Source organism: Salvelinus namaycush, chromosome 31 (genome assembly GCF_016432855.1).
Source record: "Salvelinus namaycush isolate Seneca chromosome 31, SaNama_1.0, whole genome shotgun sequence".
NCBI lineage: Eukaryota > Metazoa > Chordata > Actinopteri > Salmoniformes > Salmonidae > Salvelinus > Salvelinus namaycush.
The window spans coordinates 24,546,661-24,618,058 of record NC_052337.1 but is presented as its reverse complement, the minus strand read 5'-3'; the positions used below and the strand labels follow the sequence as shown (position 1 = coordinate 24,618,058).

Sequence of the window (71,398 nt, the reverse complement as noted above, 5' to 3'; positions counted from 1 at the left end):
CGAGCCTCAGCTTGCCCATGGTGTCAGCCTGGAAGGGCATGGTGCCGGTCACCATGAAGAAGAGCAGGACGGCCATGGCTCACACGTCCACTGGTGGCCCCGCGTAGCACTCGTCCCTGAAGAGTTCAGGCGCGGCGTAAGGGGGAGAACCACAGAAGGTGTCCAGGATGTCGCTGCGGGTGATGACCTTGGTGCTGAAGCCAAAGTCAGCCACCTTCACACAGCCATTACAGGTGTACAGTACATTTTCTGCCTTCAGGTCCCGGTGGATGATGTTTTTGTCATGCTGCAAACACAAACAATTGACACACTATATGAAATAATTTGACTATTCACATTGACTGAAATAATATATTTTATATTAATTCTGTACTGGACGTTATTAAGACCTGTGATCATATTGCTGATCCTATATGTGAATTCAATTGAATATTACTGACCATGTGTTTGATGGCGGACAGGATTTGTGCGAAGGTGATCTTGGCCTCTGCTTCTGACAGCCTACCATCGGAGCAGATGTGTGTATGGAGGTCCCCTCCCCCAGCGTACTCCATCACCAGGTAGAGGCGGCTGTGTGACTACACCACCTCGTAAAGACGCACAACATTGGCATGCTGCAGGGCCTCCATACAGGAGATCTCCCCGGAGAGTAGCCTCTGGACCTGAACATCCAGCCGCGTCTTATGCAGCACCTTGATGGCCACCTTGTCTGGGGGTGAGAAGGAGAGAGTCTGATGTTGGATAACTTGAGACAGGTGTTTTCCTCAGTTCAGTTTCAACATGCTTTACTGTGGTGGTTTCACAGTCACACTAATGAATTGCTTTGCTGTTATCATCATTACATGGATGATACATTTACCCAAGTTGTTGATGAAGTTCTGTATAGTCAGCAGTGTGACCTTTACCTTTGGTGAGGACGTGGAAGGCCATTTTGACGCGGGAAAAGGTTCCAGATCCGATCTCACCACGGACCTTGTAGAAGCCAATCCTACGGCCCATGATCAGCTCCTTGATGGTCCGCTCATCCTGACACATTTCGGTGGTGAGCCTTTTCAGGGGGGTGAGGCGTTGGGGAGGGTCGGCCCCCTCCTCTGACTGACAGGCTATAGAGGCTGGGGCGAGGCCTCCTGGAGGACATCTGGTACTGGCCCCCTGGCATCCTTACTGCTACTCAGGGCTCAGGGCGTGGCAGGTAATGGAAAGGAACTGACTGTGGAAAGGAAATATAATACTGTATCAAGTCACCTTGAGAACCCAATAGTCAATTGTATGATGACTTAACTGAATTATACTATTATAATAGTTGCAATGCATCAACATTTGATGTATTACAAAGAAAGTTTAAGTTTAAGCATTTCACTGTAAGGTCTACAGTCGTGGCCAAATGTTTTGAGAATGACACAAATATTAATTTTCACAAAGTCTGCTGCCTCAGTTTGTATGATGGCAATTTGCATATACTCCAGAATGCTATGAAGAGTGATCAGATGAATTGCAATTAATTGCAAAGTCCCTCTTTGCCATGCAAATGAACTGAATCCCCCAAAAACATTTCCACTGCATTTCCGCCCTGCCACAAAAGGACCAGCTGACATCATGTCAGTGATTCTCTCGTTAACACAGGTGTGAGTAGCAGCAGGCAGGTGTGAGTGCATCTGCACGCACAGTGAGGTGAAGACTTTTGGAGGATGGCCTGGTGTCAAGAAGGGCAGCAAAGAAGCCACTTCTCTCAAGGAAAAACATCAGGGACAGACTGATATTCTGCAAAAGGTACAGAGATTGGACTGTTGAGGACTGTAGTAAAGTCATTTTCTCTGATGAATCCCCTCTCCGATTGTTGGGGGCATCCGGAAAAAAGCTTGTCCGGAGAAGACAAGGTGAGCGCAACCATCAGTCCTGTGTCATGCCAACAGTAAAGCATCCTGAGACCATTCATGTGTGGGGTTGCTTCTCAGCCAAGGGAGTGGCTCACAATTTTGTCTAAGAACACGGCCATGAATAAAGAATGGTACCAACACATCCTCCGAGAGCAACTTCTCCCAACCATCCAGGAACAGTTTGGTGACGAACAATGCCTTTTCCAGCATAATGGAGCACCTTGCCATAAGGCAAAAGTGATAACTAAGTGGCTCGGAGAACAAAACATCGATATTTTGGGTCCATGGCCAGGAAACTCCCCAGACCTTAATCCCATTGAGAACTTGTGGTCAATCCTCAAGAGGCGGGTGGACAAACAAATACCCACAAATTTTGACAAACTCAAAGCATTGATTATGCAAGAACGGGCTGCCATCAGTCAGGATGTGGCCCAGAAGTTAATTGACAGCATGCCAGGGCGGATTGCAGAGGTCTTGAAAAAGAAGGGTCAACACTGAAAATATTGACTCTTTGCATCAACTTCATGTAATTGTCAATAAAAGCCTTTGACACTTATGAAATGCTTGTAATTATACTTCAGTATTCCATAGTAACATCTGACAAATCTAAAGACACTGAAGCAGCAAACGTTGTGGAAATTAATATTTGTGACATTCTCAAAACTTTATTTCACGACTGTACGCCTGTTGTATTCGGCGCACGTGACAAATAAACTTTGATTTGAAGTCAGTATTTTACAATGCGTTATATGATAATACCAGCTTGATAAGAGAGAACACCTTTTTACATATCTCACCTTACAAATTTGAAAACTGTCGCTCAGATTTAATCCCATTTTCAAGTCTCTCAGCATTTATGGATCCCCACACAGCCGCTTCAGAAGTCATGGTAAAATTGATCAAATCCTTTCTATGGAACCAGCGGGAGATGGAAAAAAAGATCCCCAATCCTCCTCAATGTCTGCTCAACCCTGAAATGCAAATATCTAACTCCATTTAGCTTGTAGTCTTAGATTTCCACTAACTGCCTCAGAATATGTCTATTGCCATTTTTTGTGGTCTCCACAGCTCTGAGCTGTACACAAGGTTATGGTCATGTGAAGCATCATCCTATTCAAATGTCAGAGTAAAAGTTAAATGAACTCATAGCACAAAGTGTTCTCACCCCTGTCTCTGACACTGTCTACTCACCTCTCCCCTTGCAGATTAGGAATCAAGGTGGTGTCATGCAGTCTAATCCCCAAACTTTATTTAGATGTATCTCAATCCCCTAAAGATGAAGGGCTACAAAGCATGCAGAATTGTAATGCGTGCGTACTGGCGGTAGAGAAGTCAGGCGCAGGAGAGGAAAGACTGTGTTACAACGGCGCAGTTTAATGATAGAAATCACCGTGAACAAAAACAATATATACAATGGTACAAAAACCCTAGACATAACGTGCACAAGCACTTAAAATAAACAATACCGGACAAGGACATGTGGGGAACAGAGGGTTAAATACACAACATGTAATTGATGGAATTGAAACCAGGTGTGTGGGAAGACAAAACAAATGGAAAATGAAAGGTGGATCGGCGATGGCTAGAAGACCGGTAACGTCGACTGCCGAACGTCGCCCGAACAAGGAGAGGGACCGACTTCGGAGGAAGTCGTGACAAGAATAAGGGTAGAAGGGATCATAAAGCATACAGTCCCAGTCAAAAGTTTGGACACACCTACTCATTCAAGGGTTTTTCTTTATTTTTTATATTTTCTACATTATAGAATAATAGTGAAAACATCAAAACTATGAAATAACACATATGGAATCATGTTGTAACCAAAAACGTGTTAAACAAATCAAAATATATTTCAGATTCTTCAAAGTTGCCACCCTTTGCCTTGATGACAGATTTGCACACTCTTGGCATTCTCTCAACCAGCTTCATGAGGTAGTCACCTGGAATGCATTTAAATGAACAGGGGTGCCTTGTTAAAAGTTAATTTGTGGAATTTCTTTCCTTCTTAATGCGTTTGAGCCAATCAGTTGTGCTGTGACAAGGTAGGGGTAGTATACAAATGATAGCCCTATTTGGTAAAAGACCAAGTCCATATTATGGCAAGAACAGCTAAAATATGCAAAGAGAAACAACAGTCCATCATTACTTTGGTCTGATGAGTCCAAATTTTGGTTCCAACCGCCGTGTCTTTGTGAGACAGAGTGGTGAACGGATGATCTCCGCATGTGTGGTTCCCACCGTGAAGCATGGAGGAGGAGGTGTGATGGTGCTTTGCTGTCTGCGATTTATTTAGAATTCAAGGCACACTTAACCAGCATGGCTACCACAGTATTCTGCAGCAATACGCCATCCCATCTGGTTTGCGCTTAGTGGGGCTATCATTTGTTTTTCAACAGGACAATGACCCAAAACACACCACTAGGCTGTGCAAAGGCTATTTGACCAAGGAGAGTAATGGTGCTGCATCAGATGACCTAGCCTCCACAATCACCCGACCTCAACCCAATTGAGAAGGTTTGGGATGAGTTGGACCGCAGAGTGAAGGAAAAGCAGCCAACAAGTGCTCAGCATATGTGGGAACTCCTTCAAGACTGTTGGAAAAGCATTCCTCATGAAGCTGGTTGAGAGAATGACAAGACTGTGCAAAGCTGTCATCAAGGCAAAGAGTGGCTACTTTGAAGAATCTCCAATATTTTTATTTGCTTAACACTTTTTTGGGCACTACACGATGTTATTTCATAGTTTTGATGTGTTCACTATTATTATACAATGTAGAAAATAGTACAAATAAAGAAAAACCCTTGAATGAGTAGGTGTGTCCAAACTTTTGACTGGTACTGTATGTGCACTGCACTAGGGTTTTAGAAAGGTGAAGGAATGTGCATTTTTGGACCCTTTGGCCTTGACTGTAGGTTAGAGAACACCAGTTCTATGTAACCAAAGGGCTTCCGTGTTCTTGATTGTAGCGAGAGACGTGAGGATCAGGGGGATGTTCCCAGAGGGAGATTAGCTCAGCCTGCTCCCTTCAGACACAGCACACCACATATAAAGAGATTACAGTAAATCTAACAAGTTGCCCAGCTGCAGCCCATGGTTTTCAGGTGTACAGGTGTGCATAGCCACAGGAAGTATGGGTGCTGCAGCACCCTCTGCAAAATCGAAATATTTTTTTCATGATAGGTAGTGCACTGGACCTTTAATAGTCTTTTATTAGCAGACAAATATATCTGTCTGCAGCACCAACTCACCTGCTTTTACACTATGGTTGAACTATTAGATGTTCAATGTTTCTTTTGAAAATAAAATTTTAAAAAGGAAGTTTCACCACATTAAAACAAGAGTTCAGTTCACGTAACAGTGTTGACCATAAAATGAGGGACAGATGTAAATGAATCACCAATCACATTAAATAAATAATACTCTTTAGAAAGGACTTTGTCAAAGCAACATAATAACTAGGGCTTTACAATGGTGAAAACCTGGAGAAATGTTGGGATTAAGTGGATTTAAAATGTTCCTAGAAGTCACAGAGGGTGCAAGTCTTTATTCATATAAAAAATCGGATTTATTGAATTCTCCATGTGGTCTATATTAAAGGGAACTTCAATTAATATAACAGGCTTTTAAAATTCAATATTGGTGCACAATTTCTAAACTATGAAAAAGCACTCATTTCGTAGAATGACCCAACTACTGTTTGAGATCCAAATTAATGAGGTCAATAATGACACATTAATTGATATTACTTGGGCCTGGGGGGAACACAGCATCTTAATTATTTAAATGGATCAGTCTACCAGGTATCTTAAGTAAAGGAACAGTTTGTTTCCTCTCGCTCTCTGGGGATGACTGGTACATGGGGCGGCCAGACATCTATCTATGCTGATTGGATTAAGGTCTTGAATAGACACAGGCTGTTTACATGTGTAGAGGACCCATGTTAAAACACACATGCCGGTTCTCCATACGTCACAAGGAGCATAGGGTTGGAAATGTAGACTGCAGAATTCAGCAGTGAAAAAACTCTTCTGCAGCAAAGAACCATTATTTGATTTAATTGTTGCTTGTTGTAATACACAAATTTATGAGAATTGTTCATTCACTTAATCCTCATTCTATGTGAAATGAAATTCAAATTCCAAATTCACTTTCAAATATAGGTAGAAGACAAAGTGAGTAAACAATTATCCCTCACAAAACTGTTGTCATGAAAATATCTTCATTACATTTTCACAAACCAACATGACTGCAGTCAAGCAAACACCAGGAACACTATACCAAAAAGAATACAAAGGCACTACTGTAGATGAATTTCACTCCTGCATATTTTAAATATGCTAAATCTTCTTTCTCTTTAGACGGGAGTCACTGAATCCGCTGGCGTGCTGCTTCTCCAATTCCTTGATTCTCTGGCGCAGGGCCTCGACCTCTCTGTTCTTCTCCTCCTGAAGGAACTGGAACTTCTGGAAGCACACCAAGAAACACACAGGTAGGCTATCAATACAGAAACACAGGATAAACACATGCAACATCAACAAACAAGGGGGCACAGGTTGCTTCAAGCTCGCATCTCTGTGTGAAGTGTTGGCTTAGTACGTGGTCAGAGGCTCCTCACCCGTTTGAAGATGTTCTGAGGTAAAAGACCTGAGCCCTGGGGCTGCTGCTGGATCCTCTGTGTGGTACTCTGCACCCTGGCAAGCTTAGCACCAAACTGACAGCAGAAGATACAGTGTTAGGATTGATCTGTCCATCAAACTCACATCATGTACATCTTTACCCCAAACAGCAAATCAAAACCACATGTACCTTTGCACTATCCTGCCTGTAAAAAACAGAAGTAAATCACTGTGACTGCAAGCTGGTCTAGCTACAGTATGTATCAGATTACTAAAATAGCAGTCATCTTTACACAGAGCAGCTTTGCCTATGTCATGACGTTGGCAGTGGGGGTAGGTTTATGACAGTCATAAATACCTCTTTCCCCCTTTTTCTCTTCCCTACTGATGTGACATAAGAAAACCCCTTGGTTAACATAGAGATTCTGGGGACATCAGAAAGTGGGGGGGAATGAACTATATTCTGGTAATCCGACCAACTGAACATATGCGGTGGTACTTAAGGTATATTATGTCAGTTTGGTTGCCCTCTGACACATTCTCATCAATGATAGAATGACAAACTCTACTGTGGAAAGTCTAAACGTCAGAGGTATCGGATTCACATGGAATTTATGTTTAATTCAAATGTTTGAATATGAAATTATTTGTGAAGAGATTAAATGTAATTTTAGCTTCCAAATGAGAGATTTGGATTTTCATAAATTTGGGCTTCTGCTCAACTAGGGGCCCGCCCCTGTGAAGAGACATGGGCTATAAACTTTTCAGACACACCCCTCTCCCTCCACTATAAAAGCCATTGACAAAAATATAACTTCCTGTTCCGGGTACGCTAGGATGACGATCCGGTGTCAGAATGGTTCAGATAATAACTACAGAACCAAGCCAACAGCAGCATGGACTTTGATTGTGAATGGTATGAACTTTGAACTCGTATTCACTACAGAAGTGATATCTCCTAGCCGTTGAGTTAGCAACAGCTGCTACAAACGCAGGTTAGGAAGGACAGTCCGAGTATCCCGTCTACTACACACAACGTTACTCCAACGTATCCAGTAAGGCACCAGAGACATTCTTCAAAGGACAGAGGACTCGGGTTGGCGACACGGTCCATCTACCACCAACCTACTGAAGCGCAGCTCAGAGTAAATATTTATTGCATTTTCCTTCTTCAAATGGGCGGTAATTTAGAATGCATAAGATACTGTATTTACGATAGCACAGCTTCGCCTCTGTTCCAGTCTCCCGCTCTTTCACTAAAATCCCGCCCCTTTTCTTTGTGTAACAAGCTGTCATATCTATTCCGCCCGCTAGGGACGTTTTTCTGTATGACGGCACTTTGTGATCAAGTTATGATTTAATTGTATATGTGTGATTAGTTAGGTATTTAGTAAATAAATAATTAAACCCAATTTTGTATTGCTGATTCAACTTGTTAGCCAGGATTCTTGCAGATAATCAAGGATTTACAACTTTCAGATGAGACTGAATAAACTGACGATCAAGGTGACTGCTATGGATGTAAAATATTACTAAATCTTTAAGAGTTTATTCGGAAGATAACAGCTCTATAAATATTATTTCGTGGTGTCCCTCTCTAGTTAATTAATATTTACATGATTAGTTCAATCAGGTAATATTAATTACGGAGAAATTATTTTATAGAATAGCATGTCATAGCAATTAATCTGGCATAGTCAAAGACACGACACCTATAACTATAAAACCAGTTAGAAATATATATCTGCTGATCAGTCAATCAAAGCCAGTCTGTATACCTCCATTTGTAACTTTAATATTTCACTTTGCCTCTCTCTCTCCTGGTCCCTCATTCTCCTTCTCATCTCTGCCATATCTGACTCCTTTCTCTCCAGGGCCTCTTTCTGTTCTGCATCTTTCGCTTCAACTGCATAGAAAAACACAACATAAGACAAACAGGCAGCCCTAAATATGTAATATTTTGATATATGTGTGACATTTTGTGGTAGATCATTCTGTTTCAGAGATGGAATGCCACAGTCCAGTGATCCTTAATATTATTACAGAGCTGCAATACTGCAAGTTTTTGTCCCAGCTCAGTAGTGAGACACATGCTTCAGCTTTAGGTGTGTTGAAGATCAGTTGATACATTGAATCAGGTGAGGTTACACTAATCTGGGATACAAACCTGCAACACTGCAGCTCTATGAGCAGTATTGATGATCACTGCCAGAGTCACTCAAAGGAAGGGTTTGTGTAATGTGTTCTTACGTTTGCTCTGTGTTTCTCTGTGAGTGCCCTCCACCCCTCTCCTGCATTGCTCTCTCAGAGACTCCAACTCCTTCTGATGTCTCTCTCCCACAGCTCTCATCTCTGCCATCAGCCTCTGAATCTCAGCTTCCCGCTCCTGATCACAACCAACCACAAGGGGGAAGCAATGGCAACATATTCCGTTTCTCTGTTCTATTATGTCAATTTTGAATCCAAACTATTTTATTGTGCAAGAATGAATGTTCAAATTCAGTTTATTCAATCATTCTGCCCTCACCTCTACTGTCCTATCACTCTGCCTTTTCAGATCTGACACAGTGCTTTTCAACTTTTCATTCTCCACTGTAAGATAAAAGGGTGTTTATTACAATTGAATTATAAGTTTATTACAACAGTTTACATCTTGGATTCAGACAATAGAAATAGTGTACACTAAAGATGTGTTGACCAGAGTGCCTTGCAGAGGAGCTTATTACCTCTGAGGTCACACTGCTGCAGTAGAGTCTGCTGGAGTCCCTTCACTGTCCCCAACATCCCATCTCTCTCTGTGGGACAATGACGTCATCAGGTGGACTAATGTTACATTACAGGACCACTAGAGGGAGACACACACTTTAAATATAGTTTTTAAATTAGAATTTTAGGCCTATTCACCATACCTCGAGAATATCAATTCTTTACATTTTCATTTTTGATTGGAACTGGACATTTGTAAAAGTTCCTATTGGTCACTTTGTTGGAATTTCAAACCAGACCAAAGTGCTACCCATCACTAAAGAGAACACAATCCAGATGCGTGGCTACTGTAAAATCAATTTAAATGTTTTTTTTTTTTTTTTTTTTTACATATCAGTCATTTAGCAGAGCGATTATGGTTAAGTGCCTTGCTCAAGGGCACAGACAGATTTTTACACCTAGTAGGTTACTGGCCCAATGCTCTTAACAAGCTAGGCTACCTGCTGGCTAGAGATCAGACAAAAGAGTTTGAATGCATAAGAATCCTCACCCTCAATCAAGCACTTCTCTTTGGTCTGAGAAAATTTCAGAACTCTGTTGGTCTCTTCCAACTTGATCTCCAATATGTTGTTTTTACCCTTGAGCTCTGTAATTTTCTTTAAAACAAATATATATAAATTATAAAAGGACTGAATAAATATGCCCCTGGCTTTTTAAACAGATTTCACGAAGAATTGATGAAGGTAGTAAAGGGTAATTGTTGCCCTATAACTTACATTGAAATCCTCAGGCAGTGGGAGAACTGTTGTTACTGCCACTTTCATGACAGGATTAATTTAAGGCAAATTCAGCATAGCCTGCTCATAGTAGGCTATTTTAAGAGTTAACGTTAGTTAGCTAGCTAGATAAGTTACTGGCTAGCTAGCGGGCTAACTTAACTTACCTACCTGAAGAACTAGCTGTCCTCCTACTTTTTGTTAGTTACCTGTTCCAGATGAGTGAAATCATCAATAAACTTGTCCAGATTTACTACTGTAAATTTCTTCATCTCTAGGTTCAGTGTTTTATTCTTCAATATGCTAAGCCAGTTAGCTCCCTAGCAGGTGTATACCATATACATTAAAACGGTTTATACATCTGTTTTAAACTACAGCGGGAACTCTTGTCTGCAAGTGTCACGTGCTCAGTATTGCAGGTGCGTGCGCTCAAGATGTCCACCAATCGAACGGTTGCTATTTCTTGACGCTGTAAAATCAAATAGTCCTATGGAAACAATTTAAAAGCATTAGTACTATATCAAATGAATGGACTCAGTACAGTTTAAATGTGAAAGATGTTTATGAGTAACATTATAGCTGTACAATAAAGAACCATTAGCATTTAGAGATCTCCAGAAGGATATTCTGACATTTGATAGTCCCCTTTTTGTAAGTGGTAGCCTACAACATAGTAAACATAATTATTTTTTCTTGTTTTTATAATCACACATTTTGTATATATGCAAAATAACAGCAAACATTCAGTAAGCATAATGTCCTACTATTTTAGACTTGTTGAAAAGCCACAGTCAATCAGCAGAACACATATGGTAGATTCCCACTTTTGGTCACCAAATACTTCCCTTTTGACACAATATTGAGATCTGTAAATACTTTTCATAGTTGTAAAGACCAATTATTGGGATTATTGTAAACAACATTATCAACAACAACACTAAGTTAAGTATTTTTCCTTGTGATGGCATTTAAAGTCACATGTAGGTGATGTTCTTCAAAATATATATTTTTATTTCACATTCATAATATGTGAAGAGATTCATATGGCCAGTTCCTGTGAGAGACCATAATTCCTTCTTGTCCTTTCCCTATTTCCTTTGTTCACTCAGTTTTTGCAGACAGGTGTGGCACCTTCAAGAACAGACCCCTCTCCTGTACTCACCATCCATCTTACCAAACCTCAAAATGTCTACAGCTGTCATGTTGGGAGAAGGAACGGGAAGAGGGGGGGCAGGCAGGGACCCCCTCTCATTTTTGTAGGTATGACATTTGGGACCCTACTATTTTGATGTTTAGTCACTCAGGCACTGAATTCCCATGCCCCCTCTGATCTGTGTCCAATCACAAATGACTGGCATAGTCCCTACACCTCTGTTATGGTGTAATGTTGCCCAGTAGGTCAGGGGTCAGGTACCCCTCTGGTGTAGGTGTGGGCAGGGGAAGCTTGGTTAGAACTGGCTGGGGTGCAGGTGTGGGTCCAGGCTTCAGAAGGAGGCTGTTCTGCCTGTCTACTCCTTCCACCATGGTGTAGGCAGATACAGGGGGCAGTGGGGAGACAGGAGAGGCAGGTGGAATGGGGGGCCTTTCAGCCTCAAAGTACAGGCTCTGGTACTCCCCGAAGGGCTGTCCCTGCACAAGACTACTGTCCTCCGTTGGAGCAGGCTGGCTGGCTCTCCCAGGGGGGAGTCTGGCACTCATCTTCCCAGCATCTAACTCTGAGGTGTAGCCTCCCACATCAGCATTCACCAACAGCAGCTGAAACTCTTTCCTCTTCTTCTCTTTCTCCTTTTCCTTCTCATCCTTCTCTGCATTCTCCTCCACCTTCCTCTGCTCCTCAGGTGTCAGCAGCACTTCACCAGTTGGTCTCACCTCATTCACCTGGGTGTAGAGGTCCTCCCTGCCAGGGGCGGCCCAGGGAGAATCCTCAGTGTTGGGGGTCTGGACTGGGGAGCTGGCCTTAGTACTGGCCAGGGAAGAGGGCTCCAGGGCGCGGCTGGTGTTGGAGAGGAGGGAGTGGAAGGGGGAGGCCTCTAGGTCAGGCAGATCAGGGTCACAGCAGCTGGCCCGGCCTGAGTCATCATCCCTGAAGCCAATGGTGATAGGGGGACAGTCTGAGGAGGCACAGTGGTCCATCAAGCACTGGGTGTCCAGCACAGTCAGCCTGTCGTTGGGCTCCTCCATGTCCAGCTCGATGAACTCCACCCAGGGGTCATCGCTGTACAGCTCTGGCCTCAAGTCAGGGATGCCGCCCAGGATGGAGGTCAGCTCAGCCAACTTACCTTTCTATGGTAAACGACAGATAATACCGCAGAGTTAGTTTAAAGGGCAACATACACTTATTACAACCTTGCTGGTAATACATATTGCTTCCCCATTAAACTCTAGTGGCAATGGTTTTAATGGTACAAGTAAAGAATTCTAGGTATTTTTCATTGTGTTAAGTTAATACCTTAAGAAGCTCTGGGTCGATGCCTTTGATTTTGGGACCAGGAATTGGAGGCAGGAGAATCACCATCAACCTTGAAGAAAGATTGCGGAAGTGTTATTAAAAGACATGTAGCATTAGACTTTCACATTTTTATGAAGAGGTTTGGTATTTTAAGACAAAGTGAAAGGTAAAAGTGAGTTTCTTACTTCTGTTGCTGGGAATAGATTACCAGCATTAGGATGACTGCAAAACCCAAAGCAGCAAAGACAAGCAGGACAGTAACTGGAAGTCTCGACTCTGAGCACATATGAATATATAGAAAGCAATTAATACGATTCAAAACAGAGACATCATACATATTATAACAGCAAACATTTTATATGACAGTATTTAAAAACAATACATCAGTACCTTTAGTAGGGATGTGTATGAATATGGAGTCGCTGAATTCCCCAAAGTTACGGGATGCTAGCGTCTTGCACCTCACCCTGACCTCATTATCTGTGTTGGTGCGCAGCCCGTATAGCGATCGCTGCATTCCCTTTTCAAGGTCCACCTAGGGTTGCAGTCAAAACAGAGAGGTTTCACACCAGTTAGTTAGTAAATATCACCCACACAATAGGAGGAAACATAACTTACACCTGCAGGTTTAATGATTTGGTTTAAGGGACACGCTACTTAGAGTTTAACTGAGGATAAGTCACATTGAGAAATATATAATGTCATATAAAGACATGAATCAACTTAAAAGCAATAGAGCCTTGGTATGTCACCTTGGTAGATTACCCCAAAGATTCATGTTCCCTTCCATGGAAGGAGTTAACGTGAAAGAGGGCGAATGAGAGGGCAGACTGCCCTTGGAAAGAGGCAGTTTGTTCTAAATTACAATGTGGGAGGAGGCATAAGTCTTTTGATTATTAGGTCATTTTATTATTCACTGAAATGATCTTAAAATAATGCAGTAAATCTATTCATTTATTATTTATTTTATTTTAACAACTACACCACACCAGTCATCCAACAGACTCTCATTCAGAGCGACACACAGAAGCATCCAGGGTCAACGCCTTGCTCAAGGGCACGTCAACGTCAACTTACTTTTTATTATTATTATGTTTTATTTTGACTTTATTTTTTATACTTTATCTTTAAACATCATTCTATCTCCCACCCAGCAACTCCACTACCACTTGTCTCCAATTCCACAACCGAACCCTCAGCTCCCTTCAGACCATCCCACCTTTCTCTGCTGGCCACCCTCTTCGGATTTCTACACAACATATATCTTTCAACTATGCTGTGATGTTTAATGTAAGATTTCAATCTATCTAATCGAATAGAATCCACAGATTGCGAGTTGAAGATAAATACTTTTACTAAGAGTATTATTATATTAGTAATTGACTCTCCACATCTCCTAACATTACTATTTCTAGGGTCAATTTTAGATCAATGTTATGCATTTTCAGCCATTCCTGAACCTGAGACCAGAAACAGGCTACCTGAGGGCAATACCAAAATAAATGGTCTATTGATTCTGTATCCTCACAACAAAATCTGCAGAGCTTCGATGATTTTATGCCCCAAATATTCAACATTTTGTTGATGGCAAGAATTCTATATAATCATTTTTAGCTGAAAAGCATGAAGTCTTGAATCTTGCGTCGTTTTATATAGCAACTCATACACCCTGTACCATGGAATCGTTACATCACAAATCTCTTCCCAACTATTTTGCAATCTGTATGGCACAGTTGTCAACATACTGGTCCTCAAATGAAACTGGTATACTTTCATATTTATGCTATTTTTATTCTTCCACCAGTTTTGATCCTTTATATTGGGAAGACAAACCAGTTCTCTACCTCCTCCCGCTGCCACCTGCCTCCTCCATTTTTGGGGTAATGCTGTAATCAATTGGTTGTACTCTTGGAATGAGCAGACCTTCCTGTACAATTCTGATAACTCCATGAAAGACATAACTCTACCATTCCAATTTACAATATCATTTAAGAACAAAATACCCTTTTCAAACATCTTTCCCATGAATACAGGTATTTTATCAACCAGCACATTTGAGTTCAGCCATAATATTTGTTGTAATATTTGTTCTATCTTTTCAGGGGGATGAAATTGAAATTGTAGCCAGCTCTGCAATGCTCGTTTGAAAAAGAGAGATACTAATTAATCGAAAATGAGACATGGCAATCTGCACAAAGGCAAAGGCAATTTTTAAACAATGGATGAGCTTTTCTTAGTAATCTACTTGAGAACCATTTAGGGTTCAAGTAAAACTTTTGACTAAGTGAAGCTTTTAGAGAGAGGTTTAGTGCTTTTATATTTAATAATCTCAACCCACCCAATTCATAATATTGATAGGCACTCTTTATTCTGTCTGGTTTAGCATCCCAGATAAAGCTAAATATTTTTTGCTCATATGATTTGAAAAACTAATCATCAGGATTACTAAATAAGTAAGTGAGTAAACTGAGATATGACTAAGGAGTTAATCAGGGCAATTCTTCCATAAATAGACAGGTATTTACCTCTCCATGGTTGCAGGATCTATTGAAATTCATTGTGGAGAGCTTATTTATATCTTTTGTGATATGAATACCAAGTATGTCTACTTCACCATCAGTCCAATTTATAGGTAAACTGCAGGGTAATGTAAAAGTTTTATTTTTTTAAAGATCCAATACGTAATATTGTACATAATTAGGTTGTAGTCCAGAGAGTCCAGAAAAGTTATATAGATCTTCAATGAGACATTGCAGGGATCTAGCTTGCGGACTTAATATAAAACTTGAGTCATTGGCATACATGGACACCTTTTTTTTAAGCCTAGGATTTCTAATCCTCTAATGTTGTTGTTGGATCTGATTTTAATAGCTAGCATTTCGATGGCCATAACGAATAGATATGGTGACAGCGGACACCCTTGTTTAACTCCTCTTGACAATTCAAAATTCTCTGAGAAGTAGCCGTTATTTCCTATTTTACACCTGGGGTTGCTATACATTACTTTTACCCATTTTATAAGAGAATCACCGAAATTGAAAAAAAAAAAAACAGTCATTTATAAATAAAATCCAGTCTTACTCTATCAAATGCCTTTTCAAAATCCACTATAAATACCAGGCCTGGCTTCTTAGCTGTTTCATGATGTTCTATTATTTCTAGTAGGTGTCATATATTACCTCCAATGTATCATCCATGTAACATACCTGTCTGATCAGGAACAACAATACTGGGTAAAACTCTTTTGATTCTGAGTGCTATGCATTTCGCTAGTATTTTTGCATCACAACACTGAAGTGTAGGGGCCTCCAGTTTTTAAGATAGACTGAATCTTTATATTTTCCATCTGGGTCTTGTTTTAATAATAGTGAAATCAGACCTTCCTGCTGAGTACCTGACACGCTACCATTTATATAGGTGTAGTTAAAACAATCTAACAACGGAGCTTTTAGTATATCAAAAAAGACTTGATATACCTCTACCGGCATGCAATCAAGCCCTGGGGTTTATCCAGACTGAAAGGATTTAATAGCCTCAAAAAGTTATTCCTCTGTAATTTGGCCTTCGCACTGATCTTTCTGAACATTTGTTAATTTTCAATTTTTTGTATTATTTGGAAAGAATTCCTTACCATAATCTTCATTCAGTGGGAGAGGATGAGACGGAAAAGAGAACATCTGCTTAAAATATTTAGCTTCCTCTTTTAAAATAGATAACTCCGTCTTCAGTAACGAGTTTCTGCAAGTTCTTTTGTTAGCATTCCTGTGTTGGAGATTCAGCAAGAATTTTGTGAATTTTTCTCCATATTCCCTCCAGTTTGCTTTATTTTTGTAATAGATTACATTAGATCGTTCTTGAATAATTTCCTTAAGTTCTTTTTGTTTTTAATCTAACTTATTTTGTATCTCTGTAGAATCATTTTTATTGCTATCTACCTGTACTATTAGTTCATGGATTTCCCTTGTTAGTCTTGTCCCTCTAGCCAGAAACGGCTTTTTTCTTATTGATGAATATTGAATTGAATGACCTCTGAAGGTACATTTAAAGGTATCCCAAACAATAAGTTGATTTACTGTTCCTATATTATACTGGAAAAATTCAGTTATAAATTATTTTGTCTTAGTTAAAAATAGTTGTCCTCCAGTAAACTTTGATTAAATTTCCAATATCCCCGTCCACGTGGAAATTCTATAAGAGTTATGTGAAGGCCAATTAGATGATGATCCGATCGCATTCTGTCTCCTATTATTTTTTTTTTAACCTTTGATGCAAGAGAGAAAGAGACAAGAAAGTAATCAAGACGACTAGCTTGATTAAGTCTCCTCCATGTATATCTCACTAGGTTTGGGTTTGGAGACTAGGTCTCTAAATATCCACTATTTTTAATGTGTCCATAATATTTGTGATTTCCTTAAGGGCACGGTGATGATAGTTTGTAGAGTGATTTCCTTTACGGTCCATTCAGGTACTTAACACTGTGTTATAGTCTCCTACCATAATGATTTGATCATTTGTTGCCTGTAAGTTCAATAAATTGGTACAAATATTTTCGAAGAAGTTTGGATCATCCTGATTTGGACCACATAGATTATCAAATCAAATCAAATTTTATTTGTCACATACACATGGTTAGCAGATATTAATGCGAGTGTAGCAAAATGCTTGATGAGCCAAATCTCTTTTTCACCCAATTTCATATTCAAAAAGATCCACCTTCCTTGTGAATCATTCCTAACTATTTGCAATTAATATCATCACACCTTTTGAGTTCCTTTGTCCATTACAGAAAATTATTTCACCACCCCATTCCTTTTTCCACACAACTTCATCTAAGGATGTAGAGTGAGTTTCCTGTTAACAGTATATGTTATATTACTTTCTTTTAGCCACTTAAAGACTGATATTTTTTTAATAATCTGATAAACCGTTATAACTGGCTATAGTTATTTTCCCCCTTACCATAACTAGATACTATTCCCAGTCTAAATTGACCATAATTAGTGCTTGTAAATTTACTGCCATCAGAGGTATTATGACGGTCAAAAATAGCTTTCAAATGTCTGATATTTAGAATTCAAAAAATTGGTTCTAACAATATATGTTTTATTCCCTTGCCTGTTTGCCTGTGAGCCAATGCCACATATGTTAGAAAATTGAGACAAGATATTATGTGTGTAGTAAATCTGAGTAAGTTGATGTGTATGACATTGGATGTGATTTAGTGAGAGTGTGTACAATGTCTGTATAAGAGTAAGACTATAATGTGTGATGTCCAAATAGATTATAACCCGGCCAATTTGCATGGTTGAGTGTCTATGTGTGTAACATGTAGTGCGTATAGTGTTAATATTCATGATGATAATTGTAATCCATATTGTATCACCATCATAGTTGCATCATAAATACCTTTAACATCATTAAAAAACACATCCCAGCATTTCCATAGCAATTGACGTTTCACATGATCATGAAAGAGACCTTGTATTACTATAGAGACGGCTTCACTCTATAGTAATGCAATCCCGTACAATATGTTATTATTCCCCAATGTCCCTATTCTGATATCTTCCCCTTGCTTGTTGCAAACATATATAAACATGTAGACAAAGACATAGAAAAGAGACAAACAAGAAACATATTCAATTATAGAACAGTTCTCGACAATAGAGAGAGGTGAGAGAAGAGAAAAGAAAGAAAGCGAGAGTGAGAAGAGAGCGAGATCAAGTGTGTATGTGTATTGTTGGGTTCTGAGAATATAAGAACATTGTCACGATTGTCATCGGGAGAAGGAGAAGAGGACCAAAGTGCAGCGTGATAACTATTCATAATACTTTTAATAAATATGAACACTCGAACAAAAACAACAAAACGAACAGTTCTGAAAGGTGCAACAAAAACACTAAACAGAAAATAACCACCCACAACTAAAAGTGGGAAAACAGGCTACCTAAGTGTGGTTCTCAATCAGAGACAACGATTGACAGCTGCCTCTGATTGGGAACCATACCAGGCCAAACACAATAGAAATAGAAAACATAGACATACAAACATAGAATGCCCACCCACATCACACCCTGACCAAACAAAAAATAGAAACATACAAAGCAATCTACGGTCAGGGCATGACAAACATCCAATAGTCCTATAAGAACATCCAATAGTCAAAGGTTAATGAAATACAAATGGTATAGAGAGAAATAGTCCTATAATTCCTATAATAACTACAACCTAAAACTTCTTACCTGGGAATATTGAAGACTCATGTTAAAAGGAACCACCAGCTTTCATATGTTCTCATGTTCTGAGTAAGGAACTTAAACGTTAGCTTTCTTACATGGCACATATTGCACTTTTACTTTCTTCTCCAACACTTTGTTTTTGCATTATTTAAACCAAATTGAACATGTTACATTACTAATTTGAGGCTAAATTGATTTTATTGATGTATTATATTAAGTTAAAATAAGTGTTCATTCAGTATTGTTGTAATTGTCATTATTACAAATACATTTTTAAGAAATCGGCCGATTAATCGGTATCGGCTTTTGTGGTCCTCCAATAATCGGTATTGGCGTTGAAAAATCATAATCGGTCGACCTCTAGTTTAGAGGATCTACACCAGAAGTTAATGGTTATTGGAGGAAGGTATATAGTGTGTGCAATTAAGCTTGGAATGTGTTGAGTACAGGGAAGCAATTACATGTGGCAGGCATTGATAAGGGGAGAGAGCCATTGATTAGTGATGGAGGGCGGTTGAGGTCAGGTCAGGTCAGGTCACCTTAAGGGAGAAATACAATTTTATGGCCCGTATCACTAGTGTCCTGCCTAGCAGTAAAGAACGATGTTTGTACAGATGGGTAGGAGGAGACTCAGCTTATGAGGAACGGATAAATATCAGTGCTTGTGTGAAAATGTTTTTGTCTGAATGCAGCTGTATTGATCCTCTGGGCATAATAAACTTGGTTAAGCTTTCATAAATGTCTGTTGAGTTTTTTACTCTGAGAATTAGAACCTAACAGTATATATTAGTCCATATGTGTAAGTGAACATGTAATTGAGTACGTGTGTGTGAATATCCACTTTATAGCGTTCAGATATTTTTACCGTTCCCATACTTTCTTTTTTTCGTAACCTGAAGTCCCTGTAGAATTTAGTACAGCCATGGTGTTATGGAGCTGTCTCGGAATAGCTGTCCATCTATAAAGAGTTTGTCCACAATGAGAAAGGCACGCTTATCCCTCTCTCTCTGTTGCCTCTGTACAGGATACAGTCTCTTGCGACGTTCGTTTATCTCACATGGAAATTGGTCATTGAGACCGAATTTGGTCTCTTTAAGCTCCCTTCCCCTGCTTTTGATCAGCTCCTTTTGTTGGTAGTGTTCAAATTTTGCGATGATCGATCATGGACCCTTGGTCTTGTCGCTTTGAGCTCCAAGTCTGTGTACACGGTGGAAAGCCACCTTGTTTACAGTCTCTAGAGGAAATTTCAAGGCGGATTGCATGAATTCTCTGGTCGCGCCCTCTGAATTATTGGATGCGTCCTCAGGAATCCCAGAAAATATGAGATTTTCACACATTCTACGACTTTGTATGTCTAGCAGCAACTCCTTCATCACCCTGTTTTCCCTGAGTAGACAATCCATTTTAGAATCGTGGATTTTCACCTTGGCTGTGAGTGCCTTGTTCTCTCATTGGAGCGTGAGAATTTCCCTCTGGCTAAACGCCAAACTCCCCCTCAGCCCTAATACCTCCTCACACAACTTTTCCAGTGTTGCATGGATTCCAGCCAGAACACTAGCCTCTACTTCAACGGTAAGTCAATCGTCCGTGTCTGTAGATGAATCTGTTTTTATTTTTTTTGTCGGGTTAGAGTTCTTTTGTGAGGTAGTCGGATCTTTCCATGATGGGAGTATGTTGTTCCTCCATAGCGTAAAGCTGTTGGTACTTGTCGATTACCCTCAGGATCTCCTTAGTATCCAGGTTGGCTCATTACTGCAACCAGTTGTTTTTCAAAAGTTAAAAAAAATGTGTCTTTCCCACAACGATGGCTGGTGTCTGTAGTACAGCCACCTAGCACTGTTGTTTGGTTAGAGGTGTTTCCTAGCTGTTAAAAGCTAAACGCATCGCGGAATACACGCAAAAACAAATGCAGTAAACCTTAGTCAGGTCAAAATAATCTGGACCGAACAGTCTCAGTAGGTACTGTATGTCCAGAGAAAGGTTTATATGAACATTGGAACACTGCATTTCATCTTTATTGCCAATGTAAAGATTCTGAAATGACCCAATGATCTGCAATAGTCTGAACAAAAGAGTCAAACAGTCCTCATGGAAGGGGTATAGGTGGTGCCAGGAGTTTTCCTGGTCTAATCACGGAGTCAGGAAGAACTCCTAACCCAGCCCTATGCATAAAGTCCAGGGCTAGGAGTTTTCCCCTGTTCTAGGGTGTGTAGACTCACCGTCCTCCACAGTGTTGAGTTGACCTCGCGGTACTGCACCTCGTACTGCAGCGTCATCCAGCCCATCGACACGTCTGCAGAGTGTGGCGGTTCCCAGCTCAACATGATATCAAAGTGGCTCCCGGTTAGACCCACATTCAGCAGGGTCCAGTTCAGCGCTATTGGAGGGTCTGGTTCCACTGGAACACATTTAAAACCACATTAGGTTCACCACTTGAAATGCAGAATGGCACATCAAAAATGTAGTATATCTAGTATAGAAAACATTAAGAACACCTGATCTTTCCATGACAGATTGACCAGGTGAATCCAGGTGAAAGCTAGGAGCTCTTATTGATGTCACTTGTTAAATCCACTTCAATCAGTGTAGATGAGCAGGAGAAAGGTTAAAGAAGGAATTTTTCAGCCTTGAGACAATTTAGACATGGATTGTGTATGTGTGCCATTCCGAGAGTGAATGGGCAAGACAAAATATTTAAGTGCGTTTGATGGTAGGTGGCAGGCACACCGGTTTGAGTGTGTCAAGAGCTGCAATGCTGCTGAGTTTTCATGCTCAACAGCTTCCCATGTGTATCAAGAATGGTCCACCACCCAAAGGACATCCAGCCAACTTGACACAACTGTGGGAAGCATTGGAGTCAACATGGGCCAGCATCCCTGTGGAACGCTTTTTTTTTGTGGGGGGGGGGGGGGGGGGGGTTCTAATGTTTGGTGTATATAATTCAGTATTTCCACATTTCAATTTCCAATGATAAAAAAGTGATTAGGGTTTAAAATATGGGAGATGTGTGGAGGCAGACAGAGGACAAACAGGTGAGTGTAGGGTAGCTATAGGTAGCTATGAATGGAGGAATGACTGTGGTTTAGGAATACAGGGGCCAGGCTAACCGATGTCTTCCACAGTGAAGATGACCTCGTCATAGAGAATGTCCTGATCGCCAGAGCGGAGCTGGACACTGTAGGTCATCCAGACCTTCGTGTAGCTTTCATTGAAGAAGCACTCGTCTGTCCTGTCAGCGTAGCGAGGACATTCAACCCACTCTTTGGGAGATATGCTGCAGGCATGGGGAGACAACATAGGGGTTTTAATACTGAGCTGATGGCAGGAAAGACTGACATCATGCACCTGACATCATTTAGATAAGAGGGAGAGACTCCTATACAGTTAAGAACTACAAATTATTTCAGAAGAAAAACTATTTGGCTCTCAAATATTTAATTTCAGCCCCAGAATGTTTATCTCTCTCTTAGGGAATATTTTCTCTCTCACTTCCTATCATTAATGTAGTAGAATATCCGCAGGTCTCTGGGTTCTGTGAGGTTCTGGAATACTCCGACATTCCATCTGCAGCGGAATGTGTTCATGTCATGGGAGACACAGCCAGAGATCTGGGGGCGGATCTGGGAGAAGGCTGAGAGGGAGGGAGAGAGAGAAAGAGGTGAGCACACACGTTCTATATAGACTTTCAAAAAAAGTCAAAAGTCAAACTTAAACATGAACACACACCCTGTCTAGTCGACCTATCTATGCCTGTTGCTGAGACCATTTACAGGGCTGAGTTGCTCTTCAAGTGTAAGACAAACAGAGCGTAACATAACTCCTCTGAGTGGCGTAGCCGCATGGTGGACAGCTACGTTTTCCTGGAAGTATCCGCATACCTCTTTAAAATCTGTCAGCCAGACTTTACCGCCCACAGGAATTTCGGGGAAAACCCTGCCGTCATGTGTCCTCAGAACTGCACTTACATGGTACACTGCATCTGGCATCATCTGTTCTCAGAACTGCACTTACATAGTACACTGCATCTGCCGTCATCTGTTCTCAGAACTGCACTTACATTGTACACTGCATCTGCCGTCATCTGTTCTCAGAACTGCACTTACATAGTACACTGCATCTGCCGTCATCTGTTCTCAGAACTGCACTTACATAGTACACTGCATCTGCCGTCATCTGTTCTCAGAACTGCACTTACATAGTACACTGCATGAAAACTACACTCATAGTAAGTGTTCAGAGATCTGCTGTATCTGCAGGAAAATGACAGCTGGCAATAAAATAGTGCAATTGGAAGTATTTTCTCCAAAGCCAATTACTACTACACCTGAAACGCTGTAATATGATGCATCTTATTACCTTCTGCACCTAGGGGTCAATAAAGGAAACTATAAATAAGCTGTAGGAAAGATAAATGATCATTCCTATCTTGTTTATGACAGCAATATGACATATCAGGCGAGCGCTGTCCTGGTCTGTCTGTACTATAGTACATGATTATATGAATGTGTTCCCAGAGAGAGGGGAGCTTTAGGTAAACACTCCTATTTGTTCATAGCCCTGAAGAGGCACTTAGGTCCTTTAGTAATTAGTACCATCTCCCATAATGTGCCACATCAGCACCACTGAGAGGGACAGAACAATAGCAGGTAGAATGGCTCTGGCGCCTAGGGAGATTCACAGCTGTGTGGCTCTTCTGAGGAGAGATGCATACCACTGGCTTGGTTAGCAGCTCATCAGGGTGGCCAAAGGTTAAAAATAACTTGTTTACCAGATCCTTTTCTACCAGGAACTTCCTCGGAATGAACAGGAAAAATCAATCCAACACGTGGCAATGCTCAAGTGTTTCATACTTGCTCAATTTCCCGTTACTGATGAGGATTCAGGACAGGTGGTGTGTGTGCATGCGTGCTTGTGTGGGTGCTGTGCACAAATTGTGACTCTACATCTCCTACATCCAGACTCCCCATTTTGACTTAATATTTTCAGAATATAAATATGCACGTGTATGTGAGTACTTGTGAATGTTCTTGAATGTGTACGTGAGTAAGTGCAGTCTGCCAAGTTGAGGTCATTTGTTTTCACACCATGTGCACAGCAGATATCACTGGCTCCAACAGGACGCTGAAGCTCAAATTTCAAACAGACCTTTCCAAGAAAACAAGGGTAAAATATAATTTTGGGCTCCAGTTATTCTAGTGTTCCAGTCGCTGGAAGGTGAACTCTTTTACAAAATGTCTCCCACTTCTGATACAAAATGTCCTCTACTATCTCGTAAATTAGCCTACTCATCTCTCACATTAGGACTGAAAATTCAAAACATTCATTATGACTTTAATGAAAGGGAAATAGAGGGTTGTGTTTGATTGGCTGCTGTGTACTAGGAGGAATGGAGGGAGGAAATGGGTGTTTTAATCAAGGGGTTTCTGAATGCATAAAGTAATTCTCTGTAGAGTACACATGATGATGAGTGCTAGCACTGGATGATTTATAGCAGGGGTGTCACTCATTCCATGAAGGGCCTAGAGCAGAAATGGCCTGTGGCCCGCTGGGCACTTCAATCCAACCCGCGAGACATTATTACTATTTCTTTTTTTAAATATAACATTTTATTTTACCCCTTTTTTCTCCCCAATTTCATGGTATCCAATTGGTAGTTACAGTCTTGTCCCATCGCTGCAACTCCCGTACATACTCGGGAGAGGCGAAGGTCGAGAGCCCTGCGTCCCCCGAAACACGACCCAGCCAAGCCGCACTGCTTCTTGACACAATGCCTGCTTAACCCGGAAGCCAGCCACACCAATGTGTCGGAGGAAACACCATACACCTCGCGACCATGTAAGCGCCCGGGTCGCCACAAGAGTCACTAGAGTGTGATGGGACAAGGAAATCTCAGCCTGACAAACCCTCTCCTAACCCGGACGACGCTGGGCTAATTGTGCGCCAAATCATGGGTCTCCCAGTCACGGCCAGCTGTGACACAGCCTGGGATCGAACACGGGTCTGTAGTGACGCCTCAAGCGTCACTCGGCAGGCCCCAGCAAATTGATTTGAACAAACAATTGGTCCCCCCAAAAATGCGTCCCTCCGTTGAATTTCATTTCATAATCCTGATGTAGCCCTCGAACCAAAAAGTTTGCCCACCAGTGGCCTAGAGTCTGCTGGTTTTTCCTTTCAATTAAGACCTAGACCACCAGGTGAGGGGAGTTGCTTACTAATTAGTGACCTTAATTCATCAACCAAGTACAAGGGAGGAGCGAAAACCTGCAGACACTCGGCCCTCCATGGAATGAGTTTGACACGTGCTTTATAGAGTCTAATTCACTATTTTCTCTCTCCTATGTGCGTCACTGACGTATGCCAGATACACATACACAATTATACAGATGAAAGGGATGGTGCTATTGCCTTACCAACCTCTCAATGTTGTTTCTTCTCATTTGGAGTGATGTTTGTGCAACGTGTGTATTAAAACACCCTGCGCATTAAAACACTAATTTCCTCCCTCTATCTCTCCTATTACACAGCAGCCGAACCAACACAATCCTCTCCTTCCCTTTGATTAAAGTCAGGATGAATGTTTTGACTTTTCAGTCCTACTGTCAGAGAGTAATTCACAAGATGGTGTTTAAAAATAAATATGTACCTAACATAAATGTACATCGAGTCTTTACTTATTCTGTTTGTTCCAGAAATCAAAAGCAATTACATGTGCAAAGTAAAATTTTTCCCACTTATGGTAGAGAAAAGCTTACGTGAAGGACAGCTGGTGTTATATATTGTAGCTACTTAAGTAGACACTTTAAAGCAATAGCTGCAACCAAGGTTGTCCCCTTCAACTGAACATCTTTAAAGCTCTGTGAGGAAAAAACTTGGTTTACTCCAGTATGGGAAGCATTGAAAATGTGTATTTTCTGTCTGTGTGCGTGAGCTGGCAGTGTCCCTGTAACGGCTGTCCTCCTCATCTGAGGAGGAGTAGTAAGAAGGATCGGAGGACCAATGCGCAGCGTGGTACGTGTTTATGCTCTTTATTATAACGAACGAACACAGAAACAAAACAACAAACGACACGTGAAATACCAACCGAAACAGTTCCGTGTGGAACAAACACTGACATGGAAAATAACCACCCACGAAACCCAGGTGGAAAAAGGCTACCTAAGTATGATTCTCAATCAGAGACAACTAACGGCACCTGCCTCTGATTGAGAATCATACCAGGCCAAACGAAAAAACCAACATAGAAAAACGAACATAGATAACCCACCCAACTCACGCCCTGACCACACTAAAATAAAGAAATAACTAAGGTCAGAACGTGACAGTCCCCTCCTCCTGCACTGTTCTATGTCCATCTGTTTCACTCAGACAGTAACCTTTTTGGCTGGGTACTGCTGATTCTCAGAAGAAAAGAAATCGAGTATATTTTTTGCTGGGAGCTCAAACCCTTTCACCCATTCTGACAGAGTGTGAAGTACCACTTACTGGAAACAGAATAACTCTGTCAAAGCACCACTGCCAAAGCTTATAGAAATATGAGACAAAAGAGACTTACAGTAGAGTGAAAGCTTCTATTCAATCCGTCAGCGCTAAAGAGTTATATAATGTGTATAATGTTGCATAACATGAAGAAACACTTAGGAGAAGTGTGACTTCATCATAAAGGCCTGAACCACCTAGGAATAGAACTTCCTGCACTCAAACTTAGTACATTACAACGCTGCATCTGTTGAGAGGGGGAGTCTGAATAACTAAACAGTTTCCCACAGTGCACCACTCACTGCTCCCACTGCCCCCTCCAGAATTCCTGGAAATCCTGTTCCTGGGAAGAACTCGATATGTGCCCATGCATGCATGCTTATTTAGAGCCCGTGTTCTAAGAGATTGTATTAGTCTGTATAATACACTACACAGTGCCATTGCATTATCATAAAGCATATTACAGAGTTCACAAATAACCATTATATTTAATTTGTAATGTAACATTTAAACCAGAGTGTGTAATGAGATCATTCATATTGTATATCAGTAATCTATTCCTCTAAGAGTGTGCCACGCAGTTAAAGTGTGATGATACCTCCTGGTGTGTACCCATAGTGTGATGATACCCCCATGGTGTGTACCCATAACGTGTACCCATAGTGTGATGATACCCCCTGGTGTGTACCCATAACGTGTACCCATAGTGTGATGATACCCCCATGGTGTGTACCCATAACGTGTACCCATAGTGTGATGATACCCCCTGGTGTGTACCCATAACGTGTACCCATAGTGTGATGATACCTCCTGGTGTGTACCCATAGTGTGATGATACCCCCTGGTATGTACCCATAACGTGTACCCATAGTGTGATGATACCTCCTGGTATGTACCCATAGTGTGATGATACCCCTTGGTATGTACCCATAACGTGTACCCATAGTGTCATACAGTATATCATCCTGCACTACATAGTGTACATACTATACTGTCCTTAGTAGGAATTCTACATGCAAAGGAAGTACTTGACTTCTAGGAATATGTTAGGTCAGTATTGATAGTCCTGTGAAAGGAAAGGCCTTCTAGTTTGGTCTGGTTCATCATTGATCAAAAGGTACCTTGTCTAGAGGGGGGCGGCTCCTGCGATAAAACTGGAAGGATGAGGAGGAGGCAGATGAAGAGAATGTGGGAGGTTGCCATGATGTTCGACCCTAGAAAAACATGACAGGAGAGTTATTGAGTTATATGAGTTATTTCACTGTGTCAACTCCACTGAACCATAACCCTAAAACTGACCTGTTGCCATTAAGTAGGGTGTGCTACCCCCTAAACGTATCTGTACTCCCATACCCTTATATAAGTCCAGTCTGGAAATTAGGGAGAGATGTTTAATTATAGAATGATTCACTTTTTCAATGCTAGTTAAGGATACTTTAGTTATCACTTTTCAAATTGGATTTATTAACTACAAAAAGGTAATAAAAAGAGATTAATCAGATATCAAATTATATATACAGTACCAGTCAAAAGTTTGGACAGTTACTTATTCAAGGGGTTTTTCTTCATCTTTACGATGTTTTACATAGTAGAATACGAGTGAAGACATCAAAACTATGAAATAACACATATGGAATCATGTAGTAACCAAAAAAGTGTTAAACAAATCAAAATATATTTTATATTTGAGATTTTTCAAAGTAGCCACCCTTTGCCTTGAAGACAGATGTGCACACTTTTGGCATTCTCTCACCAGCTTCATGAGGTAGTCACTTGGAATGCATTTCAATTAACAGGTGTGCCTTGTTAAAAGTTAATTTGTGGAATTTCTTTCCTTCTTAATGCGTTTGAGCAAATCAGTTGTGTTGTGACAAGGCAGGGGTGGTATACAGAAGATAGCCCTATTTGGTAAAAGACCAAGTCCATATTATGGCAAGAACAGCACAAATAAGCAAAGAGAAATGACAGTCCCTCATTACATTCAGACATGAAGGTCAGTCAATCCGGAAAATGTCAAGAACTTTAAAGTTTCTTCAAGTGCAGCTGCAAAAACCATCAAGCGCTATGATGAAACTGGCTCTCATGGGGACCGCCACAGGAAAGGAAGAACCAGAGTTACCTCAGCAGCATAAGTTCATTAGAGTTAACTGCACCTCAGATTATAGCCCAAATAAATGCTTCACAGAGTTCTAGTAACAGCCACATCTCAACATCAACTGTTCAGAGGAGACTGCGTGAATCAGTCCTTCATTGTCGAATTGTTGCAAAGAAACCACTACTAACGGACACCAATAAGAAAGAGAGACTTGCTTGGGCCAAGAAACACCAGCAATGGTGTAAATCTGTCCTTTGGTCTGTGGAGTCCAAATTTTGTTTCCAACCGCTGTGTCTTTGCGAGACAAATCGTGGTGAACGGATGATCTCCGCATGTGTGGTTCCCACCGTGAAGCATGGAGGAGGAGGAGGTGTGATGGGGCTTTGCTGGTGACACTGTCTGTGATTTATTTAGAATTCAAGGAACACTTATCCAGCATGGCTATCACAGCATTCTGCAGCGATACGCCATCCCATCTGGTTTGCGCTTAGGGGACTATCATTTGTTTAACAACAGGACAATGACCAAAAAAACACACCTCCAGGTTGTCTAAGGGCTATTTGACCAAGAAGGAGACCAACAAGTGCTCAGCATATGTGGGAATTCCTTCAAGACGGTTGTAAAAGCATTCCTCATGAAGCTGGTTGAGAGAATGCCAAGAGTGTGCAAAGCTGTCATCAAGGCAAACGTTGGCTACTTTGAAGAATCTCAAATACACTGCTCAAAAAAATAAAGGGATCACTAAAATAACACATCCTAGATCTGAATGAATTAAATATTCTTATTAAATACTTTTTTCTTTACATAGTTGAATGTGCTGACAACAAAATCACACAAAAATGTTTTATGGAAATCAAATTTATCAACCCATGGAGGTCTGGATTTGGAGTCACACTCAAAATTAAAGTGTAAAACCACACTACAGGCTGATCCAACTTTGATGTAATGTCCTTAAAACAAGTCAAAATGAGGCTCAGTAGTGTGTGGCCTCCACGTGCCTGTATGACCTCCCTACAACGCCTGGGCATGCTCCTGATGAGGTGGCGGATGGTCTCCTGAGGGATCTTCACCCAGACCTGGACTAAAGCATCCGCCAACTCCTGGACAGTCTGTGGTGCAACATTAGGAGGAACCCAGGGCCAACCGCACCAGCATATGGTCTCACAAGGGGTCTGAGGATCTCATCTCGGTACCTAATGGCAGTCAGGCTACCTCTGGCGAGCACATGGAGGGCTGTGCGGCCCCCCAAAGAAATGCCACCCCACACCATGACTGACCCACCGCCAAACCGGTCATGCTGGAGGATGTTGCAGGCAGCAGAACGTTCTCCACGGCGTCTCCAGACTCTGTCACGTCTGTCACATGTGCTCAGTGTGAACCTGCTTTCATCTGTGAAGAGCACAGGGCGCCAGTGGCGAATTTGCCAATCTTGGTGTATTGTTTAGTGGCTTTGCTGGCATGCAACCCAGTTTTTTTTTTTTTGTTGACTCACCAAGATTTACATGCTAAAATTGCCACTGAGCTACACTAAAGGAGATGGTAAAATCTGTTCAAAGGGGGAGAAGACCTTTCAGTAGAAAATTAATTATTTCAATCCAAAGTGTATATTTGATTACCAGTGTTTAAATGTATACGTATTCGTATTGACATTTTAGTATGTTTAAGATGGCATATCTTATTTCATTAATACATACACATATTTCATTAATACATACACATTTGAGGAAGCATTGTCATTTAGACAGATTGTTGAAGAAGATATCAACAAACATCATATTCTTAATTTTATATGAGGACAGTCATGTGTTTTAGACTTTAAAATATACAAAGTGACTTTAAATCTTTAAAATATTTCAATTAAACCTCCCCATACACACACAAATTAACCGAAAGTGGGCATATGCAGTAGACTAGATTGAATAAACGTCTTTGAACAACAAAATACTGCATACTACCTAACCCTGGTTTTAATATCTATGCAAACCACTCACCGTATCAGCAAGTTGTAAATCGCTGTTGTTTTCTTCAAAGGCGAAACGCTCGTCTCGGCTGAAACGGGAATACTTGCATTTGGTAGACGACAACCCAAAACGTTCATGGCTTTAAAAAAAAACACAATTTAAACGTGGCCATATTCGACATATGTAATGTTGAGAACAGGTTGCAACTTGTAGCAAGACACATAGCTTTTTCTGTCTTGCACAGAGATTCTAAAAATCTCTGGCAGGCAGCTGCTTTTTTTTAGTGTGGACTGCGGAGGATGGTGGGGGATGTTTGGTCGTCTATCCTAGGCGCGCTCAAGCTGCCAGAGCCAACATGAAAGCGCCACCTGCTGGTAAATATTTGATATAACATACACGACTACAAATAGTTATTTACACATTTAAGCACCAAAATTACATAGCCTACAGTTCAGACGTGAATAAAAACCGTTGTCATAGCTTCGTCAGGTGAGTAATCATGTTAAACACTATTATTGCACACAGAGTGAGTCTATGCAACTTATTATTTGACTTGTTAACCACATTTTCACTCCTGAACTTATTTAGGCTTACCATAACAAAGGTGTTGAATACGTATTGACACAAGACATTTCAGCTTTTCAGTATTTTTTTAAATGTCTAAAAACATAATTCCACTTTGACATTATGGGGTATATTATGTGTATGCAAGTGACACAAAATCTCAATTCAATCAATTTAAAATTCTGTCTGTAACAACAAAATGTGGAAAAAGTCAAGGGGTGTGAATACTTTCTGAAGGCACTGTATGTTATCATTTAATTTAGGATTCCATCAACACCACAGGCCTTTCTGAGTTGGAGAGTTTGTATTTTGTCCTGTAGTTCATTCAATGTAAGTGGAGAATCCAGTGTATTCTTATTGTCTTTAATTGCTGATTCTAAGATTTGTAATTGATCATGTCTATGTTTATGCTGTTTGTTCTTTGTTATAGAGCTAAAAAGATTGGAAAAATGGTTTATCCATCCATCTCCATTTTGGATAGATAACTCTTTGTGTAGTTGTTCGTTTAGTGTGTTCCAATTTTCCCAGAAGTGGTTAGATTCTATAGATTCTTCAATCCCATTGAGTTGATTTCTGACATGCTGAAGGCATAGGCACAGGTTTTCTCAGTCTCTGTTTTTGCTTGGAAAGGTTTCTCAATTTCTTTCTTAGGTTTTTGCATTCTTCATCAAACCATTTGTCATTGTTAGGTTGTCTGGAAGCTGAAATGTCAAATATACTGTTTACACTCTTAGAAAAAAGGGTTCCAAAACGGTTCTTTGTGGATGGACAGGGTTCTACCAATAACCGTTTGGATCAGAATAACCCATTTTGGTAGACAAGGGTTCTTTGTAAGGCAAAGGGTTCTACCTAAAACCTTTAACATCCAAATAACCCTTTTTTGAAGAAAAGGTTCTTTGATGATTCTTTGGAAGGTGAGAACGATTCTTTGGCAGGCAAGAAAGGTTCTACATAGAACCATATAGAATATTTCCCAGCATGCCTTATTGCAGGTAGATTCTCAGAATTGCTTGTTTTGCTGTAATATCACATTGATTGGTTGATACATTTGATGCTACACAAAGATAAATAACATACAGTTTTCTAAACTAATCCAATGTGATGGAGTTATTGCATCCGTTAATGAGATGGTCTTCCCTACCCTGGCAGTCATTCTGAATGCAAGTTGTGGGTGATTAAAAAAGTCTGGCTTGATTCCAATAGGAATTACACATCACTTTGCAGGCCAGTATAATGCGACTATGCAAAATGTGTACAAAAATGTCTATGTAAAATTTCAATGTAAAATGTATGTGTAGCAGAAAAGCTGTAAAAACAAACAAGAAACCTGTCCTCCGAAGAGGGTGGATGGGTTAATAATAATAAAAGAAAAAAAAGTGTTATGCTGCAGAATGAGGACCCAAAAGCGACGTAATAGTAACAGAGTCTTTATTCCAGAATAAAACAAATAATGATTCTCCTGGATACTATCCTCTCGTCAACAGAGAGGAAGGACTGGAGACGCGACCACAGACTGCAGGTCGCTTCAGGAAGGCACTGGCCGTAGCTGACATTGACACCTGCTCACACGCAGCATCTGAAGAAGGCAAAGAACACGACAGGGCGGAACAAGGACACAGGAACAGCAAACGTCAAACAAGAATCCGACAAGGACAGAAGCGGAAAACAGAGGGAGAAATAGGGACTCTAATCAGAGGGTAAAATAGGGGACAGGTGTGAAAGATTAAATGAGGTAGTTAGGAGAATGAGGAACAGCTGGGAGCAGGAACAATAGAGAGAGAGCGAGAGAGGAAGAGAGGGAGGGGAAGAGAGAGGGAAAGAACCTACTAAGACCAGCAGAGGGAGACAAAAGGAAGGGAAGCACAGGGACAAGACATGATAATCAAATGACAAAACATGACAAAAAGACACAAAAAAGACAAGTCTTTGGACTCTGAAATCGTTCCCCGTAGTTCGGAACTGTTTTCTGAAGTGCAACACTACACTGCCCTCCAGTGCCCCAGTTGAGTGCCTTTTCAGCTATGGTGGAAACCTGTTTACCTCTCAGCGAAACAGGATGTCTGATGCTCATCTACAGCATGTCCTCTTGCTGCAATACAACAGCAATTTCTGCCTTCAATCATCTCAGTAGACTAGCTTCAGAATAGGCCTACTGCAATGCCATGTCTGATATGTGGGTTTATTGCACCTAGCTGCACTTTTTTTGCTTAAGCTTAAAAAAACTACTTGGTGGACTAAATGTGTGATTACACTGTGCATATTGTAAAAACATTTTTTATTCATATTTCTATTTCTCATGTTAGTCATTTAGCAGACGCTCTTATCCAGAGTGACTTACAGTAAGGAGTGCATACATTTTCATACTTTCTTGTAATGGTGTCCTGTGGGATAAGTGTTTAGCACCATCCATGTTGCTGTGTTACTTAAGCCCTTACCTATACATGGTTTTAACATGTATCCTTTGTCCTGCACATTTTTAGACAGGTGTACATGATTAAAATACACATTGTGGTCTGACTGTGATCAGATCTTATAGGTGTAAATGGACAAGATCAGGATGAAGGATGCATGTTAGAGGCAGGTATACAGGGCTTAAATACATTTTTGTCACAATGTTTTGTGATGTGTTCTAATGTGGCTCTGCTTAGTGGCTCAAACATCCTGCAATAAATGTTGTTAAATTGGTAATTATCATTTTTTTCTTGTTATGTGTTTATGGGTGAAGTAATCCAAAAGTAACTGAAAGTAATCCGATTACGTTACTGAGGCCAGGTCATCTAAAATGTACATTACTGATTACAATTTTATACAGGTAACTAGTAACTGTAATGGATTACATTTAAAAAGTAACGTACCCAACCCTGAGTATGGGGACCTGGCCAACTGGATGACCCCGGTATGATCATGTGACTCTTTGACGCTGCTGGCCGATCGTAGGACTACATGTGTGTAAAATGAATGTTTAAACATGTATTCTCTCTCTTCATTGCCTTCCACAGGGAAAGATGGTGAAGGGAATGGGAAGGATTATGGACCTAGTGGCCAGTGCATGAACCAAAGTGGTGGTGACCATGGAACATTCTGCTACGGTACACAAGTACCTATGGTACTTCATACACAATACTTTTTACCCTATACTAGTGTACCTAACCTAATACACTATATGGTAGTAGTGTACCCTATTCTAAATACTATATTAAAACCTTTCTCCCTCCACTCAACGGGGGGCAAACATAAAATCCTGGAGGGTTGTACTCTGCACTGTGTTAATAGGGTGATCACTGAAAAGGTGAGCTTTCTTTAACTTGACTTCTGCAGGCAGTGTCAATCCCCTCTTCCTGTATGCACTCTGTCACTCACTCTCTTTTCCTGTCACCCTCTGTCTCCCAGGCAGTTTTATGATGTTGAAAAGACCAGCGGCTTCAATCTTATAGAGATATGGGAGGGACTGAATCCTGATGACATCAGAGTATGCACTGGCACAGACTTTGCTGTCAGTTTGACTACCATGAAAAGCCTATCCTTCATCTCAGCTGATGAATCATTAAATAAGCATGCTGACTCATCCATACAAATAATATCAACACTGAATGTTCTGTGCTTCCATTATAATGCATGACGCATAACTCGTTGATCATTGTTTGTGTTTATCTTGTTTGTGTTTACACCACATCACTCTGGGAGAGAGGAATACATTAGTGAAAGAGAAATACTATATGTTTAAGATGGCCAGGGCCTGCAGGCTTGGTGAAGGTATTGACCAGTGACAGCAGAGAGGATAACAGGGAGTCAGTGGGCTACAATGTGCCCATGGCTTACAACAGATTCAGCCTGTTGAAGAATACACTGCACTGCAATGACTGGTCATTCAAAAGCTGTATATTTGATGTTATTAATGTCTGATTGTTTTTATTTTAAAATGACACCTCTAACTACCTCTAATAAGAATCTGTACTTGAGTTTTTCAGTAAAATGTGAAACTCAAAAGCTAAAAACATACAATTGTTTTTGTTCAGTATGGGATGATAACTCCCTGTCAGCTGCTGTATTGTGTCTGGTTGATGTCATACATTACATACACATTTGCTTGGGAGCAACTGGAGTAGAAAAACTCATATAATTTGGCTCTACTAACTTGGGTAAATACAGGCTTGTGACCTTTGCACCAGTTGTGTGGAGCAGAGAGACTCATCCTGGAACAACAATGATTGCGCAACTCCCTCCCAACTCAGAAACAAAGTCCCAGTGTGTTTGAACAAACACACTTTTATTTCATGATTGTACATGCAGTATTAGCTAATACCATCACAAAAACCTTGACACCACCAATACCTTTGCTACAAATGAATAAAAGCCCATGGCAAAATGGATAGAAATATACTGATTAGGTTTGTTGCTGGCACAGGGCTACAAGGCCCCCATTAATTACGCATCAAGCAAGGGAGGGGGAAATGGGTCCTTATTGTTGTCTGGCTGCGGGAAAGAACATGAGTGTTTCTCCAGTGTGGAATGTCCTGAACTCTGGGTGCTGTTGAGTAAGCTCTCTCTTCACTGGCTATATGAGCTGGGCTCACTGTGCTGGGCCAGAGGAAAAGACCTGTCTGTCTCTGTGGTGTGCGTTATGAAGGTAAGGAGTTCTCACTTATCCTCTCAACATGAATGATGATTACTATAACTCTATCTGACCATGTGAATGTCATTATTTCTCCTAGCTGAACTTGGATGTAACTCTGTCCTGTCTGACTCTGTTACTCTCCCTTCTCCCTCACATTTGGTATGTACTGAGAACCTGAATGTCTCATTCATGGTTGACATTTACCATTCAACGTAAAAGCTGAACATGATTGTCTCCATCCGTCCACTTAGCTGTGAGCGCCCTGTGAACTGCAGATGGGGACTTTATGGGGAATGGTCTGAATGCGATGGCTGCACAAAAACACAGGTACACACAGTCAATCACACGCACACACATAATTGCATGGACTTCAAGAAAATAAGGTATTTTTTAAAAACTTGCATGTATTAATATGATGTTTTCTGAATATTTACAGGTCCGCACACGGACTGTTGAGGTGTTTGCCCAGTATCAGGGCAGTCCATGCTCTGGGGAGGCTTCTCAGAGTCAAGAGTGTGTCCCCAAGAAAGGATGTCCCTTGGGCATAGGCTGTGGAGAAAGGTTCCGCTGTTCCGCAGGTTCTTTTTCAAATCCACATGAAACCAGTAAAAATAAGACATTTTTGTCTATTTGTGCACTGTGTACTGAATTAGTGTATTGTTTAGTATGTGTATTTTCATCTCATACAGGTGACCGATGTGTATGTATGTGCATATATGATTCATAAACGACAACAACAACATATGTATGTGTATCTTAGGACAGTGTGTGAGCCTCTCTCTGGTATGTAACGGAGACCAGGACTGTGAGGAGGGCGGGACAGACGAGAGACACTGTGATGCTGACAACAGCCACTATGTGTGTGACCTGGACAAGACTCCTCCCAACTCTGACCACACTGGCAAAGGGTAGGCACGCCCCCCTCTATCACTAACATCATATGACATGTGTAGTACAACACATCTTGCAAATTTGATGTGATGAGTTTTGCTTGTGTTTTTCTTAATGGTCACTTTGCATTGGCTATACTGTATTTCCCAACATGTTGATGTGATAATCCAGTGTTGAAGATGTGCAGATAGGTATCCGAGTTATGGTTTGTATTGTCCCCTGTAGGTATGATGTGCTGACAGGGAAGTTCAGGTCTGGTGTCATTAACACACTAAGCTTCGGAGGGCAGTGCAGGAAGGTTTTCAGTGGAGACCACAAGACCTTCTACAGATTGCCTCAGAGTATCCTCAGGTACACCTTCCAGGTGAGCTATACTATACTACATGGGACTGCAGGTTTGGTTTAGTAACAGGTAGTAACTTACTGGTGAAGTAATACAACTACAATCTGTGAGATCTCTTCCTAGGTGGTGGTTGAGAATGACTTCACCGATGAGGCCTATGAGAGCTCCTGGTCCTACATGAAGCACATCCAGGACAACGCCTTATGGGGACATGATCGCCGCACTTTTCACACAGAGCTCAACAAAGACAAGGTGACTCACTGAGACTATAGCTGGTTGATGACAATATAGCCCTGCGTGAGTATGAGAGTATGATGGTATATGATGGTTAGGTCTTATATGCGTGTGTCCCTCTCTTCTGCCAGTCTCACAGGCTGCTGATCATAAAGAATCAGGTGGAGCTAGCCCAGTTCCAGAACACCGTGCCCCAGTACGTCACTCTGGCTGAGGGCTTCTGGAAGGCGCTGTCCTCCCTCCCAACCACGTACAGTTACCCAGCCTACCGCTCCCTCCTGCAGACCTATGGCACCCACTACTTGTCAGAGGGGGCCCTGGGGGGCCAGTACCAGGCCCTGCTGGAGTTTGACAACGAGGCCCTCAAAGAGACCAGTGAGTAGGACCCCTTTCTCACCAGATAGAGACACATAACTGTTAAATATGGTATTCAATGCATTGAATACATTACACATTCTTTTTGATTTCCTCTTTCTCTGATTAAAGGCACAACAGATACAGAGTACCAACGGTGTGTTACGAAGAAGAAGCGCCGCTTGTTCAGGAAAAAGGTCAAAACCACATGTGAGAAACTGGTGGACTCTCTCAAGACCTCTAAAGGTAGGTCCTACAAGTTTCTATGTCACCCTTAGTAAACCTTATATACACGGTATGCACCACGAGTGCTACAGTGAATCAAAAACAACACAGTAGTAGAACATATCAACTAGTCTGAATTGTTAAGAATAGAAAGGTACTGAATTGAATAGGTCTGAATTGACAATAACAGATGCATTGTATGTAATCACCTCTGTCAACCATGATCCTGTCTGCAGAGTATAACAACAACAAGCTGCCTATTAAGACCAATGTCATCGGTGGAGACACATCCTTCATAGCTGGCCTGAGTGTCCTGGACCTGGAGAACCCTGAGGCCAATGGACAAATGTATGACAAGTGGGCCCGCTCTGTCAAGGACTTCCCTCAGGTCATCAACATGAAGGTAGCATAATCACATATATCTCATATAACTATAAACTTTTTAGTCAATTTATATCATATGTTTTGGGATGCCATCATGTTATACTGTATCGTGTCCATCCATATTGTAGCTGCGGCCTCTGTATGAGCTGGTGAAGGAGGTGCAGTGTGCCGGGCTGAGGAAGCTCCATCTGAAGAGAGCTACAGAGGAGTACCTGGCAGAGGAGCATCCCTGCCACTGCCGGCCCTGCCACAACAATGGGCAGCCCCTGCTGACTGGCACAGAGTGTAAATGTGTCTGTAGGCCTGGTACCTCGGGTCCTGCCTGTGAAAGTGGCACTGTTATAGGGGAGCAGCCAGGTAAAATAACCTAAATTGCTCACTTCCTGTACTGACTTGTCCACTGACACTGTATTGTTCCTACAGGCCCCTTGCCTCTGACACTGAGCCAGCAAGATTTCAGATCAATGTATGATGTTGTTGTACATTTATCCATAATGATTGACTTATAAATGTGATATTTTGTCTTTGTCTTTTATAAGGGGTGATCCATGGGAGCTGGAGCTGCTGGTCGTCATGGGGATCTTGTTCTCAAAGTCAAATGTCAAGGTCTAGGACCTGCACTAACCCTGCCCCCAGGCGAGGGGGCCTCCATTGTGTGGGGCTGCCCACAGAACATACTTCCTGTGAAGAGCCAGACCTACAACATTTACAGTGAGGAAACTTGACCTCTCACCAAATATGCTGTGTACAACAAGCACACCTTAGCACAGTAGCTACAGTTACAATAACCTCAGTAGACTTGACCAGTTGCCACATCTGCTTCAGAGTATGGGGGTTGACTGTGTGTTTGTCTGCAGGATGATGGAGCCTCAGTGTTTTGGTCTCTCTATAAGTCCACCGAAGGCATGTAGAGCCCCGCCAGCCCTGAGGAATGGCTTTGTCCTGGTAATGGTCACCTTTCCATTCCTGTTATCTATTGCAAAATTCAATAACCTTCAAGGAAGTGTGTGTGAATTTGTCTGCTGTTTGTTGTGAAAAAGCATCAATGTGTATTTGTATCTAGAGCCCCAGAGATGTATACCTTGTAGGCAGTAAGATTGAGTACTCCTGCATAGAGGGCCACTACATCACTGGAGAAACTGTGGCTGAGTGCACTGACAACAACAGCTGGATCAGAGGACCATTGGAGTGCAAGAGTAGGTACTCAAAGGGTTAACTTTTTAAGACACTGAGGTTGGATCTGACTCCCTCAAACCACAGAGTTTCTAAACTCAGAGGCGCAACATCGCAAGACTTCCTGGGAACGCTTGCGAAGCAGACCAGGCTGGAGTTTGGGGTTTGAGAAGTCAATGAGAGAAGTGAACAATTCTTCTTTAGATGTTAATTTTCTCAAAATATAAAGGCACAACCTAGATTTGAGACAAGGTCTTAAGTAGTTGAACATGTTATTACTCTGACTTCGTAAAAGTGACAAGCTGACCCATTTTCATTTTCATGCCGTTGATTTGAGAGACTGCACATGCACAGCTTGGCGCGAGACAACCGTTAGACCTAATTATGAGTTTCTACGCATGAGCTTAGCTAGCCAACGTCGCCATGACATTGCCAACAAGTTTGATCGGGGATTTCTATTGGAGAAGCAGTTTTAGCCTATCTTCATACTGTACTGTCTTTGCTCAAACTCTATTCTAGGTGCAACATGTGATGTTCCGTCCCTTGAGAATGATGTCACAGGCACGCCTTGGAAAGTGATCTATCAAATTGGGGACAGTGTGTCCCTGTCCTGTCCTGTGGGGATGATGAGAGAGGGCATGGCAGAGATCATCTGCAGCTCCAGTCTGCAGTGGTCTCCATCCCCAGACAGCATAAGGTGCAGAGAAGGTAAGAGATCCAGAGATTCAACTGCTACATGGGAATCAAGAAAGCAAATTCTTACCATCTTTGCTCTGAAATTAAATGAGGAGGCATCCCATTCCATTAAATATTAATTTTGAAGTGTTTATTCTGTGTGCCAGTGCCAAAGGGCCCCACCACTCCACTTGGCTTGAACTGCAAACTATGGGAAACACCAGGAAAGAGTCAGTGTGTGTGTAAGCTTCCATACCAATGCCAGTGAGTATTTCAACTGCAGTCTTTTCACATTTATTGACTTTTGACAGGGTAATACAACTAAGTATATACAACCCACTGGAAATAAACAAGATATTTTAATCTGATTATTTTTCTCTTCAAGGCCATCCCTGCAGTTATGTGCCACCCTCCACACAGGCAGAACAAGTAAATTGGGCATGTGTCAACTTGGTGCTCTGCAGTGTCTGGGGCGGAGCTTCAAGCTGGTGAAGGACAGTGATTGTGATTGGTCGGATCAGGGGCTCACTTCCTGCCAGGAGGAGTGCTTTGACACCTCTGTCCAGCTCTGTGTCAAACTACCAGACAGTGCTGTTGCTGTGACAATGTCAGAATGTGAGGTGGGGGCTCGGAGGTGCCAGGGGGAGCAGTTTGATGTGGTCAGCATCAAGGCCTGTTCTGCACTTTAAAGCATGATTCTTAATCCATAATTGTAATGTTGTTGTTTTTTACATAGAAGAGAGTAGTCCCTTATATTCTAATAAAGTGTGCATCAAGGTAGAGCTATCCATTTTCTACTCTACATGGTAATGGAGAGAACTATGCCACTAAGCTTTTGACTTCAGACAACTTTTTTGAACTTCCTTTATTGGTTGAAATTTGGCCATAGAATCAATGAACGAAAAACACGTATTTTCAATGTCTGTAAATGACACCTTGTCAACTTCTGTAAAATATGTATTTTATCTTTCATTCAGCACCTAAAATGCACCCGATTTCAATGTCTGGATAGTACGTATTTTCAATGTCCGGAAAATGCGTATTTTTGACGTCCGTATAAGATGTATTATAACCTTTCATTCAGTACTGGAAATGCACATTATGTCATGTCTGGAAAATATGTCTAAAAGATGACTGGGATTGTTGCAAGTTGTAAATAAAAGAGCATTAGACAAAAAAGGTTACATTTTTGTTAATTTCAATTAAACGCTACATTGTGACACAATAGAGTTGATTGCATTAAGTTACATTTTTTAACAACAAGTTAACAACAATCTAAATTTTAGCCAATTAAGTTGAACCAAGCTGCAACTGAAACGGGACAAAACGTGCTCCTTCTGAACGTTAGTCTTTACAGTTAAATGTAGTGTGTGCTCTATGCTATTATGGACAAAGAGAGAGTGATAGAATATGGGAAGAGGATGGGTACAGCAGAACCTGATTATGTGGACTCTTCACACAGGCCTTCATTGAGAATCTCAAACACCATCTTTCTACACTTAATGGCAGCCATGGAGCACAGGGTCATACTCTTGCTCTGGGTCTTCAGCAGCTTCACACAGAACATGTGTTCTCCCTCAGGACAGTCCTGGGGAACTTCACACAGACATTGTTTGGACTCTGAGTGCACAAAGACAAGGGTAAGAGCAACATGTATATGAAATTATTTTGCTATGTTGAAATTCTATCAACAAATTAATCTTTGACAAATAATTAATTGTATTGCATCTTAACTAGTTAAAACTATTTTCAGATAAGGTTATTTCAGCTGAACGTGGTCAAGTGCTATCTGACTCAGAGGGAATGTGTGGCCAGTCAGAGTTACCGGTGCAGCTCTTACACTCGTAACAGATGTCAGAGTTGCAGGGCTCCTGGACTGAGCTCTTGGCAGACATGGTGGCACTGAACTTGGCCCAGGCTGACCACATCCTTGTCACATGGACCCACATTCATGGAGAAGAGCTGGTCACCATGGCAACAACCCGGGTGGAAACCACAATAGGACATCATCATACTACTGCCAACTTCAACATTGAAGATGCAGAACTTGTTTTTGTATGCGCTGTAATACACACAACACACACAAAGGTGGAGCACACACAGACATGGAGACCATAGATCAATCCAAGTAGAGCTAACATTAAAAGGCACTTAACAACCCATTAATATTACATTATTCATGACTTCATGAAGATTGATAAATGAAAGTGCTCACATACAAGTCTCACGCCACGCAAATACATTTGGAACTATCATGCCTCTCCTCCCCCACATTGAGTGTTAGAAACAAACAACTTATCTGGACAGACACACAGACAGGACAAAAATCCAATTACGTCATTATGTAATTGAATCCTATTGTCAATCATGTGATCTTCACTTAATTGTCAATAAACTATATGACTTAAAAAGGACACCAACATCCTCTAATGTTTCTTCAAAGCCCCTTTGAGACAGTCTCCACCTATTTTGCAGTGCAGGTCATCGGGATGTGAAGGCTCCCAGGTTAGACTCTTGCCTAACCTGGGACATGACGGTCTGCACTGACTCGACTGCACTGTCAGTGCAGTCCAGTCCCACAGAGTGGCCCACTTTGCACTACTTTAAAATAATTGAGTTAAGAAAGCCTCTATACAAACATGGTTTCTTTTTTGCTTTCTTGAGTACGGCAGTGTAACGGATGTGAAATGGCTAGCTAGTTAGCGGGTACGCGCTAGTAGCGTTTCAATCAGTTACGTCACTTGCTCTGAAACCTATTAGTAGTGTTGCCCCTTGCTCTGCAAGGGCCGCGGCTGTTGTGGAGCGATGGGTAACGACGCTTCGTGGGTGTCAGTTGTTGATGTGTGCAGAGGGTCCCTGGTTCGCGCCCGGGGCGAGGGGACGTACTAAAGTTATACTGTTACATTGATGCTGTTGACCCGGATCACTGGTTGCTGCGGAAAAGGAGGAGGTTGAAAGGGGGGTGAGTGTAACGGATGTGAAATGGCTAGCTAGTTAGCGGGTACGCGCTAGTAGCGTTTCAATCAGTTACGTCACTTGCTCTGAAACCTATTAGTAGTGTTGCCCCTTGCTCTGCAAGGGCCGCGGCTTTTGTGGAGCGATGGGTAACGACGCTTCGTGGGTGTCAGTTGTTGATGTGTGCAGAGGGTCCCTGGTTCGCGCCCGTGTCGGGGCGAGGGGACGGTTTAAAGTTATACTGTTACAGCAGCTCCAAAATTCAGGTGTTTCAGCCTAGTTCATTGCTTTTTGTGGTGGTGGGGCAGCCAGTGGAAAATACGGAGCGTAGGGGTTGAAAATGTTCTCTAGTTGCGCCGTGATTGGCTCAGTGTTCTGTCACTCATGGGGACTCTACGTCACTGCCAAATCTAAGTGTAGAGCTCAAAAATTCAAGCCCCTTGGGTGCTGCCATAGAGTTACATTAGAAGTGCCCATCCAAGAAGGCTCAAGGTCATTGGCCACAGATAAAATTAAGTCAAATCACATTATATCTACAGTATCTTTAATTGGATTGATCATGTCAACATCATACTTTCAAAATATTAGCTAGCAGTCATCATAAATCAAGTCAACAATCTACTGGCAAATCCTTTTTAATCCTTGTCATATGAAGAGAAATAATGAAGAGAAATTACAGATAAAACGTATCGGTGCTCATCGGCCATTGGACATAAGCATTACACAACAAGTTGGAAATCTCAAATTCAACAATGAGTGGTTTGGAAGGAATCAGTGGCTAACTGCAAGCATTGCAAAGCAATCACTAGCCTGCTATTCAGTGGAGTGGCTGTGTTGTCCCAATTCTCGTTTTAAGGTTCTCTTTTACTATTTTAAAATGCTAAACATTCAACGTTGGTCATGCTGTAAATCCAGCATGATTTCTGCCGCAACCAAAACAACTGTTAACTCAGAACTAGGAAGTCTGACTTCAGTGAGTTCAAGACAACTCAGGAAAAAACTAGCTACAACTGGGAAAATAAGTTTTAAACGGTCACCCAACTCAGAATTGTCAATCGGGAACTTGAGCCTCTTTCTAGAACTACGACCTGAAGATCACTGACGTCATCATGATTCGACCCAGTTTTTTTTTCGGAGTTCCCAGTTGTCTTGAAAGCACCATAAATCCAGAGAAAGACAGACTTTGATGACAAAGTTTGAAGACAAAATTGTCTAAAGAAGAACAGTATTATTGCTTCTTTAATCAGGACAACAGTTTTCAGCTGTGCTAACATAATTGCAAAAGGGTTTTCTAATGATTAATTAGCCTTTTAAAATGATAAACTTGGATTAGCTAACACAACGTGACATTGGAACACAGGAGTGATGGTTGCTGATAATGGGCCTCTGTACGCCTATGTAGATATTCCATAAAAAATCTGTAGTTTCCAGCTACAATAGTCATTTACAACATTAACAATGTCTGCATTGTATTTCTGATCAATTTGATGTTATTTTAATGGACAAAAAAATTGCTTTTCTTTCAAAAACACAGACACTTCTAAGCAACCCCAAACTTTTGAACGGTAGTGTAGGTTTCGCGGAAAGAGATCAGGATGCCTTGAGAGGATTAGGTGATGAGTGGCTAATCTGCCCTTGCCTTCCGTTCTGCTAGCTACCGTTCAATCGCTGGAAAATAAATGGGACGAACTGAAAGCACAGATATCCTACCAATGGGACAATAAAAACTGTAATATCTTCTGTTTCACCGAGTCGTGGCTGAACAACAACATTAAACACATACAGCTGGCGGGTTATACACTCTATCGGCAGGACAGAACAGCAGCCTCTGGTAAGATGGGCGGGGGCCTATGCATTTTGGAAAAAATACCTGGTGCGCAATATATAAGGAAGTCTCAGGGTTTTGTTCGTCTGAGGTAGAGTATCTCATGATAAGCTGTAGACCACACTATCTACCTAACGAGTTTTCATCTGTATATTTGTGGCTGTATACATACCACCACAGACTGAAGCTGGCACTAAAACCGCACTGAATGAGCTGTATTCTGCCATAAGCAAACAGGAAAAAGCTAATCCAGAGGCGGAGCTCATAGTGGCCGGGGACTTTAATGCAGGGAAACTTAAACCAGTTGACCTAATTTCTATCAGCATATTAAATGTGCAACCAGAGGGAAAAAACTCTAAACCACCTTTACTCTTCCTCGCCCACCATTTGGCAAATCTGACCATAACTCCATCCTCCTGATTCCTGCTTAAAGCAAAAATTACTCTTTTTGTAAATCAGGTCTGTACATTTACTCCACTGAAGCTTACTGTACAAGAGAACACCCAGATATTTGTATTCCTATACAATCTCTATGTTCTGACCTCTGATAGATGTTGCAGAGGTAGGTGTTGTACGCTTCCTGAAGTCTATGCACATGTCTTTGGTCTTGTTGGTATTGAGGACCAAGTGTGATTCGTCACACCACTTTACAAAGTCATTTAGGACTGGGCCATGTTGTTCCTCATCATTATGCAACAGGCTGATCAAGACAGTGTCATCAGTGAACTTAATGAGGTGTCTGTCAGGATGTGAACTGGTACAACTATTAGTGTACAAGATGTACAGGAGTGTGGACTAAACACATCCCTGAGGAGAGCCTGTGTTGGTGGTGCGTATGTCCGACATGTGGGGACCTACTTTGACCCGCTGTGACCGCTGGCTCAGGATGTCCAACAGCCACAAAACCAGCCCCCCATCTAAGGAGAAGTCCCGAATGAGTCTCTGTGCCAGAATGTAAGGCTGGATTGTGTTGAAGGCAGAAGGAAAGTCAACAAACAAAACCTTGACATGGGATTTGGCACCCTCTAGATGTCTATAGACCATGTTGAGGAGAGTAAGAATGGCGTCATCAACTCCTTTGCTGGGCTGATAGGCAAACTGAAATGGGTGGAGGAGCTTCTGGGTGGCGCTGAGAGCATGACTTTTCACAATTTTCTCAAAGCATTTCATTACTAAGGATTATTGAGGTTTTTTTTTTGGTGCGTCAGGGGAGATGGATTCCAGTTTCTGTGACAGATTATAAATAATCTCTGATTTTGCTATTAGCTTTTGGTTGAATGTACCCAATGGTAACAAACAATTGGGGGAACTCACGGGGCAGATAGTAGGGTCGCGGTGACACAGAAAGCAGTTCAATGTCAGGGATACAGTCTATTTCTTACCAGGATTTACACCACTGGTCTCTGACAAGCAGGCAGAGACCAGTGGTTTCTCTGTGATGGTCAGATCACGGTCCGCTCTGACCAGAGTGAAGCCAGCCGGCTCCACTTCCCTGTCCGGGACTCTGTCATCCAGCCAAGTCTCAGTAAACTCCAGCAAACAAGCCTCCCGGTATCCGTGTTGGAAGCACAGATTCGCTGACAGCTCATCCGCTTTCCCACTCAGTTACTGGGCATTGATCAGCAAGGTGGTGGGTAAGGAAAGTTTGTTCTTTAATGTCTTAAGTCTTTGTCTGAAGTCTTTGACCCCGCATTTTCCAAGTTTGCATTTGGGTTTGTAATCCATTCGCAGACAATCAGGGATTAGATGGGGCATTGGGATATCCAGCACGTTTGTTTGAGTTGCATTGTAGTAGGAACTCACCTGTATTGGATTCCGCTGCCAGCAGCGTTTTCATAATTTAGTCCATTTGTAGCGGGTATGTACACGATCAACAAGATCAGTCCAACATCCCACCACTGTAAATCCATCGTTGACAAATGGCAGATAGCTTACAAAGTGTACAAATTAAAAACGTAAAAGAATGCCACACCAAACGTCACACACATTGGGGGATGCAACAGAGCCGCGCCCCTTGTAGAAGCACCTTTGGCAGGTAAACGTAAGTCATACATAAGTCATACATACACAAACAATGAAATAAGTGAATTAATTGTTTTCATATTTCATTATATTCCATGGAGCGAGTTCTGGCCTCATACTCCAATACAGCAGGGTTGTCTATGAGGGATTTGGCCCAGTTCCCATAAGTGGTGCAGTCAGGTGCAGACCCTTTTCTCTCCCAGGCCAGGGCTGCCGCCTCTCCGGTCCTGCCTCCGCACACAGTGAAGAAAGACTTTTCGAACTGCACAAACGAGCCTTACCAACAACAGTAAATGGTGAAATGCCAATTCTCCTCACAACCTTTGAGAGAGATACATAATGCAACCTAACAAGTAAAAAGTCAAGATGACTAGAGCAATGTTCAATTTGTGTGTACCGGTAATAAAAAATCATGTTTTTGAGTCATCGTACTGTCAGAGCATCTTACAACATTTGAACTTTGCGAGTATATTATGATGTTCATGCTCGACTCAGACCTGAGGCATCCTTTGATATGCTCTTCTGTTAAACCTATGAAAATCAAACAGACAAATAGACAATTCATGAATTTGTTACAAAACAAGGAAAACTGGTCTGGCAGGGGGTGTCATGCCTCCTTTTGACCACTAGGTTGTGCTCTTGTACCTTTGTTCTTGAGCTCCAGTCAGCTGTATAAAGTTATCTGGGATTTCCACCTGTGGAAGCAGAACCACAGCTAGACCTACGCCCAGACTGATCCCAGACCAGTTAAACATGGGGAAATATCCTGAGATGAGATCCCTATGTAGTAGTATTGTACCTTGATCTCAAAGCTCTCTACATTGGCTGGGACGCGGTAGTTAAGCCTGTAGCTGCTGCCTCTACTCTTGTTCAGGTTGCAGGTGTCACCCATGAACTTGTCATCCAGAACTGCACCCCTCATGTCCTCTGCCACAGCGTTGAACCTGAAACAGGACAGTAACACAAGCCAGCAGCATTGAACCTGAAGTTACTTTACTTTTCTTCAAATCACAGGACACGTTGAGTGTTTGAAGAAATATCAAGAAATTCAATGACTGATACATGAAGCAGTCCTTATCTGTTTTTATGCCACTGACTACGGCGAAACATCTACTGTGACATTGACCACTGCTCCAGACAATGTCTTATGCTGACATTTGACCTTTAATCTACCCGCTTCCTATGAGGTCAGCTCAGGGACCACTCTCTTCTCAACATGACACAAAATGTTGAATTCATCACAGTTCTTCTCATCTGAGTTGTCCCCACAGTCATTCTGTTTATTGCATGTTAGTTTGGATCTGATACTGCAACCTGTGACAAGGGGAAATATACACTACCGTTCAAAAGTTTGGGGTCACTTCGAGAATTTCCTTGTTTTTGAAAGAATAGCACATTTTTTGTCAATTAAAATAACATCAAATTGATCAGAAATGCAATGCAGACATTGTTAATGTTGTAAATGACTATGGTAGCTCTAAACAACAGATTTTGAATGGAATATCTACATCGGCGAACAGAGGCCCATTATCAGCAACCATCACTCCTGTGTTCCAATGTCACGTTGTGTTAACTAATCCAAGTTTATCGTTTTAAAAGACCAATTGATCTTTAGAAAACTCTTTTGCAATTATGTTAGCACAGCTGAAAACTGTTTTTCTGATTAAAGAAGCAATAAAACTGGCCTTGTTTAGACTAGTTGTGTATCTGGAGCATCAGCATCTGTGGGTTCGATTACAGGCTCAAAATGGCCAGAAAATACTTTCTTCTGAAACTCGTCAGTCTATTCTTGTTCTGAGAAATGAAGGCTATTCCATGCGAGAAATTGCCAAGAAACTGAAGATCTCGTACAGCGCTGTGTACCACTCCCTTCACAGAACAGAGCAAACTGGCTCTAACCAGAATAGAAAGAGGAGTGGAAGGCCCCGGTGCACAACTGAGCAAGAGGACAAGTACATTAGAGTGTCTAGTTTAAGAAACAGACACCTCACAAGTCCTCAACTGGCAGCATCATTAAATAGTAACCGCAAAACTCTGGGATGAGCAGACACACAATATTTTTTTAATTGCAGGCCCCTGAACCATAATCTTGATCTCATCTTAGTACTTCTTGAATATATAATATTCTTTATAATTGCTTTGTGCTTTTTAATGCAGATCTTTTATCACTCCGGGATGCTGGCCTTCTAGGAAGAGTTCCTTTGTCCAGTGTCTGTGTTCTTTTGCCCATCATAATCTTTTCTTTTTATTGGCCAGTCTGAAATATGGCTTTTCTTTGCAACTACCTGGAAGTCCAGCATCCTGGAGTCGCATCTTCACTGTTGACGTTTAGACTGGTGTTTTGCTGGTACTATTTAATGAAGCTGCCAGTTGAGGACTTGTGAGTCGTCTGTTTTTCAACCTAGACACTCTAATGTACTTGTCCTCTTGCTCAGTTGTGCACTGGGGCCTCCCAATCCTCTTTCTACAACATTGACAATGTCTACACTGTATTTCTGATCAATTTGATGTTATTTTAATGGACCAAAAAAATTGCTTTGCTTTCAAAAACAAGGACATTTCTAAGTGACCCCAAACTTTTGAACGGCAGTGTATGTCTATGGGTATGACTTCATATATCCCTCACAAATGATTGGTTATTTAACTTGTCTGTCAAAGAGGACACCCCCTTCCTGCATCAGCCACAAACCGAGCCTAATAGATAACACAAAAAAGACTGAAGACTCTAACACGGAACCCAAACCGGCTGTGAGCGTGCGCCATCATGCGCCATCGTGCATAAATGTATTTTGTCCCCCCACACCAAACGCGATCACGACACGCAGGTTAAAATATCAAAACAAACTCTGAACCAATTACATTAATTTGGGGACAGGTCGAAAAGCATTAAACATTTATGGCAATTTAGCTAGCTAGCTTGCACTTGCTAGCTAATTTGTCCTATTTAGATAGCTTGCTGTTGCTAGCTAATTTGTCCTGGGATATAAACATTGAGTTGTTATTTTACCTGAAATGCACAAGGTCCTCTACTCCGACAAGTAATCCACACATAAAATGGTCAACCGAATCATTTCTAGTCATCTCTCCTCCTTCCAGGCTATTTCTTCTCTGGACTTTATATTGCGATTGGCAACTTTCAGAAATTAGGTGCATTACCGCCACCGACCTCGTTCGTCTTTCAGTCACCCACGTGGGTATAACCAATGAGATGGCACGTGGGTACCTACTTCTATAAACCAATGAGGAGATGGGAGAGGCAGGACTTGCAGCGCGATCTGCGTCACAAATAGAACTGACTTCTATTTTAGCCCTTGGAAACGCAGACGCTCGTTGGCGCACGCGAGCAGTGTGGGTACAATAATTGAATAACCTAGATTTCTACATTTATTTTGCAACGCGAGCGGTGTAGTCAGCCTGTAAGCCATGACAACACAAAGTTCAAAGTTCCCAAGTCTTCCAAACCCTCCTTTCGCAACCTTCCATCCTGTCCCCTTACTGGAAGAAGTGTCTGGAAATTCCAGATTCCAGTAACATTAACCAGCTGTAAGTTGTCTCTACAACTCTGACCCCTGACACTCCCTTGAGTGTGGAAAGAGAGGGGTCATGGGTGGAACACTGAGTTCCTGTCACACTGATAAAATATAAAATGGTTTCATGTTGTGATTGATGAAGTTTATAGCTTTGCAAGTACCCATAACTACAAAGAATAGGTCCATTTGTCTCCTTCATTTGAAGTATACTTTAAGCGGACATCATGTGTGGGCTCTGAAACCAACAAGAAACAACAGATCAGAGCCTCTCTATAAACCAGACAAAAAAAGGATTATTTAAATACAAAAAGTTTATTCACATTATAAAATGGCCTATACATACTGTCAGCCGTAGAACAATCTATAGCACAACATCTATACACTACACATCTACCACAGTACAAATAGCAATATTCATGCTGTACACTTTCGGCCAAGACATCAAAATAAATCAATGCAAACGATTTAGACATCCAATCTTTAGATAATCAATAGTTAAATTATTCAAAGAAAGTTTCATACAAAACATTTACCACCATTTATATACTGTATTTACATTAAATGAGAAATGTTTTTGATATGGAGCATTGCAAAGCCCTTGTGATGGAAAAAGTAAGTTGGAGACAGATTTCCTTTTCATGGAAGACTGCAAAAGAAGCATTGCACAGTGAAGAAATATAATGACATTCTGAGGAAGATGTCTAAAGGCAAAGCTGTCTACCAACATACTGCATCTCTCATGGCATCAGTTTGGCACATCTGTTTGTGCTCGTCTATAGACCTAAGGGTCCTCCTTTTCTACAAAGAGAGACAGCTTGAATAATATAATAGCAAAATATGCATGTTTGTAACATTATATTTGAATAGCTTTTTCTACATATAATCATATTACAAAATAAAGACAGACTGATCAGAAAGTTCCTTCCCCAAATGGCAGTAATAACATGTAAGGTGTTGTGTAGGGTTGGTGTGCTGCCCTTGCTGCTGCCTGCAGGACCCGACTGACTCAGCCAGACACCAGGCAGCAGAACCCAGAGAAGCGCCTCTTCCTCTGCCTGACTAGTGGGTATTGAGTGAGATTCAGCAGACTGCTGTCATCTAGACAACACAGACAGAGGAGCCTGAGTACAGTGCAGTGCCTTCCATCTCGTGTATCTTTCATGATTTAACACACTCTTACAGTACAAATGCTACTTACCTTGGTTTTTTAGTGGTAAAGGCATGGTCTCCCTAAGTTTGCTGAGTAGGTTTCTCATCTCTCGCATGTCCCTGAGGAGACAGGGTGAATCATGGGTAAATCCATTTACTACCTCTACATGGTCACAGAGGAAGCCTACACACAAACTGAAACACGAACGTCTACTATAACTTGTAATGTCCAATCTGTTGATAATTCTATTAATGTATGGCTTAAACAGTACTATGTGGCCTGGGCTTTCTGTTGACCACGAGAGACCATGAGTGTGTAAGCATATTGCATTACACTATACCTCTCTATGTTTTCAATATCGGTGCACACTAGCCAGGACTCATGTTGGTAGTCCACAGGTGAGGAGGAGCGCTCCTCCAGGATGGGTACATCAGAACTCTCATCCATCTTGAAGTCCAGCCTGGGCTCCGGGTACGAATCCTTTCCTGGGATATGATCAACATATAATACTGGGTAACCTGTGATGCCATGTATTTCATATTGTAGCTACTTATTTCATTGTGTGTAGACATACTACTCTCTATCTTGACATTTATCTGAACTATCCTGCCCTCTGCTGGTTGAGATTGGTATTTCACCTTTCCTGTGGAGCTGCAGTACCCCCAATAGACACATGGACTTGAGCATCTCCGTGATGAACATCTCCAGGCAGCACTGCAACTGGATGAAGAGCCGGCAGATCTCTGGGTGGATCTCCCCATCCTCTGGCCTACAACACATACACATACAGTAGGAGAATGGACAGTTTCAAATCTTATCACTGGCTCCTATTCTAGCCCTTCGTGAATCCCCCTGGCTCTAAAGCAGGGGTGGGCAACTTTGGTGGGGACCACAAAAAATCTGAACTCATCATGGGGGGCCACAGTGGCTTAAGGGTCTACATATCCACATCCATACCCACACATGCACATAAGGGCCTAAGTAACATTTTTGTTGATCATGGGCCTACATAAGGGGGGCCGCAGGCGCTAATTGCCCATCCTTGCTCTAAAGGGATTGGAGGTGTGAGGGGTCTTTAATGGCTAAGCGAAGAGCAGATCATTTATGAGTAGATTACACTTAGCAACAAGGACAGCTCCAGCGGCAATTGAAGACATCAACATATCACGTCCAGTAACTGTATCATAGATTCCAAGTAGCCCACTGTACAGGCTTGGGGTACATTTTATTTGAATTCCAGTCAATTCAGGAAGTAGTCTACACTGAAATTCCAAATAAATTATCTTTAATGGGTTTTAGTAAAACGTGGAATTGGAATTTGGTTTACTTTCTGAATTGAAATGGAATTGAACCCAACCCTGCTACTGTATTTAATTATCCTGTCGAATAGCAGGGCTTGGATTGACACACTAGCACCGTGGACAGCCCCAGTGACGATTGAAGATGTCAACAGATCACATTCATTAAATTGTAGCCTATCCGTATATCGTAGACGCAGATTCCTTACCCAGACCCAGATATCACGGTGAGGTTCTGATGAGCAGCTTGGGCCATAGCGCATCCTTTGGTCCTGGTACGGTGCAGCACGGCCCGTAAAGAGGGACAATCGGCAGAAATCTCCCCAATAGAGATGACCTGTTCTCGGTACAGCGCCACTAGAGTGTTGAATTCTTGGACAGTCTGAGAAGCAACATGTACAAATATCCCCTTTCAGCAAGTCAATGCATAGCTCCATACGGTTTCAAGGGCCCAATATAGGCCTAAAGTTTAATAACACTATTGCACTATAAAGACACGCACACACATATATATATATATATATACATAGATATATACACACAACTACTAATTGTGGCACATTGGTGTAATATTGTAGTAGCTATCCTTGTGGCATGCCCTTCTGAGTGCAACATACATTATTTAGTCTATCGCACCTTAAAGCGTTAAGAAACCATTCAAGGACATTCTTAAATGAATTTCTCTATGGCTCCTGGACTCCCATCTACGACTTAGTTGGCAGATAAATGGTAAGAAAATGTCTCTGGTTAATTATATTTAGAATATCTAGCGTTGCGCATTTTAATTTGTTGTGGGTAAAATATATATAGGATACAGTGTCTGCTCTTATACTAGTACGGCAGAAATGACTCCATTGCTTTTACCAATGCACGATAGATCATATCTCACCATCCTACAGTCGCCTACGGCCCGCTGGGCTTTCCGCGCGCTCTCGGTGCTCTCCCGGCGCTCGGGGTCCCTCTGCGGTGGTTTGCCGAGCTGGAAAATGTTCGCTGCGGATCTGGGGCGGTTAATGCGCCCGTTCGGTGCAGAACACATGCATACAGTCACTGATAAAATCCCACGGACAGCCTATCTATAATATTCGTATGTTCAGCTTGCAGGACGACAGCAAGTAGTGTACGGCTTGCAGCTTCTTCTCTGCATCTCTCTCCTCAGCGGCGAAGCGAGTCACCTTCACCCAAGCAGAAGGCCAACTGCGGCTGAACGGTCTTCTGTCGTGCCTTCACATGAGAAGCGAATTCACCGGGAGCTGGGCCAACCATTTGTCACTGCTCCGGCATCCCGTTAACTGTTGAGGCGTCGACGACTCCAAAGCAAGCGGGTCTGTCGCAGGAAAGTATTGAGAATAAACGCAAATATCTCCAAATATTATTCGTATCTGGCATGAGCAACAGCACATTCAAAGACCAGCAGGAATATGAATGCTCAAAGTAAATCTCATCAATTTACGCACATCGCAGCCTCCCCGACCAATGTGAGATACAGAAGAATACAGACATACAGGCTACTACTGTTGGCTGCAAGCAAACCCATGTATTATTGTCACCACAATTGCAAACCAATGAAAACTGTACATTTGACACATAACTTACCAGAGATTTGGCAATTTGTTCTGTAAAATGTATATAAGATGTCTATCATTGGTAATACACTGAATGACACACTGGTAAGACAAAATATTACAATGAGTCCCTGTAACACACAAAATTGCAACAGCACTAAAATACACTATATATACAAAAGTATGTGGACACCCTTTCAAATAAGTGGATTCGGCTATTTCACACACACCTGTTGCTGACAGGTGTATAAAATCGGTGTATAAAATCTCCATAGACAAACATCGGCAGCAGAATGGCCTTACTGAAGAGCTCAGAGTCTTTCAATGTAGCGCCTCATAGAGATGCCACCTTTCCAACAAGTCAGTTTGCCAAATTTCTGCCCTGCTAGAGCTGCCCCGGTCAAGTGCTGTTGTTGTGAAGTGGAAACATCTAGGAGCAACAAGGGCTCAGCCGTGAAGTGGTAGGCCACAGAAGCTCACAGAACGGGACCGCCGAGTGTTGAAGCGTGTAGCGCGTGTAACGGATGTGAAATGGCTAGCTAGTTAGCGGGTACGCGCTAATAGCGTTTCAATCAGTTATGTCACTTGCTCTGAAACCTAGAAGTAGTGTTTCCCCTTGCTCTGCAAGGGCCGCGGCCTTTGTGGAGTGATGGGTAACGATGCTTCGTGGGCGACCGTTATTGATGTGTGCAGAAGGTCCCTGGTTCGCGCCCGTGTCGGGGCGAGGGGACGTACTAAAGTTATACTGTTACATTGATGCTGTTGACCCGGATCACTGGTTGCTGCGGAAAAGGAGGAGGTTGAAAGGGGGGTGAGTGTAACGGATGTGAAATGGCTAGCTAGTTAGAGGGTACGCGCTAATAGCGTTTCAATCAGTTACGTCACTTGCGCTGAAACCTAGAAATAGTGTTTCCCCTTGCTCTGCAAGGGCCGCGGCCTTTGTGGAGCGATGGGTAACGATGCTTCGTGGGCGACCGTTGTTGATGTGTGCAGAGGGTCCCTGGTTCGCGCGAGGGGACGGTTTAAAGTTATACTGTTACACGCGTAAAAATAATCTGTCCTGGGTTGCAACACTCACTACCGAGTTCCAAACTGCCTCTGGAAGCAACTCCAGCAGAAAAACTGTTCATGAAATGTGTTTCCCTGGCTGAGCAGCCGCACACAAGCCTAAGATCACCATGCGCAATGCTAATCGTTGGCTGGAGTGGTGTAAAGTTCTCCACCATTGGACTCTGGAGCAGTGGAAACTCGTTCTCCGGAGTGATGAATCACACTTTACTGGCAGTCCCTCTGACAAATCTGGGTTTGGCAGATGCCAGGAGAACGCTACCTGCCCCAATGCATAGTGCCAACTGTAAAGTTTGGTGAAGCAATAATGGTCTGGGGATGGTTTTTATGGTTTGGGCTAGGCAACTTAGTTCCAGTGAAGGGAAATCTTAACACTGTAGCATACAATGATATTCTAGACAATTCTGTGCATCCAACTTAAGTCCCTTTCCTGTTTCAGCACGATAATGCCCCAGTGCACAAAGCGAGGCTCATACAGAAATGGTTTGTCAAGATAGGTGTGGAAGAACTTGACTGGCCTGCACAGAGCCCTGACCTCTACCCCATAGAACACCTTTGGGATGAATTGGAACGCCGACTGCGAGCCATGCCTAATCGCCCAACATCAGTGCCCGACCTCAGTAACGCCCTTGACCCAACAGCAATGTTCCAACATCTAGAGGAAAGCCTTCCCAGAAGAGTGGAAGCTGTTATAGCAGCAAGGGGGAAACTCCATATTAATGCCCATGATTTTGGAATGAGATGTTCACCGAGCAGGTATCCACATACTTTAGGTCTTGTAGTGCATATTGAATAAAAAGTTTATAGTTATATGAGATGTACATTGTCAATCAAAAGTTTGGACACACCTACTCATTAAAGGGTTTTCCTTTATTTGTACTATTTTCTACATTGTAGAATACTAGTGAAGACATCAAAACTATGAAATAACACATATGGAATCATGTAGTAACCAAACAAGTGTTAAACTAATCAATATATATTTAAAAGTAGCCACCCTTTGCCTTGATGACAGCTTTGCACACTCTTGGCATTCTCTCAACCAGCTTCACCTGGAATGCTTTTCCAACAGTCTTCCCACATATGCTGAGCATTTGTTGGCTGCTTTTCCGTCACTCTCCAGTCCAACTCATCTTCATTGGGTTGAGTTTGGGTGATTGTGGAGGCCAGATCATCTGATGCAGCACTCCATCACTCTCCTTCTTTGTCAAATAGCCCTTACACAGCCTGGAGGTGTGTTGGGTCATTGTCCTTTTGAAAAATGTTAGTCCCACTAAGCGCAAACCAGATGGGACGGTGTATCGCTGCAGAATGCTGTGGTAGCCATGCTGGTTAAGTGTGCGTTGAATTCTAAATCAAATCAGACAGTGTCACCAGCAAAGCACCCCCACACCATCACACCTCCTCCTCCATGCTTCACGGTGGGAACTACACATGCGGAGGTAATCCGTTCACCTACTCTACGTCTCAAAAAGACACGGCGGTTGGAACCAAAAATCTCACATTTGGACTCATCAGACCAAAGGACAGATTTCCACTGGTCTAATGTCCATTGGTTGTGTTTCTTGGCCCAAGCAAGTCTCTTCTTCTTATTGGTGTCCTTAAGTAGTGGTTTCTTTGCAGCAATTCGACCATGAAGGCCTGATTCACGCATTCTCCTCTGAACAGTTGTTGAGATTTGTCTGTTGAACTGTGTGAAGCATTTATTTGGGCTGCAATTTCTGAGGTGCAGTTAACTCTAATGAATTTATCCTCCGCAGCAGAGGTAACTCTGGGTCTTCCTTTCCTGTGCCGGTCCTCATGAGAGCCAGTTTCATCATAGTGCTTGATGGTTTTTGTAACTGCACTTGAAGAAACTTTCAAAGTTCTTGACCTTTTCCATATTGATTGACCTTCATGTCTGAAAGGAATGATGATGGACTGTCGTTTCTCTTTGTTTATTTGAGCTGTTCTTGCCATAATATGGACTTGGACTTGCTATCTTTTGTATACCACCCCTACCCTGTTACAACACAACTGATTGCCTCAAACACATTGAGAAGGAAAGAAATTCCACAAATTACCTTTTAACAATGCACACCTGTTAATTGAAACACATTCCAGGTGACTACCTCATGAAGCTGGTTGAGAGAATGCCAAGAGGGTACAAAGCTGTCATCAAGACAAAGGGTGGCTACTTTGAAGAATCTCAAATATAAAATATATTTTGATTTGTTTAACACTTTTTTGCTTACTTCATGATTCCACATGTTATTTCATGTTATTCTACAATGTAGAAAATAGTCAAAATAAAGAAAAACCCTGGAATGAGTAGGTGTGTCCAAACTTTTGACTGGTACTGTATGTGATTATGCTACCTTCATGTTGATGACCTGAGGGAAGTCCTTGACAGAGCGGGCCCACTGGTCATACATCTGTCAAAATAGGCCTATTATTATAGATCTCTGTGCATTTCCTAACCTGATTTTTTTTTAAACAATAATAATTATTGGTCTTTCGTTTTCACTTCTATTACACTTCTATCCCTCATAAAACAATTTTGGATTTACAGTAAAAACATTTTGGGTAAAACTCTCACAAAATATGAAATAAGCCCATCTACACAACTTCATGTGAGTACTAGTATTTCTATATATATGACCTCCAAAACTGCAACAAAAAAACACCTCACAGTTCCAGTTCCACTCAAGACTGCTCATGATTCCAGTTAACATATGGAGGTGACAGGTGAGTTACCTGGCAGTAAGCACTATTAGGCACAATACTACATCACCCAGAAACCCCAGCTGTACCATTTTTAGAGGTCAGCCATCACTGGCTAAACACACGAACAGCACTCAAGACAAGAAGAAGTATGCTAGAAAGCAAAGAACCAGCAGGGCCAGTATCCAGTTGACAGAGTGAATGTAGATGATGACCAGGTCAATATCGAAGAACCAGCCGCGCATGTCGGCCAGGTCCAAGGCATCCAGGGCGAAGCCTGCTGGGGCAAAGTGCCACCACCTCCCTGGAGCCACCTGCCCCTGGTACCCTGGGATACAAACAGGAAAACTGGGGTCAGAGAGGGAGGCAGACACAGTCCCTAGAGTACACATTTACAATAATGGGTTTTTGTTTAGTACTGCTCAAGCTTGGCATGCTAGTTAACTAAAAGAGACATTCACTTTGTGAGAAATTCATTAGTTACATGAGAATTATAACATGTTTGTTGCATAAGAGCTTACAAGACCGCACAAAAATAAGACAAACTGAGTTACAGATGATCAGATATCTACTGCAAGCAACACACAATATATCCACATCCACAATATACCTTACCCCAAAAGATGCGGAAACGTTTTCGGCAGTTGGGAAGAGGCAATTTAGCACAGTTGGCTTTTTGAAAGTTGTGTTTCCGTGAGTGGTAGACCTTCGGGAAAAAATTCTTAGCTGTCTGGTTGAGCTCTGAAACCAAAAGGCAATTAAACAAATTTAGTTAAAACTCTCAAAGGGCTTCTTACTATTTACAGCTATGGAGAAAACAGCTATTTGTTATCAATAACGGAACCATTGGGAGGAGTATGCACAATAAATTGATGCCGTAGCTCACCTTTCTGGAAGAGTGTGTGTGAGATGAGGGTGCGGCAGAGGGGACAGGGGGTGTTGGCCGGCCGGTTCTTGGCCAGCGTGCGGAGGCAGGGCTCACAGAAGATGTGGCCACAGGGGTGACAGCTATAGGGACTGAAGTAGACATCCAGGCACACAGCGCAGGTGTAGCCCTCTCTGTCCACCTCCTCACTGTCTGTTACCAGCCCTGTCACACTCTATATACAATAAGATAAAATAATAGTGAGGCAATATGGAAAATAATATCCAACAGTAACACAGTAGCACTACTAATCTCTTGTGGACAGACACACGTAACATAAATGGTATCATAGCGTCTGTCAACAGACTGTGGGATGCAACGACTAGCGAGGAACTTTGTTTCTGGCACTTTGATTTGTCATCACTGATCATTTGGACAAATCACAATTACGCAGGTGCTTGCATCTTCTGAATTTCGGAAAGGGAGGGGACATTTGGCCCATTTGTTGCTTTTTACATCTCTTTGTTCACTTTGCACATGATGCTCACATATGATATGAGAGCACTCCAATCAGCCCGTCGAGTGTCATTGTGAGAGAATACTGACCGGCAATAGAGTCTATGGTTTGGGCAGAATGGACGGCTTGTTGACATGCACTAGTCACCCCAATTCAGATACCCATATCACAGAGACCGACTGTAACCATGACGAGAGTGGTTCGTGGAAGGGCTTGAGTTTACAAGCTATCAACCAAAAACAATGAAACTCATCTTGGCACAAGATTAGCCAACTTTATCAAACCACATAAATCAACCTCTAATCTTGGTACATCCACAAGAGAATGTTGTTCTTTTCTATGGTCAGTTAGACTAGAACAAGCGTAGTACCTGTAGTCCACACTCCACAGTACTGTAAGTGTCTCTCAATCATATACACTGTAGGTCCACACTGGCCACTGTCAACCAACAATCTCTCTGCTACTGCTGACAACACAGGGAAATGTAGTCACCCACCTGGCAGGCAACACCCAACTCACTAATCTTCTGTGTTTGTGTTTGCTTAGCTGATGGGCGACGACATTATCAAACGCAAGATATAACTTTCCCCCTTCCAGACACAGTAAAAGTAAGGTGAAGGACTTTGAAATGTGTGTCATACATGTAACTGCTTGTGGTAAACAGTGTCAGACTAACAACCACAGGGACTCCACTGTGGTCTTCTTGTCAGCTCAACAAAATGGTCAAGAATAATCTCACAAAAATGCAATGTAACTAAAATACTGGACAAACTAAACTGTATGAATGTTTGACTTACCATTACATGCATAACTCCATGAGACATTTCTGTTACAGCCAGATGTCTTTCTTACCGACACTTATCTCAATTCAATTCAATGGCTTTATTGGCATGGGAAACATATTTTAACATTGCCAAAGCAAGTGTCTCTTTCTCTCTACCTGTAAATAACCGTCCGATCTCAATTGAGGCCATGACCAATTCTCACCTGTTCCTGGGAGTGGAGCCAGCGCTCTTTCTTCCTCTGTTTCCGCCTCTGGCTCTTCAGCCGGTTCTTCTCTCTCTTGCTGAACCTTTGTATGGCTGGAGAAGCATTGTTGGCTACTAGCTGGGCCTGGAGCTCTGTGGGGGTTCCCCTTCTCTCCTCCTCCACGTCCTCCTCCTGTTCTCCAGGGATGTGGGAGACACCTGGCCCTCTCAGGGAGAGAAGACGAGAACCAGGGGCCTCTCTAGTCAGAGGTGATGAGCAGGTAGGTGACCTAATAATACTAGTTGCAAATAGATGAGGGGTGTAGGACACAACAGGTGAATGGGGCAGCTGCTCTGTCCCAGTCCTCACCTCTCCCTCAGTCACTTCTACAGGGCCAGTCTGGGAGCCAGAGCTACAGGAGGGTTCCAACCTGCCCCTCGCACCAGACTTCATATGAGAAACAATGCTGGGGGAGCTCAATGGAACTGATTGGGTGGCTCTGATGTCAGCCAACTGGAAAAATGCATCTGGGTGTGTTGTGATTGGTCGGCTCTCAGTGGTAAGGCGGGACACAGAAGTACAGCAGAGCTGTGAGCCAACCAGAAAGTCTTCCCCGACCTCTGACCCGTCCTGCTCACTGTGAGAACCCCCCGACTCGCCCTTCAGGCAGCCCGGTCCTCCCCTACCTCTCGTCGTCTGCGGTCTGACCACATGAAGGTAGCGTTTATGGTCCTGGTCGACCCGACTCTTGCTAAGGTGCACGGTGGACTCCTGACCACAGGGGCATTTGGTGTTGTTGAGAAAGTTGAAGCCACCCAGGCGAGCACCACAGTTCTCGCAGTTCAGCTTCCCCACTGTCCACTGGGCCTGCAGAAAGAGGACATCAGAACTGATAGGATTGTCTCAAATTTGTATTCAAAAGTTACAAAAGAACACAGTGCAAATCAAACACTAGCACACAGCTGTACAAACACAAACCCTTACCTGGTGAACTGACGTCAGTATCCACTCTGGCAGTGTATCAACGTTCATGTGCCAGACACTGCATGTACCTGCTGCCGTTGTGTCATCATTAGGCACTATCTGTAGGGAGATAAAGTCCCATCTTTACCCAGTACAGACCCGGTCAACTCCTAACCATATGTTATAACACCAGCCTGGCTCTCCCTACTGAAGAAACATTGCTCTTTTCCTTTTATGAACTGAACAGGAGTGAAGGACCTATGGTGAAACTCCGTCTGATGCACGGTTTTGTTTATTTCATATAAGCAGAATAGTGAAATGTATGTGCCGGGGGAAATGTGAATGTATAATTGGTTGAATGAGTGCGTTTTAAGTGGTTTAGGTAAAAGCAGCACTGTGCGTTGCGAAAGCTATGTGTTGTTGTCTATAGTGATGTACAGTAGCCTAAGTGTATGAAAGTGTATATACTTATATTAAATGTGTGTAGTTATGTCCTTGAGTTGTTATTGTCTATTGATGTTTTGTAGCATTTCATGTTTTGTGTGGATCCCAGGAAGAGTAGCTGCTGTGTTAGCAGTGACTAATGGGGATGCTAATAAAATGCTAAAAGACACGTGCTGCTCTATTTTCTCACCTACCACTGAGAGACTTTACATCAGGGGTAGGAAACTAGATTCAGCCATGGGCCGATTTTTGTCAGAGAGGATGGTGAACATAATTAAGATAACTTGTACAGTGCATATTGACAACTAAACCCAAAAAGAGATGGAATTTGAAAATAACAATCCTTTCATACCTTGATTACATTGAGAATCTTGTATTTGTGGGAACACTTGGGAACAGACTTTTAGTTGAATTCCTGGTAGTTTTAGTATTTTTTTATATATACATTTTTTATTCTAAAAACTTTGGGGGGCAAAATAAAATGTGTTGCTGACCCCTTCTTTACAACCCTGGTTGGGGCAAGGAGAAGGATGGAAGCAACACTGTCACAGTTACATGAATCAGAATGTGAGCTATGGATCCGTCTGGTTCCACCGGGTTAGGTCATGACTTCATGAACTTTAGGAGGGAATGACTGGATTGTTTGGACTGCAGTCACTGACCTTTACTACACTCAACATTACTTGGATGTTTTTGCAGTCTAAGGCAGGGCCCTTCAGGGGCTGTGTGTAACAAATGTCTCAGAGTAGGGGTGCTGATTTAGGATCAGTTTTGCCTTTTAGATTACAATAAATAAGATTACATGGACTGGGGGGAAATTATCCTAGATCAGCATTCCTACTCTGAGGCTTTGTTTAGACAGGCAGCCCAATTCTCTTGATTTCTTCAGATGAGCTCTGAAAAAGATCTGATGTGATTGGTCAAAATACCAATTAGTGGAAAACATCAGAATTGGGTTGCCTGTGCGAACGCAGCATGAGATGCTTGATGGACAGCCTCTGAAATATTGCCTTGGGAGTCAGAGCTAGAATGCTTTCCTATGTGCTTTACATACACTATACTAGCTGGAAAAGTAACCCCGTCACTCACCGGATGCAGGCATGTTGTGTCTACAAAGCCTTTACGACACTTTCTGCAGCGGAGCATAGCCACCGCCCCTGGGTTGTCCATGGAGACCGATGTCTGCTGCTCTCATCTGCCACAGAATCAATGAAAAAGTGGGCACAGTAGGCTAAATGCCAACACACAGACAAATAGGTAGGGAGCATGTATTTCCTCTCATGGAGAGGATACCAGAACATGTGATATGCATTCAGCACAGGTGATAAGGCTAATGGGAATTTTTCTGAAGCACTGTTAGAAGATGAACCCAAATCAGGTTGAATTACAATATGATCCATGTGATGATGACTCTTGAGTTTTCAGAAAAACTGCTGGAAAACGGTTTACTGTATGTGTACCTATATTCGTATATAGCCTTCATTTTAACATAACTGACAACATTTCAACTAAGAGTCAAAATTGAGACAGTAGGCCTATCTACTCAACCTTGGATGCAGTTACTCTAACCGTGCATGGCCATGGCCCTATACAGTAGCGTCACGCCAAATTCATGATATAACAGCTAATAAACATTTAGGCTTTATTTAGATAGTCTATAATTTACTACGTAAATAAAAAATACAATAAAAAAGGCAACATCCAAATGTCAATGATTATTATTAATAGCGTGAAATACAAAACTAGCCATGCCAGCTGAGCTAAATCTAGCAAGCAACAATCTAAAAACTAAACTCCTCTCTTCTCGTGAGGCGGTGTGCAGCTAGTTCAACATTTCTGTTCATTCTTTTAGACAAATGCAAATGTTTATGACGATGGCTTTTGAAACAATTGCCATACTGAAAAAATAACATATCCTACCTGGGATTTCCAAAGTCCTATGCTTTCCCTTCGAAACGATTAATTAACAATTTAATAGAAGAAAAATTCGTCCGAAAGTTAGAGGACAATGACGTCATTGCTTTTTGTTACGGAGCGTCAGATGCACCAAACTTCACAAGTAATCCACTCTGCCATGTAGGTCTACGCCAGGTGGCAGCATCAGACCTGATCACAGCGAGGTACGCTGTCCATGGTGCTGATCTGAGAAATAACTTCAATAAATTCCATATCTTTATTTGTTAAGCAAGAACAGCAATGGCAGATTCGTTTGTAATATTTTCGTAATTGGAAAGGACAGGCATAGTCCTATGGTTTCCGTTACAGCTGTGGTTTTCTAGAATAATTTAGGCTATTGCTCATATCTAAACATTGAATAATAAATACGTCATACAAATAAAAACGTTGAAAACTAGTGTGTGTGTGCGCGTGCGTGTGCGCGCGCGCGCGCGCGCGTGTGTGTCTATGCCAATTCATTGTTATTAGTGCTCTTTCAAATCCTGTTGGTAAAGGGATGATAGCACCTGCATCTCACTGCGCGCACTCTCTCAGAGAGTCCAACTGTTGGTGCGGACAGAACATCTCTTTCAATCTCACAGCCAACTGACGTATTTTCCATCACTGGTATAAATGAACCCTCTCGTCAGTCGTCACCAACCGGCACAGAGTGCATACAATGCTGAGCGCGCAGCGCAGAGTCCAGCTGTAGATCACAATGCGCTCTCCAAGGGTGGAGCTCTATTGGGCACGGGAGATGACACAATGTAACTGAGGAGCGCTTCCTTTTTCATCAACATGGAGGAAAGAAACAACTCGACGGCCGCATGGTTTCTATTTGATTCTCAAAACGAAACCTCGACAGCTGATTCCGAGGAGGTGAAACTAAGTTCCCAAATCTTCCCGTCCTTTCTCCTGGCTGCGCTCATTCTCTGTGCCATATTTGGTAACGCGTGTGTGGTTGCAGCTATCGCCCTGGAGAGAAATCTTCAGAATGTAGGGAACTATCTGATCGGGTCTCTGGCCGTGACTGACTTGATGGTATCGGTTCTGGTGTTGCCAATGGCGGCCCTTTACCAAGTCTTAAACAGGTGGGCTCTCGGACAGGTACCGTGTGATATTTTTATCTCTTTAGATGTGTTATGTTGTACATCATCCATTCTGCACCTGTGCGCCATCGCCTTGGACAGGTACTGGGCCATTACCGAACCCATAGAGTATATGAAGAAGAGGACGCCCAGAAGAGCGGCGGTTCTGATCAGTGTCACTTGGTTTGTCGGGTTCTCTATCTCTGTTCCACCCATGTTGATCATGCGTTCCCAGCCGAGTAGTAAGGCGGAGGACATAGCAAACCCCGAGCAGTGCATGATAAGTCGAGACCCATGGTACACAATCTACTCAACATTCGGCGCGTTCTACATTCCGTTGATACTCATGTTGGTCTTATATGGACGGATATTCAAAGCCGCCAGGTTTAGAATCAGGAGAACAGTGCGTAAAACAGATAAAAAGAAAGTGTCTGATTCTTGCTTGGGACTGTCCCCTACTCTTTTTCACAAGAGGACCAACGGCGACCCGAGTAAAAGCTGGAAGAGGAGCGTGAAGCCCAAACCGACCCTGTGCGTAAACGGCGCGGTCAAGCACGCGGAGGACGGTGAGTCGCTGGAGATCATCGAGGTTCACAGCAACTCGAAAAACAACCTGCCACTCCCCAACACCCCCAACTCCGAACCGCTCTTTGAGAGCAGACACGATAAGAACATGGAGGCAAAGAGAAAGATGGCCATGGCCAGAGAGCGCAAAACGGTAAAGACCCTGGGTATCATTATGGGCACTTTTATATTTTGCTGGTTGCCTTTCTTTATCGTTGCCCTGGTAATGCCCTTTTGCCAGTCGTGCCAAATGCCAAAGTGGCTCGAGGACGTCATTAACTGGCTCGGGTACTCCAACTCCCTACTGAATCCCATAATTTACGCATACTTCAACAAGGACTTCCAAAGTGCTTTTAAGAAAATAATAAAATGTCACTACTTCAAAACATAAGCATACATCATCCTTGTATGGTCTAAAACGTTTGACTGCGGACTTCCGACTGAAGTGTGCAGAAGACAAAGCTTACAACCATTCCAGTGCCATTACTCAGTGAAATATACATTTATTGAGAGGTGGGAGAGTTGATAGGAATGTTGTTTCATAAAAAATAATTGTATTATTATTACTGTTATACGTGTTGTTATATTATTAATCATTTGTATTATTATACCAGGAGTTTTATGAAACTTTATAAACAAGATTGCTGGATGTTAGAGCGGACCACTCATGCCCATGTCAAACATGCTTCGTAGTGTTCAATAAACAATGTCCTATTTCAGAAACTTCTGTACTACTGTGTTGATATGTGTGCATAATTGAAGATTCACATTATCTCTTGGGCATTTGCCATAGCATTTTATGAAGAAATAGTCTTTGTGTTGAGACAAATCTAAATCTAACAGCAAGAGAAAGTATTATGGAAGAATAAGCATCATTTGTTCTTCCATAATGGCGTTTTGGATTATACCCAAATCAGCCCCCAGCAAAGAAGACATTATTTTACAACAGACAGGTGGATGAGTTACTCACAGAAATCACCTGTTATATTCCCAAATGACTTACACACACATACACACACACAAAGATGTTCTAATGTTCAAAATTGTACATGGTCAGATATGAAAATAAGGAAACATTTGAAAGAGTAATGTTGAAAGCCACCACTGAACTGTGCTTTTAGTCTATCCTAGATACAATAATTTCAGGAATTTCAAATTGTATTTTGCAATTGAGGCATGTCACTAAGTGATTTTTAAAAAAGGAATTAAAAACAAGTCACAACAAGTCAAAGCTGAAAACCCGACAATAACAACCTTTAAAAACCAACAGCCTAGTAAGCCTGCGACACTCCCCTACTATACTGTGTGCGTGTGTTTGCAAGTGTGTGTGTGTGTATGCATGTGTTTGCGTGTGTGTGCGCGCACACCAATATGAATGGTGGACATATTTTCATTCATTACACCTGCACGGTCCACGAGAGAGAGAGACAGAAAGAAAGAACGAGAAAGAGTGTGTGCATACACGAAACAGAAATGATGAGGGGGAAAGAGCGCAAGAGAAACTATCTAGTATGGTGCAATGTGTAGGTTGTGATCGGATCACTGCTGTAAAACAAGATGCTAGCTGGAGTGATTGTGTCATTCTGCATCTGGGAGCCATTGCATAGTCTGTAGTGAGGCATTAGCATAGCAACAAAGATGAAATATTTGCACAGCGTACTAGAGACCAATTCAACTCAGAGCAGGGCTTTTCTCTGTGCAAAACAAACACAAACACGTCCCTCTGTGTGACTTTCAGCAAATCTCCGGAGGCTGAAGGAATCCAGTCATGCAACAGCCTCTGCCCAAGACTGTCTGTCCTATCTTTACTTTAAATATGAAACTGTATTGTTACCACATACAGACCTAACTTTCACCATGGCCGTGACCCCACTCTCTAAGAGCGACTCATGGGGAGTTGGGATATGCAAAAAACACATTTCACACCTTACACTTGTATAGGTTACCCACTTGTACATACAGTGAAACAGGACATATAAACTCAGCAAAAAAAGAAACCTCCCTTTTTCAGGACCCTGTATTTCAAAGATAATTCTTAAAAATCCAAATAACTTCACAGATCTTCATTGTAAAGGGTTTAAACACTGTTTCCCATGCTTGTTCAATGAACCATATACAATGAATGAACATGCACCTGTGGAACGTTCGTGAAGACACTAACAGCTTACAGACAGTAGGCATTTAAGGTCACAGTTATGAAAACTTAGGACACTAAAGAGGCCTTTCTACTGACTCTGAAAAACACCAAAAGAAAGATGCCCAGGGTCCCTGCCCATCTGTGTGAACGTGCCTTAGGCATGCTGCAAGGAGGCATGCGGACTGCAGATGTGGCCAGGGCAATAAATTGCAATGTCCGTACTGTGAGACGCCTAAGACAGCGCTACAGGGAGACAGGACGGACAGCTGATCGTCCTTGCAGTGGCAGACCACGTGTAACAACACCTGCACAGGATTGGTACATCCGAACATCACACCTGCGGGACAGGTACAGGATGGCAAAGACAACTGCCCGAGTTACACCAGGAACGCACAATCCCTCCATCAGTGCTCAGATTGTCCGCAATAGGTTGAGAGAGGCTGGACTGAGGGCTTATAGGCCTGTTGTAAGGCAGGTCCTCACCAGACATCACCAGCAACAACGTCGCCTATGGGCACAAACCCACCATCGCTGGACCAGACAGGACTGCCAAAAAGTGCTCTTCACTGATGAGTCGCGGTTTTGTCTCACCAGGGGTGATGGTCGGATTCGCGTTTATCGTCGAAGGAATGAGCGTTACACCGAGCCCTGTACTCTGGGGCGGGATCGATTTGGAGGTGGAGGGTCCGTCATGGTCTGATGCGGTGTGTCACAGAATCATCGGACTGAGCTTATGGTCATTGCAGGCAATCTCAACGCTGTGCATTACAGGGAAGACATCCTCCTCCCTCATGTGGTACCCTTCCTGCAGGCTCATCCTGACATGACTCTCCAGCATGACAAGGCCACCAGCCATACTGCTCGTTCTGTGTGTGATTTCCTGCAAGACAGGAATTTCAGTGTTCTGCCATGGCCAGCGAAGAGCCCGGAGCGAAGAGCCACGTCTGGGACCTGTTGGATCAGAGGGTGAGGGCTATTGCCATTCCCCCCAGAAATGTCAGAGAACTTGCAGGTGCCTTGTTGGAAGAGTGGGGTAACATCTCACAGCAAGAACTGGCAAATCTGGTGCAGTCCGTGAGGAGGAGATGCACTGCAGTACTTAATGCAGCTGGTGGCCACACCAGATACTGACTGTTACTTTTGATTTTGACCCCCCCTTTGTTCAGTGAGACATTATTTCATTTCTGTTAGTCACATGTCTGTGGAACTTGTTCAGTTTATGTCTCAGCTGTTGAATCTTGTTATGTTCATACAAATATTTACACATGTTAAGTTTGCTGAAAATAAACTCAGTTGACAGTGAAAGGATGTTTATTTTTTTGCTGAGTTTATAAGCAACCACCTATTTAAACTGACCAGCGTGCCCCATGGAGCATGTCACCCTGTTTCTTTCTGCACACACAGCACCCCTTCCCACAGAAGCTGGGCCCACTAAAGACCACTCAATGGAACATAGGACGGCGAGCCACGTTGCCACAGCGACCCTCAGGGCCTTCAAACTCCGGGCCTGAGGGGCAATTATCTGATCAAAGGGCGTCTAGAATACAGGAATAAAGAGGAACAGAGGGCCCACATTGTTCCTGCTCTGATCAGAAGAATCGAAAATCTCCTGGCCATATAACCATATCCAAGGCCCACTCCTCCACACAACCGTCCATCAACATGTCACATCTCACTCATTCTCCTCTTATTTTCCAACAAAGAGCAGTGTTTGTCGGTTGTACAATGGTCTCTTTCTGTTGCAAATAGCCGGGAGATCGTTTCACACAGACAGAACCATGATGGAGAATTAATCATGAGGCTGCCCTTCAGGTTCCTATGCAATCTCCAGTTGAGCCACTTGTTGGGTCTGTGAGTGGATACAGAGTGCCCTCCTCACTAAATCACTGTGTGGGTTGGAGAACATGAGGAGGGCACTGGTGGCAAAGTCATGCTCCCTCCGTGGAAGTGAAGAACTCCTGGTGTTCTTCTGTCAGTACCATTAAGTTTACAGTCCTTCAAGTAGACCAATAAACCCATGGAATAATTGGTTTCCGTTTTGTTCTCTGCTTGCTAGTCCTTACACAGCACCTTTCTTTACAGTAAGCCTCTTTTTCACAACACTGGCATCGATTCCCGTGTTCTGGGTTCAGCCAGCCTACGTTCATGCCTGTTAGGTGTGGGGTGTACTAAGCTGGGTCATCTGATGCGGAACAGGAATAGATCGTTAGAGGAGCTGGGAGAAAGAGCGGGGATCCGATCATCTCGCCTACTGAAGAAGGTCGTCGCTGAGGTCTGTGACTCCTTGCCAGTGCTTCATCTGCAGTATGTGACTGACACTTCCAATTCTGATCGGTGGAAGGAGGGTCTGGATTATGTGTTCCCTGCACTGTGCTGCGGCAGGGGTATTCGAGGAGGACGTGGGGATGCTGCTCTCCTTCGATACCCCGGAGCTGGGGGAGTTCAAGGAGGTGGGAAAGAAGGCCATGTACAGAATATGTGTAAAGGTGTCCCATGCCTCTTCCCTGGAAGGGGTAAAATCGACGAGGTGGGCGGGTGTGCTTGGTCCAGGTGCCTCCCCAAAAGGCTGTTGGCGATCATTATACAAACTGCCTATTGATAAGAGAACAGCTGACCTCCAATGGAGGATAATACATGGAGCCATAGCCACCAATATGTATCTGGTACACCTGGATCCTACTGTTGGGGAGGGGTGTCCTTTCTGTGCTGAGTCTTAAACTCTGGCACATCTGTTTTTACTGTGTCCCAGGTTGGTCGGGATGATTGACCTGATCACTAATTGGTTCTCAGCGTTGGGAGAGGTTTTCTCCTCCCAACTGTATATATTTTGGCCAAAGTACAGGTTTAGTCAAAAGGGTGTAGTTGTGTTGCTTAATTTTGTGTTAGGGGCAGCAAAATTAGCGATAAAATCTATCTCTCTCTCTCTCGCTCTCTCTCGCTCTCTCTCTCAGCCCACACAAGTGCTACAATTTTGTAGGAGCAGGAACCAGATGAATGCTTGACATCAAACAGAGGCTCATTGTTTGTAGTGTTGCTGTTTGTACCTTCAGCAGTTGCTGTCATTCTGCAGGGGCTGCTCCCACTCACCTGTGATCTATAGAGAACAATGGGACAGGAAGATTAAAGATGACTACAGATATATTACATCAGAGAGAGTGAAAGAGAAGAAGAGGACACACACACACGTATGGAAAAAGGGAAAAAAGTTTGATTTATTTTCGATACAGGTCTTAAGATAATTCACATTGGCATTGTATGGTTCTGAGAACTATTCTCAAGTTGTTTGTCCTCTCATTAAAAAACGGAGGAATTAAATGAGAGAAATGACTGTATTAGCACACAAAACAGTCACCATCTCCCAGCCGTGGGTGTTGAACAAGAGGTCAGACAAAGTGCACATCTTGTTCTTTCCATTTCTCTTCCCTCTTCCAATTTCTGTCTCTCCTTCTGAGCCACATGAGGGATGGGGAGCAAGTGAACCAGCCAGGGGGGGAAATAAGAATGAAGGGCACTGGGAAAGGGACGATAAGGTGGGGACAACGTGAAAGGGGTGGGCAAAAAGAGAAAGCACAAAAGAGTGGAGAGAAAGGAAAAAGGTGCTGGTGCAGAATGAGGGGACAGAAGATGAACAGATGGACGGGCACATACCTGTAGGTGGGCTCTCCATCTATCTATCTCTCTATCAGATGGATATGTAATGTGCCAACACACTGCATATTTTGTTACTTGTCCCTCACCCCCCATCTTCCAAGCACAATAAGACAGGGATCATTAACACAGACGGAGGACAGTTTGGATTTGGCTTCACACCAATCAAATCACATTCTAAACAAAACGTCATCATTGTCAGACAAACATGTCTGTTTCTGGCCTGCTTGTGTTTATGTCCTGCAGTACTGTAGCTAGCTTGCTAAATCGGCCCATTCCTAAGCCATGGATGGAAATGTGGATTTAGACTTGTGGTTTTGACTTAATTCTCTTTACAGGCCAATGATTATGACGGCGATTCTAATCTAACCATAAATGTATATACTGTGCCACTGGTCTGAGGCGATTGAAGTTCAATATGTAGCCTAGATGTAGCCTAGTAGGCTCATGTTAACTAGTTGGCTAACTTAGCTGGTTAATTTTTGCCCATGCAAGGAAG

At 42.4% G+C, this 71,398-nt stretch overlaps 5 protein-coding genes and 2 pseudogenes across 6 annotated transcripts; 2 read left to right on the top strand and 5 right to left on the bottom strand.

Annotated features, from left to right (window-relative positions):
• The window catches only part of LOC120025526, a 9,747-nt pseudogene extending 470 nt beyond the window's left edge, over positions 1–9,277 (bottom strand).
• Positions 9,278–10,518: 1,241 nt separating this feature from the next.
• LOC120025806 (growth hormone receptor-like) lies at positions 10,519–30,495 on the bottom strand. Its single transcript, XM_038970484.1, has 9 exons — positions 30,226–30,495; positions 27,261–27,353; positions 22,153–22,294; positions 21,771–21,937; positions 20,883–21,061; positions 12,815–12,959; positions 12,610–12,700; positions 12,425–12,494; positions 10,519–12,258 (listed from the first exon to the last, which is right to left on the bottom strand). The coding sequence occupies exons 2-9, from the start codon at positions 27,340–27,342 to the stop codon at positions 11,350–11,352; spliced, it is 1,785 nt and encodes a 594-aa protein (XP_038826412.1). The 5' UTR covers positions 27,343–27,353; positions 30,226–30,495; the 3' UTR covers positions 10,519–11,349.
• Positions 30,496–35,082: 4,587 nt separating this feature from the next.
• c7b (complement component 7b) lies at positions 35,083–40,880 on the top strand. 2 transcript variants are annotated; one of them, XM_038971237.1, is made up of 17 exons: positions 35,083–35,386; positions 35,472–35,533; positions 35,626–35,701; positions 35,811–35,979; positions 36,135–36,282; positions 36,491–36,629; positions 36,732–36,860; positions 36,974–37,217; positions 37,329–37,442; positions 37,658–37,824; positions 37,934–38,162; positions 38,345–38,516; positions 38,663–38,750; positions 38,869–39,001; positions 39,498–39,686; positions 39,821–39,917; positions 40,039–40,880. In XM_038971237.1, exons 1-17 carry the CDS (start codon positions 35,381–35,383, stop codon positions 40,340–40,342), a joined length of 2,466 nt encoding a protein of 821 aa, XP_038827165.1. In that variant the 5' UTR covers positions 35,083–35,380; the 3' UTR covers positions 40,343–40,880. The 2 variants fall into 2 exon arrangements, with proteins under 2 accessions (XP_038827165.1, XP_038827166.1); XM_038971238.1 differs by having other exon boundaries at positions 35,085–35,386; positions 35,811–35,952.
• Positions 40,045–48,768, bottom strand: LOC120025525 (annotated as a pseudogene).
• A 1,510-nt stretch (positions 48,769–50,278) lies between these two features.
• Positions 50,279–54,436, bottom strand: LOC120026390 (regulator of G-protein signaling 7-binding protein B-like). Its single transcript, XM_038971240.1, has 6 exons — positions 53,323–54,436; positions 52,643–52,815; positions 51,774–51,904; positions 51,476–51,620; positions 51,184–51,254; positions 50,279–51,083 (listed from the first exon to the last, which is right to left on the bottom strand). Exons 1-6 carry the CDS (start codon positions 53,470–53,472, stop codon positions 50,992–50,994), a joined length of 762 nt encoding a protein of 253 aa, XP_038827168.1. The 5' UTR covers positions 53,473–54,436; the 3' UTR covers positions 50,279–50,991.
• Positions 54,437–57,354: 2,918 nt separating this feature from the next.
• On the bottom strand, positions 57,355–63,543 carry LOC120025959 (E3 ubiquitin-protein ligase RNF180-like). The gene is made up of 7 exons (XM_038970716.1): positions 63,448–63,543; positions 62,617–62,722; positions 61,105–61,203; positions 60,139–60,987; positions 58,656–58,869; positions 58,385–58,510; positions 57,355–58,097 (listed from the first exon to the last, which is right to left on the bottom strand). Exons 2-7 carry the CDS (start codon positions 62,695–62,697, stop codon positions 57,904–57,906), a joined length of 1,563 nt encoding a protein of 520 aa, XP_038826644.1. The 5' UTR covers positions 62,698–62,722; positions 63,448–63,543; the 3' UTR covers positions 57,355–57,903.
• Positions 63,544–64,260: 717 nt separating this feature from the next.
• Positions 64,261–65,505, top strand: LOC120025524 (5-hydroxytryptamine receptor 1A-beta-like). The gene has a single exon (XM_038970092.1). It carries the CDS (start codon positions 64,261–64,263, stop codon positions 65,503–65,505), a length of 1,245 nt encoding a protein of 414 aa, XP_038826020.1.
• The last annotated feature ends 5,893 nt before the right edge of the window (positions 65,506–71,398 follow it).

Coding starts and splice junctions, on each gene's coding strand:
- LOC120025806 (XM_038970484.1), bottom strand. CDS start 27,342: ATGGCAACCTCCCACATTCTCTTCATCTGCCTCCTCCTCATCCTTCCA. Junction 21,062..21,770: donor CTTCACTGTGGAAGACATCG/GTTAGCCTGGCC, acceptor AATGTGTTCCAG/TGGAACCAGACCCTCCAATA. Junction 12,495..12,609: donor ATCTATTCCCAGCAACAGAA/GTAAGAAACTCA, acceptor TCTTTCTTCAAG/GTTGATGGTGATTCTCCTGC.
- c7b (XM_038971237.1), top strand. Junction 36,630..36,731: donor TCCTCAGGTACACCTTCCAG/GTGAGCTATACT, acceptor ATCTCTTCCTAG/GTGGTGGTTGAGAATGACTT. Junction 37,218..37,328: donor CGAGGCCCTCAAAGAGACCA/GTGAGTAGGACC, acceptor CTCTGATTAAAG/GCACAACAGATACAGAGTAC.
- LOC120026390 (XM_038971240.1), bottom strand. CDS start 53,472: ATGTGTTCTGCACCGAACGGGCGCATTAACCGCCCCAGATCCGCAGCG. Junction 52,816..53,322: donor CCGTAGGCGACTGTAGGATG/GTGAGATATGAT, acceptor GTTGCTTCTCAG/ACTGTCCAAGAATTCAACAC. Junction 51,084..51,183: donor TTTACCACTAAAAAACCAAG/GTAAGTAGCATT, acceptor TGTGTTGTCTAG/ATGACAGCAGTCTGCTGAAT.
- LOC120025959 (XM_038970716.1), bottom strand. CDS start 62,697: ATGGACAACCCAGGGGCGGTGGCTATGCTCCGCTGCAGAAAGTGTCGT. Junction 61,204..62,616: donor ACACAACATGCCTGCATCCG/GTGAGTGACGGG, acceptor ATCTCCCTACAG/ATAGTGCCTAATGATGACAC. Junction 60,988..61,104: donor TACTGACGTCAGTTCACCAG/GTAAGGGTTTGT, acceptor CTCTTTCTGCAG/GCCCAGTGGACAGTGGGGAA.
- LOC120025524 (XM_038970092.1), top strand. CDS start 64,261: ATGGAGGAAAGAAACAACTCGACGGCCGCATGGTTTCTATTTGATTCT.